We start from the raw sequence: 72089 nt of genomic DNA on the forward strand, positions 1-72089 counted from the left end.
CCATTATGAATCTATTTCTTTCCTGGTGAAGGAGGAGGGTGTGGATTCGGTACTTTTGGGCCTGCCCTGGCTCCGGAGGCATTCCCGCCATCTGGACTAGTCGACTGGTCAGGTTATCCAGTGGAGCCCTTCCTGCCAGGGGAATTGTATTCGCCAGGTGCTTCCGAATTCTTGTTCTGAGTTACCTCTGGAGCTGTCAGCGTTACCCATTCAATACGCGGAGTATGCAGATGTTTTCTTCAAAAAGGCTGCAGAGACTCTACCACCTCACTGGGCGTATGATTGCGCCATAAACTTACTACCAGGTTCTGAACCCCCAAGAGGCAGGGTATATCCTTTGTCAGTCCCTGAGACAAAAGCAATGTCAGAATACATTGCAGATAATCTGGCAAGGGGATTTATCCATAAATCTACATCCCCAGCAGGGGCTGGATTCTTTTTTGTCACTAAAAAGGATGGGTTTTTGCATCCTTGCATTGACTATCGTGGTCTAAATGCAGTGACAGTAAAGAATAAATATCCTTTGCCTCTGATTACCGAGCTGTTTGATCAGTTTCGGGGTGCGACAATTTTCTCTAAATTGGATCTCCGCGGGGCATACAATCTTGTGCGAATCCGTGAAGGTAATGAGTGGAAAATGGCTTTTAATACCAGGGATGGTCATTATGAGTACCTCGTCATGCCTTTCGGATTATGCAATGCTCCCGGAGTTTTTCAGGACTTCATGAATGATGTCTTCAGGGATTTACTTCTTACGGCTGTTGTCGTGTATCTTGATGACATCTTGATTTTTTCTTCGGACCTTGAGCAGCATCGTCGGATGGTGAAAACTGTATTGCTCCGTCTGCGATTGAATCGCTTATAAGCGAGGCTTGAGAAGTGTATTTTCGAGCAAGAGTCCTTACCCTTCCTGGGTTATATTGTTTCTGGGTCGGTCTTACTATGGATCCCGAAAAACTCGAGGCTGTTCTGAAGTGGCCCGAGCCTCGTTCTCTGAAAGCTGTTCAGCGTTTCTTGGGGTTCATAAATTATTACAGGCAGTTTATTCCACACTTTTCCACACTTGCCTCGCCTATCACCGGCCTCACTCGAAAAGGGGCCAATCCTAAGGATTGGAGTCCTGAGGCAGAGGAGTCTTTCACTAAATTGAAACTCGGCTTCACTAAAGCTCCTATCTTGCACCGTCCTGACGATTCCAAACCGTTCTTTTTGGAGATAGATGCGTCTTCTGTTGGCGCAGGAGCCATACTGTACCAGAAGAATGCTCAGGGTAGAAAAAGAGTCTGTTTCTTTTTCTCTAAATCCTTTTCCTCGGCTGAGCGAAATTATTTGATTAGCGATAGGGAACTGCTCGCGATGAAACTGGCCTTTGAAGAATGGAGGCACCTACTTGAGGGTGCGATCCATCCTTTTCATGTGTACACTGACCACAAAAATCTATTGTACCTTCAGACGGCACAGCGCTTAAATCCCAGACAGGCAAGGTGGTCCTTGCTCTTCTCTGAATTTCACTTCTCTCTCCATTTTGTGCCTGGCAAGAGGAATCCACGGGCGGATGAGCTGTCTTGCTCTTTTGACCCCCTGGGTGAAGAGTAGTGTTGAGCCACCCCCGTAGTGTTCGAGTTTGGTTCGGTTCGTCGAACACCCGTGTGTTCGCCGAACTGTTCGTCGAACTGTTCGTCGAACACCTTCGAACACCGTTAAAACCAATGGCAGGCAAACAAAAACACATAGAAACACATAGAAAACACCTTCAAAGGTGTCCAAAAGCTGACAAACTGCTCAGAAGACATAACTAACACATGGAAAAGTGACAAGTACATATAGTCATGCGAAAATAAAAGAGGTGGAGGAGTAAAAGGAGGGGGAGACACAGATATAGGCATGTCATGCCCTTCTAAAATCCAAAAAGTGAGAAGCCGACACGGCCAGTCCGCTCCTGCCCGTGCCACCTCCGTGTCGCCGGGTTTGTGCCAGAGCCGCGGTGAACCCTGACGGCCAGCCCCCCTCTCCCAATACTGGTGCCTGTCCGCTGGTGGGTCGAGCGAGCCCCCCTGCGGTGGAGGCAGTTCTAAGCTTTTTAATTTAAATTGTCTCTCTAATTTGAATGAATACACTTTAAATCCATTTACAAGGATCTATTGGAGGGCAAGTCTCATGCCAGCAGCCGCGGTAATTCCAGCTCCAGTAGCGTCCACTAAAGCTGCTGCAGTTAAAAAGCTTTTATAAGGATCGAGCTCGGCTGTCCACCGCAAGGCATCCTACTGCCAGTCCCAGCCCCTATGCCTTGGGGTGCCTCCTGATGCTCTTCACTAAGTATCCCATGGTCCCGAAGCATTTCCTTTGAAAAAATTAAGTGTCTAAACTACAGGTGGTGTAGCTTGCTTAACAGCTGGGATAATCCGCTGACTAGCAGACACTGCTACTAAGCACAAAGTATTTCCTGGGCTAGATGCAGTTAAAAATTTGTAATTAGATACTCTCGTTGGATGCTGAGAAAGCATTCCATAGAGTCTCCTGGCACGCCATATATGATTCTCTTAAAGAGCTTGGGGTAGGGGTCTAGGGGACCCTTTTATAGCCAAAATCACGGCCCTGTATCGCAATACGTCACCTAGGCTGAAGATAAATGGAACTGTAGCACCCTGAGGGCTCGGTTGCTACAGACGTATTGCACCTCACCCAGAGGTGTGATATCTCACTCTCAGGTAAGGATGGAGTGTGGATCAGGACCCGACACCTGCATGCATTACACCACATTGCCGTGGGGCAGGGCGACCAATATGCCCCTGAGATGGGCACGACAGTCCCTGTCCCTGGCTGGAGTGGGGGGAGGGAACACTGAGGAAGGGGAACCCTGTAGTGCAGGAGCAGGGAGGAAGCAGTTCCTGGGTGCATTGAGAAGGGAGTATAAAAGGTGGGCACCATCTTAGTTCAGTGCAGAGAAGTCTGAGCAGAAGTGGCAGGGAGCAGGGGCTCTGCATGAGCTCTGCTCCGGAGGCGGGCCTAGTAACAGAGGCCCAGGCCTGCAAGAGGGAGAAGGAAGGAAGAGGAGCGGAGAAGGCTCCAGGAACGAGGAATGAAGGGATCCCAGGGGTGCGGACGGGCGAGTCGCCACCGCACGCCCGAATCCACCTGCGTGGAGGGGTCAGGCCAAAGGGGGAGACCGGTCCCCGAACTAGTGGAGGCAGGAAACGACCCTCAGCTAGAAACCGGAGGCTCTGACATTTTATGTGGCGCAGCCCCTTGCTCCACCCGCTAGGAAGGCACCACATAGGGTCAGGGAAACTGGCGCCAAGTTTACCAAGAGGAGGCCCGAGGCAGCCGGACAGAAGTGTTGGTAAGAAAGGCCAGACAAAGGACACACAAAGGGGGTCCTGTGAAGTGCTCCAAAGTTATCTGGGAGTTGTCTGAGCCCCTCACCTGGTGAGCACAGTACGACGTGGGCAGCCGTTACCTGCAGACGTGGTCTGGATAATAAGAACTGTGAGTAAAGGCCCTGAACTGCATCACTGACTCTGTGTCGTTACTGCTGCTGCCCTGCACCATCACCCCCATCCTCCGCATACACTGCCCTGAGGCTATACTCCTCCCGTGGGGAGTTATGCTACGCTCTGCTGCACCCACAACACCAGCCTTAGCGGTCTGCCCTGTAGCGGCGGTTCACTCTGACCGCAATCCACGGGTGGCGTAGTCGGACATTTAAACATCAAAACCACATAAATAGTTCCGCCACTGGTTTGACCGCCCTGAGCCACGGAACCGGATCGCCGCCACGAAGACTACAACCACCAGCATCCACCAAAAAGGGTCCGGCTCCGGGTGTCCCAAGGCCCAGGGGGTGCGTCAGAACATTTTCATCACCTTTCACAATCACCAATGGGACAAGGCAGGGATGTCCTCTGTCCCCTCTCTTATACATCCTAGTGACGGAGCACCTGCTCTCATCAATTCGCCATAACCCCAATATTAGGTGGATTGAGGTGGGAGGCACCGAGTACAAGTGCTCTCTATTTGCTGATAATGTCCTAGTATATATCACTCAATCACATATATCCATCCCTGCTGTTATGGCTGAAATAGATCACTTTGTTACATGGTAAAATTTTAAAATCAATGCAGCGAAGTCTGAGGCCCTCGATGTCTCCCTCCCTAAATCCATATAGGATTCCATCCAGTCCAACTTTCCCTTTGCCTGGCCCTCACAGGGTATCAAATACTTAGGAATTCCTATTGATAGAGACCTCTCCCATCTATGTTATCTTAATTTTGGGCACTTTATTGAACAATTCCATACAGACCACGGTTGGCAAGTTAGAACTGTAAGATTCACTACGTGAACCACTGGTGTTTTGTGGAAAAGCACATGTACACCGCGTTCCAAATTATTATGCAAAAAGTGTTTAGGAGTGATAAGGGAAGAATTTGTTTGTTTGTCAGTTAAACTCATTGATGGTGATGTGTGTCAGGGCTCTTTATATCACTGTAAGCAATTGCAGACACCTGTGCTAATTAGTTTGGCAGGTGTGTCCAATGAAAGGCAAGACTACTTAAGAAGGCTCTCTCACATTATTAAGCAGCCTACATTTTCTGCCAAAATGGGAAAGAAAAAGGATGTGTCGGCTGCTGAGAAGCAACAAATTGTGGAGTGTTTAGGTCAAGGCATGACTACAATCAACATTGTGCGATGATCAGGATGAAGTGTCTTGGCAATCAAGAAGTATGTAGCTGATTCACAGTACACACGTGTGCGTGTTGATAAAGGCAAATTGAGGACTCTTTCCTACAGGCAATTACGTCAGGTTGAAAGAGCAGCGGCAAAAAAGCCTTGTCATAGCAGCAGACAAGTTTTTGAAGCTGCTTGTGCCTCCAACGTCCCCCGAACAACAAGATGCAGGGTCCTTCAGAGGTTTGCAGCTGTGCATACGCCATCCTGTCGACCTCCTCTATCCACTTCACACAAGCAGAAATGGCTCCAGTGGGCCAAACATTACATGAAGACTGATTTCAAAACTGTTTTGTTCATGGATGAGTGCCGTGCAGCGCTCGATGGTCCAGATGAATGGAGTGGAGGATGGCTGGTTGATGGACACCCCACGCAAACACGGCTACAGCGCCAACAAGGAGGAGGTGGAGTAATGTTTTGGGCTGGAATCATGGGGAGAGAGATTGTCGGCCCCTTTAGGATCCCTGAAGGCGCTAAAGATGAACTCCATAATGTATGTGGATTTTCTCAAACAGCACTTCCTGCCATAGTTCAAGAAGAAGAACCGTGTATTTCACAGCAAGATCATTTTTCTGCATGATAATGCACCATCTCATGCTGCGCATAAAACATCTGCATCTCTGGCTGATATGGGCATAAAAGGGGACAAACTTATGGTGTGACCCCCATGCTCCCCTGACCTCTACCCCATTCAGAACCTTTGGAGCATCATTAAAAGGAGTGTCTATGATGGCGGGAGGCAGTTCACATCTAAGCAACAGCTCTGGGAGGGTATTCTGTCCTCATGCAAAACAATTGAAGCAGAAACCATCCAAAACCTGACAAATTCAATGGACGAGAGAGTTCAGAAGCTCCTTTCGAACAAGGGGTCCTATGTGAAAATGTAACATCACCTAGAATAAAGTTTTGAGTTGAAAACTGTTTGATTTCAGTTTCTAACAACCTGCTAATGCTTATAATTTCAAAAATGACCATTTTTTTGGTCTTTATTAAAATGAAAAGGTTGATCGAAAAGTTTGGGGGATCTAAGAGTGTGGCAACCCAGTAGTCATGATTACTTCGAATTCTGACAATATGAGGGTCATGCTGCAGGTAGTGCAGCAAGAAGGCACTTATGTGTCTTGCGCATCTCGGAGCCCCAAAATTATTTTCCGGGCTAGATGCAGCTAAAAATTATTTTTAATTTTAAATCTGGTGAAGCTTATTATAGATGGCCTAATAGGATCAGTGCTGCACACTGCTACAAAGCCCAAATTATTTTCCAGTCAAGATACAGATAAACATGATTAGTAATTTGAAAGCTTAAAACGGTTGGTAGGGTGATTTTAACCAATCATCAAGCTTTTACTCTCCCCAGGATGACACAGGGGTAGAAAAGTCGTTTCGGATCCATGATTTGTTCATCTTTATGAACGTGAGTCTGTCTACATTATCAGTGGAGAGCCGCGTGCGCTTATCTGTCAGCACACCACCAGCAGCGCTGAACACACGTTCAGACAGAACGCTGGCTGCGGGGCATGACAAGATCTCCAAGGCGTAAGTGGCTAGCTCCGGCCATTTATCCAGATTGGAAGCCCAAAAAGAGCAAGGGTCCAGTGACACAGTCGTGGCTTCAATGTTTACTTGGAGATACTCCTGTACCATCGTCTCTAGGCGTTGACTATGTGTCAGACTTCTTGTCTCCTGTGGCCTTGCAAAGGATGGGCTAAAAAAGTGGTGAAATGATTCCTCAAAATTGATGTTACCAGCAGATACTGTGGTTCTGTTACGGTTTGAGTGCTGAACACTTGACGGTCGCACGGTTGGCAAGTTGGAACTGTGAGATTCACTACGTGCACCACTGGTATTTTGTGGAAAAGCACATGTAAGATTCTGCAACAGTCTCTGCTGATACTCCTGCATGCGTGCATCCCTTTCTATGGCAGGAATAATTTCTGCAAATTTACTTTTGTACCGGGGATCTAACAGTGTGGCAACCCAGTAGTCAGGATTATTTCTAATTCTCACAATTCGAGGGTCATGTTGCAGGTAGTGCAGCAAGAAGGCACTCATGTGTGTTGCGCATCCAGGAGCACCAAGTCCCTGTTGTGTTGGTGGCGAGGTAACAATCATGCTTCCTTCCTCTGTCCTCTCCCCCCAACCTCGCACAACAGAAATGTGATCAAGGTCTCCCTCATCTGATGAGTCTTCCATCAGTTCGTCCTCCACTTCTTCCTGGGCTCCTGCACCTTCCTCACTAGTTTGGCTGCTACCATGCGCCCTGGTAAAATCATCTCCCCCACCCTCACATGCCTGCCGCCTTGGTGCTGCCGACCGTCTGGACCTTGCAGATGTTAGCCCTTCCGCATACAACTCCTCCTCCTCTACTTCCTCCACCTCCTCTTGTGCCACCACCTGACTCCGAATTCTGTTTAACATGTGCTCCAGCATGTAAATCACCGGAATAGTCATGCTGATAATGGCATCGTCAGCACTAAACATCTTCGTCGCCATTTCAAAACTGTGCAGAAGGGTGCATAGGTCCCTGATCTGAGACCACTCCTCCAGCGTGATTTGCCCCACCTCTGAATCTCGTTGGCCCAGGCTATACGTCAGAACGTATTGCACCAGGGCTTGTCGGTGCTGCCACAGTCGCTGCAACATGTGCAGAGTTGAATTCCACCGGGTAGGCACATCGCATTTTAGCCGGTGAAGTGGCAGGCCCAACGACTTCTGTAGAGATGTAAGTCGCTGAGCTGCGGGATGCGAACGGCGGAAGTGAGCACACAGCGACCGTGCCCTCTGCAGAAGGCCATCTAGTCTGGGATAGTGGGCTAAAAATTGCTGGACAACCAGGTTCAACACGTGAGCCATACAAGGCACATGTGTGACATTGCCCCGGCGAAGGGCCGCACCCAGGTTTGCAGCATTGTCGCACACGGCCTTCCCTGGTTTCAGGTCCAGTGGAGACAACCATTCATGAAATTGGTTCTCCAGAGCTGACAACAACTCCTCAGCTGTGTGACTCACATTTCCCAGACATTTCAATGTAAAAACCGCCTGATGACGTTGAGCCCTACTGCCAGCATAGTAAGGAGGTGTGCAGGATCCCTTCTGCGCAGTTAGAAAGCTTGTGGCATGACCAGACAGGCTTTGGGTGCAGGTGGAAGACCGAGAGGAGGTTGAGGAGGCAGAAGCAGTGGAGGAACTTTGACATAAAGAGGATTGACGCACAACTCGTGGGGACGGCAAGACTTGGACAGCAGCCCCTTGTCCTGCTGTCACCATAGTTACCCAGTGCCCAGTCAGCGACATGTAACGCCCCTGTCCATGCCTACTCGTCCAAGTGTCTGTGGTGAAATGCACCCTGTCACACACAGAGTTTCTCAAAGAAGCGGTGATGTTGTGTGCGACATGCTGGTGGAGCGCAGGCACACCTTTCTTTGAGAAGTAGTGCCGACTGGGCATCTGGTACTGGGGCACTGCGACGGACATAAGGTCTCGAAAATCCTCTGTGTCCACCAGGCGGAAAGGCAGCATTTCTGTAGCCAAGAGCTTGCAGATGGTGAAATTCAACCTCTTAGCTTTCTCATGGCTAGGAGGAAATGGTCTTTTACTTGTCCACATCTGAGGGACCGAGGGCTGGCTATTGTGCTTAGATGGCGTTGATAAGGGTGTCCCCGGCAAACTGCCGGTCTGTGAGGAAGATGCAGGCGGACATGTTAGGTTGCCTTGATCCAAAGGTGGTGCTATCGATGTCGGACAGCGCTCAAGACCAGCTGGTGTTACCACCTCCAAAGAAAATGATGACCTGCCAATCACGCTGGCTGTTGCGGGTAAAGAGGTGGCAGGTCTGCGCCTCAAAACAGGTGTGACTGCTGTCCCCCCAGTCACAGAGGATGAAGAGGCCGCGGATGCACAAGATATGGCAGACGGTGGTTGGCCCGGCCGGCCAGGCCGCATTGTAGCACACTGAGCTTCCCACTGCAACTTATGCTTCATGTCCATGTGCCGGTTCATGCATGAAGTACTCAAACTATGTATTTTTTGGCCTCTACTTAGCTTTTGCTGACAAATGTTACAGATAACACGAGTTGGGTCATCTTTATCGATCTGAAAAAATGCCCAGGCTATGCAAGGCTTAGCACCCATGCGACCTGAAGAGCCACCACGACTTGTGGTGAGAGGCAGAGTTGTGTTTGAGGATGCAGTTGTTGACGTGCTTCCAGTACTACGTCTCTGTCCAGGAAGGCGCAACCTGACCTCGTCGTCACTAGCATCTTCCTCCACCTCCTCTGCTGACCTCATCTCTTGGCTGACTGTGGGTTGACAGTAAGTGGGATCTCCGACCTCATCATCATCACCCTGTGCGTTATCACACCCGTCGTCCTCAGAGCCAACCTGTTCCTGCCCTGACAAAAAACTAAAGTTGTCGCTCCAATCAGGTATTTGAGTCTTATCATCGTCTTCCTCATTGTCTCCACCAACAGGAGTTACAGTTTGGGAATGAGGGTCTACATTATGGTCAGAACCTTCTGCGTCTGGTCCTGGATCTGACTCATAAAGATTCTGGGCATCAGTGCAGATCATTTCCTCGTCTGGATTCACAGAAGCGCTGGAGTCGACCTCTGATTCCCAGGCTATAGTATGAGTAAACAGCTCTGCAGACTCAACCATCTGTTCTACCTCATACTCAGATGGGCAGCTGGAGATTTGGGAGCTGTGAGGAAGCAAGTGCGATTTGGGTGACACCTTTGAGGACTGGAGTATTTGTGATGTTGAAGTTGATGTGGAGGAGAGCCCACTTAAAGGAGCACTTGATATCCGTTGAAGCACCTGCTGTTTTTGTGCCTCATCTGGAATTTGTAGTGATTGGCGTGGCCGTAAGAAAGGGATCTTATCACATTGTCCGCTAAAAGAAGTAGACATTTTAGTTTGGCTGGAAGATGGTCTTTCTTCTGCACCTACCCCACGGACACAACCTTTTTTCCCCTTCCCAACACGCCTATTCCCCTTTCCACCAGCAGCAGGCCTTTTTCCACTCATTTTGGTGGTTAACTAATTCACAACTCTGGAGTTGTTTGCACAAAAAAACAATGGATGGTAACCGAGCAGAGCTGAGTGGCCAAACTGTGGTATTAGGCCAAAACTATTGGCTGGGTTAGATGCAGAAAAAAATTATTTTTAATTTGCAACCTGATGGAGGTCAGTATAGATGGACTAATAGACCAAGTCCCACACACCGCTAGAAGCCCAAATATTTTTTCAGAGCTAGATGCAGAAAATTTTTTTATTCAATTTGCAACCTGATGGAGGTCAGTATAGATGGACTAATAGACCAAGTCCCACACACTGCTAGAAGCCCAAATATTTTTTCAGAGCTAGATGCAGAAAAAAATTATTTTTAATTTGCAACCTGATGGAGGTCAGTATAGATGGACTAATAGACCAAGTCCCACACACCGCTAGAAGCCCAAATATTTTTTCAGAGCTAGATGCAGAAAATTTTTTTATTCAATTTGCAACCTGATGGAGGTCAGTATAGATGGACTAATAGACCAAGTCCCACACACTGCTAGAAGCCCAAATATTTTTTCAGAGCTAGATGCAGAAAAAAATTATTTTTAATTTGCAACCTGATGGAGGTCAGTATAGATGGACTAATAGACCAAGTCCCACACACTGCTAGAAGCCCAAATATTTTTTCAGAGCTAGATGCAGAAAAAAATTATTTTTAATTTGCAACCTGATGGAGGTCAGTATAGATGGACTAATAGAACAAGTCCCACACGCTGCTAGAAGCCCAAATATTTTTTCAGAGATAAATGAAGAAAAAAATTATTTTTAATTTGCAACCTGATGGAGGTCTGTATAGATGGACTAATAGACCAAGTCCCACACACTGCTAGAAGCCCAAATATTTTTTCAGAGCTAGATGCAGAAAAAAATTATTTTTAATTTGCAACCTGATGGAGGTCAGTATAGATGGACTAATAGACCAAGTCCCACACACCGCTAGAAGCCCAAATATTTTTTCAGAGCTAGATGCAGAAAAAAATTATATTCAATTTGCAACCTGCTGGAGGTCAGTATAGAAGGACTAATAGAACAAGTCCCACACACTGCTAGAAGCCCAAATATTTTTTCAGAGCTAAATGAAGAAAAAAATTATTTTTAATTTGCAACCTGATGGAGGTCAGTATAGATGGACTAATAGACCAAGTCCCACACACTGCTAGAAGCCCAAATATTTTTTCAGAGCTAGATGCAGAAAAAAATTATATTCAGTTTGCAACCTGATGGAGGTCAGTATAGATGGACTAATAGAATGATGCTATGCCCAAAAGATTTTACTTCACTAGGTGCAGTAAAAAAATTGGTATTCTATACACAGGTGGTATATCTTGCAACACAGATAGGCTACTCCACTGACTAACACACTCTGCAATAGGCCAAAAAGGATTAGCTTTGCTAGATTCAGCCAAATGCTGTGAAAAAAACTTGCACAGCACTGGCACAGACCTGCCTGGCAAAAACTGATAGGAACTGATGTAACCTAGTCCTGAAAAGGACTCCAATTACAATTAGTCTTTACTCCCACAATCTATCTATTTAAGAGCACAGACCTGCTTGATAAAAGTCGTAGGAAATGCTGTAACCTAGTCCTTAAAAGGACTGCAATCACAACTATTCCCTACTCCCAAGCTATCTGTATATTTGTGCGAAAATTGGCTTGAAATTAACAAGGTATAGTGCACACAGCAACAGCGGTGCCGTCTAACACGCAGCTGCAGCAGTGAGAAAATGGTGGCGACGGGGAAAATGGCTTGGTCTTATAGGGCAAGGACATGTGACATACACTGCCAATCACACATGCCCTTGCTTGTGTGAAAAAAAGCACTTCGCTCCGTGTGTGCGCTGCTGATAGGCTGACAGATTGCACCTCCCCACTGCAAATGCGGGAAAGAGAAAAAAAAATGGAGATCTTCATTGTTCCTGCAGAGATCCATCCCCTGCCCCTCCCCCCGCCCCGCTGTACACTCAAACTGCGTATTAACATTAATTTTCATCATTACTGAGAAAAAATCCAGTTATGATTTTGGTGCACGAACAGTTATCGAACATAACCTCGAACAGCCGAATTTTTCTCAAATTGTTTGTGTTCGCCGACCGGCTCGAACACCGCCCAAAACAGCTCGAATTTGAGATTGGCGAACAGTTCGAGTAGAACAACGCTCATCTCTAGTGAAGAGTCGGAACCGCGACTTATTGTCCCATCTGAGAGTTTACTCTCTGTGAACCCTGTCACCTTGCAGGGACTTCTGCCTCGGAGGACCTTTGTGCCAGAGTCTCATAGGCAAGAGATTCTCCATTGGGGTCATTCCTCCAAGATTGGAGGGCACTTTGCGGACAAACGGACCAAAGAGTTAATTTCTCGGTCCTATTGGTGGCCCAAGATGGCTACTGATATCTCCCATTTCATCGCCGCCTGCGTTCCTTGCGCGCGAAATAAGCCGTCTAGGGAAGTGCCGGAGGGGCTTCTTATGCCTCTTCCCATGGCTGATAGGCCGTGGGAGATGATTGCGATGGATTTTATTACAGATTTGCTGCTTTCACAGGGTAACAGGCTGATTTGGGTGGTTACGGACTACTTCTACAAGATGTCCCACCTGTTTCCTCTGCCTGGAGTTCCATCTTCCCGAGAGCTTCTCAATTGTTTGTTGCCCATATCTTCCGCTTGCATGGTATGCCTGATCAGATTGTGTCTGACCGGTGTCCTCAGTTCGCCTCTAGATTTTGTCGAGACTTTTGCCGCCTCCTACATATCAAGTTGTGCTTTTCCTCCTCGTATCATCCCCAAACTAACGGTTTAGTTGAGAGGACTAATCAGACATTGGCAACTTATTTGCACCATTTTGTGTCTGCCCACCATGATTCTTGGGCATCGTTGCTACCCTGGGCGGAATTTGCCTTAAACAACTCTATGGCAGATTTTACGGGGCAGACGCCATTCTTGATGAATTTCGGACAACATCTTCGGGTCCCGATGCCCGTACTTGGTACTAATCCTCTTCCTGCTGTGGAGGATTGGGCAACTAATGCCAGGGATATCTGGGATCAGACTCAGGAGTCTTTGCGTGCTTCTAAGGAGCATATGAGGGTCAGGGCCGATAGGCATCGGCATCCTGCTCCAAGTTATGCTCCAGGGGACTTGGTGTGGCTTTCTGCACGCAATATTCGCCTCCGGGTGGTTTCGACTAAATTTGGGGCCGTTTAAAATCTTGGCCAAAGTGAATAATGCAGCCTATCGGCTGAAATTGCCGGCTACTTGGCGAATTTCTAACACCTTCCATGTTTCTTTACTCAAGCCCGTTACTCTCAATGAATTCTCTGGTTCCTTTCTGGCTGAATCGGAATCTGCACAGGATGACTTTGAGGTAAATGAAATCATTGCTTATTAGGTGGTTAAGGGCAAGAAGTTTTATTTGGTGGACTGGCGGGATTATGGTCCGGAGGATAGGACTTGGGAGCCGGTAGACAATATCAACGCTCCGGATCTTATTGCCGCTTTTGAGCGTATCCATAATAATTCAGGGGGGGGGAGCCTTAGAGAGGGGGTAATGTTAAGCCGGTACGCAGGAGAAGGGCTTTCTTGCGGCATCCGGCCAGGCCCTTTCCTGCTGGTCAGTAATTGTCAGCATTTAGGTTCCGTTCTAGGGATTCTAAGTGTGGTTTCTGCGTTTTTTTGCTCATGTGCCGCTAAGTCACGCCCCCTTGCAATCGTGTCTCGCTAAGCCACGCCCCCTTGCAGGCATGTTACGCTAAGCCATGCCCCCTGCTGTCTGGTACAGCGTGGTTGGTTGTCCTGGGGGGCTGGGGCTGTCTCTAGTGTATTTAAGGGCTCCGCCCCGGTGCCTAGTCTATCTCTTTCTAACCTGGGCTGAGGTCTCTGGCAGTAAATGCAGTGTGTGTGAGTCATTGTCAAGGGTTCCTGCTGTGTGCTCCCTAGTCATCCTAGCCATCAATTAGGGCTAGGGGAAGGCTGTAAGCAGCACGCTCTACCATGTCGGTGCACCGGTTGGTGTCCACGCCACGGAGGCATCCTCCCTACCGATCCAGGATTCCAGGTTTCCGCCATTGTATGTGTGGTCACACTGCTGCTTTTACACCCATGTGTTGGGTGCTGCAGAGATCCTCCTCCTGTTTAGGAACTTAGGTTCCAGGCCTTTCCTGGCCTGCAGCTATTTGCAGCTCTATATGCCGTCATCTAGTGCTCAGGCGTTTCTTGCTGCTAAATCCTTCCTGCTCTGCACAGCAGTGTCTTGCAGTGCAGAAGTTTATTAGTTTCGGTGGACCCCGACGTGTCCTTTAGGTTTTATTTTATTTTATAAAAGGACACGCCAGCATAATATCCACATTAAAAATGCAGTCACAGAGTGTCCGGGAACCTTCCCACATACTTTTCTTTGCCAGGGATGCTTCTCGGCAGGGTTGGACGGGCCCACAAGAGAAACGGAGACTCCTCCGGTGGGCCCTGGCTTCTCCTTCAGGAGAGTTCATAGTGTCGAGGTGAGGCCATGATGATGATAGAGGCCACCATTTGCTTAGTTTTCTGCTACTTTAAGTGCAAGTGCAAGTATGCAGCCAGCCACCCACCCACCCACAGGCTGCAATACTATGCTGCCAAATTTTTGACAGCAGCTTGCGCTTGAAATGTGGCCTTTTAGGCTCATGGAGGCGGAATCTGTACACAACCTTATAGTGGCAGGGGCCGGGTGTCCATTCTCGGTCCCCAGTCGCCACTATTTGTACCGGTGTCATCTCCACCTTCCACAAGCACGGTCCTACAACATTACCTGTACCCTCCCCAATGCACTTACTGGGAAGGACCGCCTAACCACAAACACGTGGACAGGTGAATGTGGCCAGGGATGGTACAGAGCAGGTCCACATTAAAAAAAGCAGCCAATTAATGTCCGGGAGCCTTCCCACACACTTTGCTTATCCAGGGCTGCTTCTCGGCAGGGTTGGACGGGCAAACCAGAGAACCGGAGATTCCTTCGGTGGGCCCTGGCTTCTCCTTCGGTAGAGTTCATATGGCCATGATGCTGATAGAGGCCTCAATCTGCTTAGTTTTCTGTTACTTGGAATGCAAGTGCAAGTATACAGCCAAAACTGCCACCCACCCACCCACAGACCGCAGTAGTCTGCCAGATTTCTGGGCAGCTACTTGCACTTGAAATGTGGCCTTTTAGGCTCGTGTTCCCATTATGAACGAGTGGGTCTCCTATGCTGTTATTGCGTATGCAGTGACTGCAAGGGTCGCCAAAAATTTGGACGCAACCCAATACCCCTTTGAAGAGACATAGAGGAGGGTCTTAGTAAAAAAAATTTTCCCATGCAAGGGCTGCCAAAATTTGGGAAAAACCCCACTAACAATTTAAAGACACATAGAGTTGGGGCACAGTAACGAGTACAACAGGTTCCCATTAGAAAGGAGAGGGTCTGCTATTCAGTTATAGGGTATGCAGTGAGTGCAACGGCTGTCAAAATTTAGGAAAAACCCTGCTAACAATTTAAAGACACAGAGAACTGGGGCACAGTAATGACATGTTCCAATTAGAAAGGAAAGGGTCTGCTATTCAGTTACAGGACAGGGCATGTAGTGAGTCCAACGGCTGCCAAAATTAAGGAAAAACCTCACTAATTTAAAGACACATAAAGGTGGGTCTCAATAATGACATATTCCCTTTAGAAAGGAGCCGGTCTTCGATACTGTTTGCCTATCCAGTGAAGCAACGGCTGTCAAAAATTTGTAGGCACTCCAATGCCCCCTGCAAGAGACGTAGAGGTCAGAGGGCGTCTTGAAAACAATGTTTCCATTATTAGGAAGTGTGTCTCTTATACTATTTGCCTATGCAGTGAATCAACGGCTGCCAAAATTTTGCAGGAACTCCAATGCCCTTTGCAAGAGTCGTAGATATGCTAATATAGTACATATGGTGGTGATATGGTGGTGGAGGATGAGGATGCGGAGAAGGAGAAAGACAAGAGCAAATGGACAAAATCAGGAAGCGTATACCCATGTCTGGGTGTGAAGACAGAGGTGCATGGGAATAGAGTTAGCCCTGCCAAAAAAAAGACACTGTATTTGAGTTTGTTACACTGCTATCATTTGGTGGTGTTGAGAAGTCTGGCCTCATCCAGCCCTTGTTCATTTTTCTAAGAGTCAGCCTGTCAGCATTTTCAGTTGACAGGCGGATGCACCTATCGTTTATAATTCCACCGACGGCACTAAAAACCCGCTCTGACAAAAGGCTCACAGCAGGGCAGGCCATGACCTCCAAGGCTTAGAGAGCCAGTTCATCCCACGCTTCCAGCTTGGATACTCAATAATTATAAGGCACAGAGGAATCACGGAGGACATTGGTACAGTCCGTAAGGTATTCCCTCACCATCTTCTTAAACTTTACACTTCTTGTGAGAGTACCCCACGCCTCTGGGCCTGTGCGATGGGAGGGGCTGAGAAAACTGTCCCAGAACTTTGACAGTGTTCCCCTGCCTCTGCTGGATTGCATTTGTGTCTCTCTCCTGTACTCTGTGGTTTTCCAATGAGCTGTGTCCTCTGCTGCCAGCATTTTCAGATGGGCCTTCTCGTACTGCACCATTTTATTAGGCCTGTCCGGCAAGGGAATAAGAGACATAAAGTTCGCCCTGTAGCGTGGGTCTGGAAGTGTCACCAATTAGTAATGACTGTCATCCAAAATTTGGACAACGCGAGGGTCACGGGAAAGACAGCGTAACATAAATTCAGCCATGTCTGCCAGACTGCAAAGAGGCAAGACTTCTGTGTCCTCACCAAGAGGACAACTGACCATGCTCTCCTCCTCATCCTCCTCCTCTTCCTCCTCCTCCCTGCCCTCAGGCCATCCACGCTGAACAGACGGTATGACAGTTGTGCAGGTAGTACCATCTATAGTACACGAAATTAGCTTCTGTTCTTCCTCCTCCTCTTCTTCCCCATTGTCACCCAATCCACGCTGGGATGAGATGAGGCTGGTGTTAGAACCCTCCTGCTTGTTTATTCCATCTTGTGTTTTTCGGTCACGTTACCATCTGCCTATATATTCCAGCTCCGCCCTTTTGGCTGTGCTGGACTTCAGTGTTGTTTGACTGTTTTGCTAGCCAGGTGCTTCTGTGCCTATCTCTGTCAGTTTGCTTGGTCCTTCTGCGACCGCTAGTACCTTTTTGTCAGTTTATCTTTTTGTGTTCTGCAACAACCTTCTCTGTTCAGGAGGTGTCCCATCTTTGTTCCAGTCCTTAGTTCTTTTAGGGACCCCTTCCTTTATGCTAGAGGTCTTTGTTCAAACTAGCCGAGGACTAAGGCGGGTCTGTTCGCAGGGAACAGGCAGCCCATTACATAGTAGGGATTCAGATTAGTCTTACTGTAGGGGTATCTTTCCCCTTTCTTTCCTTAGTACTTGTTGCAGATCATGACAGCTGGGCTCTGTGTAATTACCCGGTATAGTTCCTTGCTCCATCTCATCATGCTCCACCTGCAATGCATCCTCTTTAAATGAGAGCAGAGAGCATTTCAAAAGACAGAGAAGCGGGATGGTGGCGCTAATTATTGCATTATCGCCGCTCACCATCTTGGTGGAGTCCCCAGAGTTTTGGAGGATGGTACATATGTCTGACATCCATGTCCACTCCTGAGGTTTTATGTGTGGAGTCTGACCTGAATACCGACGGCCTTGTTGATGCTGGTAATGAACAACTGCCCTCTTCTGCTCACAAATCCTTCCCAACCGCTGCCATCAGATTGCAGAAAGCTTCCATCTCCACAAGCCTAAAAGGCAACATTTCGAGCGCAAGCATTCACAAAATGTGTGAATTTAGTAGTGTGGCCTGTGGGGCATTAGCTGCATATTTGCGCTTGCGTTCCATGGACTGGGGTAGGGGCAAGTGAATGCTGCGCTGGGACAAGGAGGTGGATGTGCTTGCTGAATGTGCTACTTGAGAGTGTGCACTGACTTGTGCAGCGTGGGAAGCATCTTGGCATGCGCCATGGACAGGACGTGCATGCACAACAGTGGCAGAAGCAGTGGTGTCACCTGCAGACACTGTTGCTGGACCCTGGGGTTCGGCCCACTTAGTCGGGTGCTTTGCTGCCATGTGCCTGATCATGCTGGTGGTGGTCAGGCTGATAGTTTTGCTACCACTGCTGATGCTGGCCTCGAAGGTGGTGCAAATGGCCTTTTGGGGTTATCTGCAGAGTCTTTAAAAAATAATCATACTCGGGAAGACCTAACAGTTGTACAGACAACTTCCGTTGTGTTGGCATTATGGGGAATGCTTTCCCGCCTTGTGTCTGCGGCCACCACAGTGTTTCTTCCTGCCTGTTGTGGTGCTACGCCTCCCTCCCTCTGTGTGCTGCTGTCCTTGCTCTGTGTGTCCCCCTGCCAGGTTGGGTCAGTTACTATATCATTCACTACCTCCTCTTCCACTTCCACACCCTGTTCCTCCTCCTGACTTTCTGGCAATTGTGTCTCATCATCATCATCCACCTCTTGTGACAGTAATTGCATTTTACCACCGTCGCCATTGTGTGACCATGGCTGCTCCTATATTTGGGCATCGCTACATGCATTCTCCTCTTGACTCGCTTGAAGCTGGCTGGGCGAGAGGCCTGAATCTACAAATGGAAAAGTGAACAACTCTTCTGAGTTTCCAAGTGTGGGATCAGTTGTCTCCGGGCATTCGGCATGGTGTGAGGAAGGAGGATCAGGGTGATGAATGTGCGGTCCAGACTCACAGCTACTGAGACTTGACCGTGTGGAAGACAGGGTGAAGGTGGTGGTGGCCAAGTGACTGGAAGCATTATCTGCTATCCAACCAATAACCTTTTCACGCTGCTCTGTGTTCAATAGTGGTGCTCTGCAGTCCCCTAGTAATTGGAACAGGAAGGTTGAGTGACAAGATGTGGGTGTTTGTTGTGGCACAATTTCACCTTGCCTACGGCCACGTCCTCGGCCTCTGCATGCACCATCACCATCACGTCCATTTCCCCGTCCCTTGCCACTCACTTTGCTCATTTTAAATGGAGGACGATATTTTCCACGTTCACGAGAAGTTATATGTGATATCTGACAGAGAACCACTGCTTTAAATTGTAGGCCTCTAATTTACTAATATTATTCTACACGGAGACCTAGTGTGAATAGCTTGAACGACACACTGCAATGAAATGAAAATGGAAGAAATGGCTGATTTTGAAACATTCTTTTAGGTGTAATGTCAGACAGAGAACCACAGTTTTAAATAGCAGGCCTGTAATTTGCTAAAACTATCCTTCACAGACACCTAGTGTGAATAGCTTGACCGACACACTGCAACAGAATGGAAAAGGAGGCCAACATTTTCCACGTTCGGTTTAAATTTCTGGATTTTTATCGCTGAAATATGGAACAGATCTGGCTTTATTCTGCAGCGAGAGCAAGCAAATGGAGCAGAAAAATGGTGTTGCTTTTTTTGGATTGCTTTTTAAACAAATAACCAGAATTAAGATAAAAAAAAAAATTCCCTGGCCCCTGATATCTGGGGCTGGCTAGAAATATCTGTAATTATTACAGCAGCAGCAGACAGGACATTCAATGGACCCTCTTGTGCTGTATTACACACTGCAGTCTGCCACATACACTACCTGCCTGCCTAGCTCTGATTATATGCATCTGGATTAGTCCTCAGAAGGAATGTTGGTTCAGATTGATATATATATGTTACTGTAAAAGTCTGAAGGCCGGTAAAACCTAGGATTTACCGGTCAATCTGGACATTTACCGAGGCCGTCGGTAAAAGCTCAAAATGAAATGTAAAATTGGACTTTTACCTGTGAAGTCTTGGTAAATGTTAACATTTACCGTCGAGGGTGGTAAAAGTCAGAAATATCAGGTGTGAAGATGGAACATCTGACTTTAACCAAGCGCAGTTGGTAAATGTGCACATTTACCACGGCTTCTTGGTAAATGTAGCTGAGACCAACACATGCTGGTAGTTACTTTTACCAACACATGCTGGTAAATGTAAAGATTTACCAATTTGCCCAGGTAAAAGTCCAAAATCGTTTGTTTATATGGAATACATCTGACTTTTACCAACGCTGTTGAGAAATGTTAAGATTTACCAAGACTTCACCCGTAAAAGTCCAATTTTACTTTTCATTTTGAGCTTTTACCGACGGCCTCGGTAAATGTCCAGATTGACCGGTAAATCCTAGGTTTTACCGGCCTTCTGACTTTTACAGTAACATATATATATGTTGTGGAATACCTATACTAACTATGAAGAAGCAAATCTCTCCCTGACACAGCAGCAGCTCTCCCTACTAGTGTTGAGCGAATTTGTTCGGTGAATGTTCAAAAGTTTCAATTTCAGCACGAATATGGCACATTCAGAGCAAATTTTCTTAAAATCGGAAAAGTTCGAAAAATTTGCAAGGGACCCTGAGTACAGAGCAACCATGGCGTTTTGAACTGTTTTGTTAGCATAGTGTAAGTGTATGATGAGCAGTGACATGTGCCAGGTGAGTATGGGGGCTGTAGAGAGCTTAGAACAGGTCAGATCAGCGGCGCACTGTTTTTTTTTTCCCTGTGGGCAGTAACTTTAACTAAGGAAAGCGCAGCCAGACAATTATAGCGCAGGAAGCATCTACACTGTCCAGACATAAGGGCTTCTGCAATTGGCTGCAGAAATCACATGTCCTCTCAATATAAAAAGCAGCCATATTCCCTCAGCGCCTTGATAATGTGATCAAGCAAGCGCAGTGCACCTTTTCATTTAGTGGGGTTGAAATTGTGCTCTGCACAGTCTGCAGAGCTTCTTATTGCAGAGCACAAAATCTGTTTGTTTTTTTTCTATTTTTTGCTATTGTGATATTGAAAGTTGTGTGCACTAAAAAATTTTTTAGAGTCAGATACTATACTAAAAAAATACATTTTTTCTCTTGCTACGCCCAGTCCAAAAAATATTTTTTCTTGAGCCAAAAGTCATACAGTTCTATAAGCTAGCTACTACATCAGTGGCGGTCAAATTCAGGTTGTACATACAGACAAACCTATATATGTTTTTGGTTGGCAGGCAGAGTCCACCAAAGGTTTTTTACTGTGGCAAAGTTGATCCAGTCTGCTAAAAGGCAGATCCTATTTTAGTGGCGTTGAACTTGTCCTGGTTTCACAGTAAAAAAACAACAACTTCTCTTACTAGGCCTAGTCCAAAAAATATTTTTTCCTGTGCCAACTCATACAGTGCTATAAGTCAGCTACTACGTCAGTGACGGTCAAAGTCAGCTGGACACAGAGCGTATGCAGAGTAACCCAAAAAATGTTTTTGCTCTGAGTAAAGTGATACAGCTGGCTAGATCTGAGTTTGAAATATTTTGGACCATACGTCATTCTTGCCTCATCCACATTCAAAAAAAAAATTCTTATGTTTCTAAAGTAATACAGCAGGAGACATCTCAGTTTGAAATTGTTTGGAGAATATCTCGTAGGTTTTCTCGGCTTCATGCACACTAACAAATTTCTTTTGTCTGTTAGTAACATTATACATCAGGCCATATCTTACCTTGTCATTTAGTGTCACTAAAATTCAGGTGTGTGCTGAACTATTGCACAAGAAAAAATGTATTTTTCTTTTGTTAATTGCGTGCTCCTACCTCTGTATCTGACCAACATGAGTGGGAAAAAGAGAGGGCATGGTGGAAGGGAGAATAGGCTTGGTGTTCAACGTGTACGTGGGGTACTTGGTGATGTTAGTGAAAGCGCTAGTGAACCAACACAAACAGGTCCTATCTGAAGACAACTGACAACTTATGTTACTGGACAGCCTACTGTGCTCCCTTCCTTTAGCAGCCGCACAGCGATACGACTTGTTGATAAGGCCCAGAAAAAGCAGGTGCTCCAGTGGATGACAAGCTCTGCTTCCAGTGACCTCTCCTCTTCTTCCTCCACCTCATCATCACACGCAGTACAGTCCACAGAGGTGGCACCCCAATTACCCATGCTTCCCCCGCGTCACAACTGGCCAACTGCCTAACTGACTGTAGCGAACCACAGATGGGTGAGTCTGTAGAACTCTTCACCCATTCTACACCATGGGCATCAGAAGTGTACTCCAAACAGTCATGGAGTCAAGGGGAGGAAAGCATCAGCAACAATGTCCAAAATTTTTTAACTTGGATTCGGGGCAAGACGAAGCAGGGTCCGAGCAGGTTCCTGACCCTCGTCACCAGACGTAAACCACAAGGGAGGGAGGTGATCCCGATGAGACTCCGATACCTGAGGCTCATGAGGACTGTACTGTGGTGTCAGGGCAACAAGAGGAGAGGGGTCACTCTAGGGCGAGGAATCGGAAAACACATTGGATGATGACGCGGTTGAAGATGATACTTGGTGTGAACCCAGAGTCACGCAGCCGAATAGCTCATCTGAGGAGGTGGAGGAGGTTACATTTCACCCTTCGGCGCAGACACGTAGTGACGCAATCATGAAGAGCACTGCATCCTTAGCCACAACCTGTTGCCAGCAGCGGTCTCGGGTCTGCAGCTCGCAGGGGCAGCAAAGGTTGCCTAGCATGTGCCTTTTTTGTCACTGCAAAGGATGAGCCAACTCACATTATCTGCAAACTTTGCGATAAAAACTTAGTAGAGGGAAAAACTGCATTAATTTGACTACTACATGCATGAACGTTCACATGCTCAAGCAACATTCTATACGCTGGGAATCTTACTGTGCTGAAATGCGGACCAGCACCCCTCAACAACCATCAGCTGCCCCATCAACCACATCCGCTGCTTCTTCCTCCTCATCTGTTACTGTGCCAATTATTGTCAAGCAGGTCTCCCAAACTCTGGTTCTTTACCCGCTCCAGTCTGGCTGAATGACAGCCCGTCAGCTGTAACGGAAGCAGAGATGCCTGCTGTGTTTGTTTCACCGAGCACACCGCATGTTTCTCAATCCACCGTAACATCTGCACCTCACTCACACTCCACCAGTTTTCCGGTTCACCATACCTCGCCCTCTCTCAGCACCTTAGCCAGCCCCTCGGTCAAGCAGTTGTGGTCACGTAAAAGATTGTTTCATCCTACGCATGACAAAGCTAAGAAGTTGAACTCCACCATCTTCAATCTGTTGGCCACTGAAATGGTGGTCTTAGGCCCTATTTTTTTAAATGTAAACACTAGTGTTGAGCCATACTCGTAGTGTTCGGGTTCGGTTCGGTCCGTCGAACACCGGGATGTTCGAGGAACTGTTCGTCGAACACCTTAGAACACCGTCGAACACTGTCGAACACCGTTAAAACAAATGGCAGGCAAATAAAAACACATAGAAACACATAGAAAACACCTTCAAAGGTGTCCAAAAGCTGACAAACTGCTCAGAAGACACTCCCTTTAAAAAAGCAGGCCGGCAATTCAGCAGTGGCATACACCGGTACCCGACAATTTAGACAAGAAGGACTAGAGCATCACACATAGATTAGATAGATAGAAACATGTCAGTCACATATATAAGAAGTACAGTGACAGTGTTGGTTACTGTACTTGTCATTTAGTGTTAAAGGATTCATTAAAAAAAATATTAGTGTTTTCATGCACCGTCTCTTTAAAAAAGCCGGCCGGCAATTCAGGAGCGGTACCCGACAATTTATAACAGAAAGAATAGAGCATCACACATAGATTAGATAGATAGAAACATGTCAGTCACATTTATAAGAAGTGCAGTGATAGTGTTGATTACTGTACTTGTCATTTAGTGTTAAAATAAAGGATTTATTTAAAAAAAATTGGCGTGGGGTTCCCCGTAATTTTAGTCTCTAGCGGAGGTTAAGCAGATGGCTGGGGCAGATGTTTGAAGCCTGGGAAGGGGGTAATACCCATGGAGCTTCCCAGGCTACTAATATCAGCCCCCAGCTGAATACCTAGCCTTTACTAGCTATTAAAATGGGGACCCCAAAAAAAATTACGTTGGGTCCCCCCTATTTTAATAGCTAGCAAAGGCTAGGCAGACAGCTGGGGGCTGATATTAATAGCCCAGGAAGGGTGCCATGAATATTGGCCCCCTCCCAGGCTAGAAACACCAGCCGTCAGCCGCCCCAGAAATGGCGCATCCATAGGATGCACCAATTCTGGCACTTAGCCTCGCTCTTCCCACTGCCCTGTAGCGGTGGCAGTGGGGTAATAGGGTTGGGGTTGATGTCAGCTTATAATGCCAGCTGATATCAAGCCCAGGTTAGTAATGGAGAGGCGTCTATAAGACACCCCCATTACTAACCCCATAGTCAAAGTTGCAAAAAAACACAAACACCCAGAATAAAGTCCTTTATTTGAAATAAAGACACAATTCTTTATTGTTCTTATTTAAACCATACTTAGCATCACGCCCATTCCAGCTGAAGCCAACGACTATGGGGTTAGTAATGGGGGTGTCTTATCGACGCCTCTCCATTACTAACCTGGGCTTGATGTCAGCTGGCATTATTAGCTGACATCAACCCCAACCCTATTACCCCACTGCCACCGCTACAGGGCAGTGGGAAGAGCGAGGCTAAGTGCCAGAATTGGCGCATCCTATGGATGCGCCATTTCTGGGGTGGCTGACGGCTGGTGTTTCTAGCCTGGGGGGGCCAATATTCATGGCACCCTTCCTGGGCTATTAATATCAGCCCCCAGCTGTCTGCCTAGCCTTTGCTAGCTATTAAAATAGGGGGGATCCCACGTCATTTTTTTGGGGGTCCTCCATTTTAATAGCTAGTAAAGGCTAGGTATTCAGCTGGGGGCTGATATTAGTAGCCTGGGAAGCTCCATGGGTATTACCCCCTTCCCAGGCTTCAAACATCTGCCCCAGCCGTCTGCTTAACCTCCGCTAGAGACAAAAATTACGGGGAACCCCACGCCAATTTTTTTTTAATAAATCCTTTATTTTAACACTAAATGACAAGTACAGTAATCAACACTATCACTGTACTTCTTATATATGTGACTGACATGTTTCTATCTATCGAATCTATGTGTGATGCTCTATTCTTTCTGTTATAAATTGTCGGGTACCGCTGGTGAATTGCCGGCCGGCTTTTTTAAAGAGACGGTGCATGAAAACACTAATATTTTTTTTAATAAATCCTTTACACTAAATGACAAGTACAGTAACCAACACTGTCACAGTACTTCTTATATATGTGACTGACATGTTTCTCTCTATCTAATCTATGTGTGATACTCTATTCTTTCGGTTCTATACTGTCGGGTACCGGTGTATGCCGCTGCTGAATTGCCGGCATTTCATGTTTCACTGTGAGCACTGTTTCCATCGATTTGGGCAACCACTGTAATGCCACAACCACCATGGCTGTGGCATTGCAGTGACTGGCAGACAATCCCTGCATGATTGGTGCTCAAAATAGCGCCAGACATGCAGGACACGCTTTTGGTGCACGAACAGTTATCGAACATAACCTCGAACAGCCAAATTTTTTGCAAATCAATCGCGTTCGTCGAACGACTCGAACACCACCCAAAACAGCTCGAATTTGGGATTGGCGAACAGTTCTAGTCGAACACCGCTCATCTCTAGTAAACACTATTGTTGAGCGAACATGCTCGACACTGCTCGGTCCTCGCCCGAGCATCATGCTACTCGGGATGTTCGGCGAGCACAGAGCATTTCCGGGTTACTCGGGCGGGAGCTCGGGTCTCCGCCCTGCATGTTTGGCGCTCTTTACAGAGCCAATGAACATGCAGGGATTGCCATCCAGTCACTGTAATGCCGCAGCCATGTTGGTTGTGGGCATTGCAGTGATTGGCTGGCCGCACAGCGTCACCTCGAGTATTTAAAACCGGGCGCCACCATCTTGGACACAGTCGCTCCGGATCAGACAGTGTAGGGACAGAGCTGCTGATTTAGGGAGAGATATAAACTGCAAAATAGTTAGTGTAGGGTCTGTAAAGGCTGCCATATCAAACAAACAGTCCTTCTCAGGACTAATATCCATCCCAGATATCAGGCAGGCAGGCTGTATAGAAGACACAGTGGTTATACCAGCAAATGCTGCATTACAGTCCTGTGTGCTGCTCCTGTTGCTGAAATTGCTGGACTTAGCTCCAGGTCTCAGGGGACAGGAAAAATCCTTTTTTTTTTCATCTAAATCCTCTTTTTTTTTTACTCCTTCACACTGTACAAATACCCGTCTTATTAACCTTTTGGTGTCCCCCCCCCCCCCAAAAAAAAGCGTGTCTCTGATTTTTCAGACACAAATATATCTGTTGAAAATAGTCAGGTGTAGGCTAGAGAAACAGAAGTGTTGTTTTGCACTTCCACAGTTCAAACCTCTGTATTATCCACTTTTGGGCCATTTGTATCTAAAAAAGTGTGTCGCTCACTGTTCAGCCGCGAATATATCTATTTAAAAAAGTCTGGTATACCCCAGTAAACAATAACTGTGGTTTTGCCATCCCACGGTAAAAAATCTCTATTATTCAGGTTTTGGTATATTTTCCGTAAAGAAAAACAGTAGTGACTCCTGACTGTTGTGACACAAAAATATACCTGTTGAAAATAGTCTGGTGTAGGCCAGACAAATCCAAGTGTGGTTTTGCAGTTCCACTGGTCAAATCTCTGTACTATCCAGTTTTGGGCCTTTGGTATCTAAAAAAAACCCAGTTTCAGTGTATCGCTCACTGTTCAGCCGCAAATCTATATATTTAAAAAAGTCTGGTTTACCCCAGTAAACAATAACTGTGGTTTTGCCATCCCACGGTAAAAATTCTCTATTATTCAGGTTTTGGTATATTTTCCGTAAAGAAAAACAGTAGTGTCTCCTGACTGTTGTGACACAAAATTTATCTGTTGAAAATAGTCTGGTGTAGGCTCGATACATCCCAGCGTGGTTTTTCAGTTCCACAGGTCAAATCTCTGTACTATCCAGTTTTGTACCTTTGGTATCTAAAAAAAACAGTTCGAGTGTGTCGCTCACTGTTCAGCCGCAAATTTATATATTTAAAAAAGTTTGGTATACCCCAGTAAACAATAACTGTGGTTTTGCCATCCCACGGTAAAAAATCTCTATTATTCAGGTTTTGGTATTTTTTACGTAAAGAAAAACAGTAGTGTCTCCTGACTGTTGTGACACAAAAATATATCTGTTGAAAATAGTCTGGTGTAGGCCAGACAAATCCTAGTGTGGTTTTGCAGTTCCACTGGTCAAATATCTGTACTATCCAGTTTTGGGCCTTTGGTATCTAAAAAACACAGTTTGAGTGTGTCGCTCACTGTTCAGCCGCAAATCTATATATTTAAAAAAGTCTGGTATACCCCAGTAAACAATAACTGTGGTTTTGCCATCCCACGGTAAAAAATCTCTATTATTCAGGTTTTGGTATATTTTCCGTAAAGAAAAACAGTAGTGTCTCCTGACTGTTGTGACACAAAAATATATCTGTTGAAAATAGTCTGGTGTAGACCCGACATATCCCAGCGTGGTTTTGCAGTTCCACGGGTCAAATCTCTGTACTATCCAGTTTTGGGCCTTTGGTATCTAAAAAAACACAGTTTGAGTGTGTCGCTCACTGTTCAGCCGCAAATCTATATATTTAAAAAAGTCTGGTATACCCCAGTAAACAATAACTGTGGTTTTGCCATCCCACGGTAAAAAATCTCTATTATTCAGGTTTTGGTATTTTTTGCGTAAAGAAAAACAGTAATAGTTTCTCCCTGATTGTTCAGATTGTTTAAAAGAGTCGGATGTAGGCCAGAGAAATAGAACTGTGGTTTTCCTCTTCCAGGGTTCTAATCTACTTTTTATTACCCTTTTTCTATTGATAGTGCAAGTGTAAGCTATTTTACTTCCTTTACAATGGGCAATGCGCGTGGCAAGGGACGTGGAAGTGGACGTTCTGGCGATGGTTCGTGCAGAGGACGGGGCTGTGGCCAAGGTGAAAACGTGCCACAACCAACAGCCACATCTTCTCGCTCCCACTTCTTGACCGAATTACTAGGGAAGCACAGAACAACACCAATATTGAGAACTGATCAGTGTGAACAGGTTATTAATTGGATAGCAGATAATTCTTCAAGTTACCTGGGCACCACCACCTCCAGTCTGTCTTCCACACGGTCAACTCTTAGTAGCCGTGAGTCTCGACCGCATACTCCTCCTCACCCTGATGCTCCTTCCCCCCACCATGCCGAGTGTCGTCAGACAGCAATTGATCCCACACTTGGACACTCTGAAGAGCTGTTCACTGGTCCATTTCCATATTTGTGCCCCTCGCCAGCTCCGCTTGAAGTGGTGGAGGAGGAGATCCCATGTAGCCATGCCCAAATATTTGAACAGCCACGGCCACAGGAAGTCGACGCTCGCAATTTGTCACAAGAGGTGGACGATGACGAGACACAATTGCCAGGAAGTGAGGAGGAGCATCGTAGTGAGCAAGTGGAAGAGGAGGAGGTGGTGGATGATCAAGTAACTGACCCAACGTGGCAGGAGGACATGCAGAGTGAGGCCAGCAGCACACAGGGGGAGGGAGGCAGAGTACCCCAACAAGCAGGAAGAAGCAGTGTGGTGGCCGCAGACAGAAGTCTTTTTTAAAGACTCTGCTGACAACCCCAAAAAGGCCATATGTTCCTCCTGCCATACCAGCATCAGCAGGGTTGACAAAACTACCAGCCTGACCACCACCAGCATGATCAGGCACATGGCAGCAAAGCACCCGACTTTGTGGGGCGAAACCCAGGGTCCACGACCAGTGTCAGCGGGTGTCACCACTGCTTTTTCCACTGTTGTGCATGCAATAGAACCCCCTGTTGTGTGTGCAAGGCAATCCCCTGTCCATACTGCATGTAAAGATGCCCCCTCCTCTCAGTCTTCACTTGTTATGGCAGTTTCTCAAGAAACAGCATCAACGTCCACGTCCCACCGCAGCGTTCAATTGTCCATATCCCAGACCTTTGAACGAAAGCGGAAATTCGCAGCTAACATCCCACAGGCCACAGTCCTAAATTCGCACATTTCACGACTGCTTGCATTGGAAATGCTGCCTTTTAGGCTGGTGGAGACGGAATCCTTCCGCAATCTTATGGCGGTGGCCGTCCCTCAGTACTCGGTCCCCAGCCAACACTATTTTGTCCGGTGTGCCATCCCCGCACTACACAAGCACGTGTCCCAAAGCATCTGCCGTGCCCTCAACAACACAGTTACTGGGAGAGTCCACCTGACAACGGACACGTGGACAAGTGCTTGTGGCCAGGGACGGTACATCTCTCTGATGACACACTGGGTAAACAGTGGAAGCCGGGACCCAGTCGGACCTTGGGACAGAACACGTCCTCCCCACACTGAGGATTGCGGGCCCTATGTCAGTCATAGTTGCCCCCACAGTGTATAGCTCCTGCGCATCATCCTCCTCCTCCTCTTCCTCATGTTCAGCCTCCATCTCAGATATCACCACATCAGTTACAAGCTGGAAGCACTGCAGTACAGCCTCCGCCAAGCCGCAACAGGCTGTCCTGAAACTCATAAGCTTAGGTGATAAACCTCACACTGCTTGTGAGTTGTGGACAGCAGTGAAAGAGCAGGCAGATCTGTGGCTGAGACCGCTGAACCTACATCCCGGCATGGTCGTGTGTGACAATGGCCGTTACCTGGTGGCGGCTCTGAGGCGAGGTGAGATCACACACGTACCATGCCTGGCTCATGTGCTTAACCTCGTGGTTCAGCGGTTTCTTAAATCGTACCCTGAGTTGCCAGATCTGCTCATGAAAGTACTCCGCCTGTCAGCTCATTTTCGCAAGTCGGCTACAGCTTCCGCCGCCCTTGCTGTGTTGCAGCAGCGTTTGCAGCTTCCGGCACACCGACTGGTGTGTGATGTCCCGACACGCTGGAACTCTACTCTCCACATGTTGCAAAGGATTTGTGAGCAGAAGAGAGCAGTTGTGGAGTACCAGATGCAACAAGGCCGTCGATATTCAGGTCAGACTCCACACATAAGACCTCAGGAGTGGAACTGGATGTCTGACATATGTACCATCCTGACAAACTTTGAGGAGGCCACCAAGATGGTGAGTGGCGATGACGTCATCATTAGTGTCAGCATCCCACTTGTCTGTCTTTTACAACGCTCTCTGCAGAGAATTAAAGAGGAGGCATTGCAGCCAGAGTATGATGAGATGGATCAAGAAGCCGTAGCGGGCGATTACACACAGCCCAGCCTCATCTCATCCCAATGTGCAGAGGAGGAGGAAGAACAGGAGCTGCTATCATGCGCTGTAGACGGTAGTACCTGTACAAGTGTCATACCGTCGGTTCAGCGTGGGTGGCCTGAGGACAGGGGGGAGGAGGAGGAGGAGGAGGAGAGCATGGTCAGTCGTCATCTTGGTGAGGGGACGGAAATCTTGCCCGTTACCAGTATGGCACGCATGGCTGACTTTATGTAACGCTGCCTTAACCGTGACCCTCGCGTTGTCAAAATGTTGGGTGACAGTCATTATTGGTTGGTGACTGGTTGGTGACACTTTTAGACCCCCGCTACCTTATTCCTGAGGTGGAGAGGTCTACAAAAATGGAGCAGTACCAGAAGGCCCTTGCTGCAGAACTCTTAAAAAAATTCCCATCTGAACACGCTAGCGGCAGAGGTCACAGTTCGTTGCCGAACCAAGGTGTACAGGCGAGAGAGATGCAACTCCAATCCAGCAGAGGCAGGGGAACACTGTCAACATTCTGCTACAGATTTCTGACACCCGCCCAGCTTACAGGCCCTGAGGCGCGGGGTACTCTCACAAGGAGTGGAAAGTTTCAAAAGATGGTGAGGGAGTACCTTGCCGACCGTACCAGCGTCCTTCTTGATTCCTCTGTGCCTTTTAGTTATTGGGTATCCAAGCTGGACACTTGGAATGAACTCGCTCTGTACGCCTTGGAGGTCCTGGCCTGCCCTGCTGCTAGCGTGTTATCGGAGCGTGTTTTTAGCGCCGCTGGGGGAATTATAACAGATAAGCGCACTCACCTGTCAACTGACAATGCTGACAAGCTGACCCTTATCAAAATGAACAAGGGCTGGATTGGGCCAGACTTCTCATCACCACCAAATGACAGCAGAGTAACATAAAGTTAAATCCACTGTGTTATTTCGGGAGGTGTATTCACATGCACCGCTTCACACCCACACATGGGTATACGCTTCCTCATTTCGGCTGTTTTATGTTCTTCTCCTTATCCTCAGCCTCCACCACCACTATACCACCAGGGTGCCAGCATTGCAAGTTCCTCCATCCTTATTTTTGTCAGCTTTTGCTTGGAAGGCATAAGCAAAGGCTGTGGGAGACCCACTCCCCAATAATAGGACTTATGTTTGTAATATGCTGTACTGCATGGCTCTTGTAAGGGGCATTGCAAGTTGCTCCGTCCTAATTTTTGGAAGCTTTTGCTTGGAAGGCATAAGCAAATCCTATAGGAGACCCACTCCCCAATAAAGGGACTTATGTTTGCAATATGCTGTACTGCAAGGTTCTTGTAAAGGGCATTGCAAGTTGCTCCGTCCTAATTTTTGGAAGCTTTTGCTTGGAAGGCATAAGCAAATACTATGGGTGACCCACTCCCCAATAATGGGACTTATGTTTGTAATATGCTGTACTGCATGGTTCTTGTAAGGGGCATTGCAAGTTGCTCCGTCATAATTTTTGGAAGCTTTTGCTTGGAAGACATAAGCAAATCCTATTGGAGACCCACTCCCCAATAATAGGACTTATGTTTGTAATATGCTGTACTGCATGGTTCTTGTAAGGGGCATTGCAAGTTGCTCCGTCCTAAATTTTGGAAGCTTTTGCTTGGAAGGCATAAGCAAATCCTATGGGAGACCCACTCCCCAATAATGGGACTTATGTTTGTAATATGCTGTACTGCATGGCTCTTGTAAGGGGCATTGCAAGTTGCTCCGTCCTAATTTTTGGAAGCTTTTGCTTGGAAGGCATAAGCAAATCCTATGGGAGACCCACTCCCCAATAATGGGACTTATGATTGTAATATGCTGTACTGCATGGTTCTTGTAAGGGGCATTGCAAGTTGCTCCGTCATCATTTTTGGAAGCTTTTGCTTGGAAGGCATAAGCAAATACTATGGGAGACCCACTCCCCAATAATGGGACTTATGTTTGTAATATGCTGTACTGCATGGCTCTTGTAAGGGGCATTGCAAGTTGCTCCATCCTAATTTTTGGAAGCTTTTGCTTGGAAGGCATAAGCAAATCCTTTGGGAGACCCACTCCCCAATAGTGGGACTTATGTTTGTAATATGCTGTACTGCATGGTTCTTGTAAGGGGCACTGCAAGTTGCTCCGTCCTAAATTTTGGAAGCTTTTGCTTGGAAGGCATAAGCAAATACTATGGGAGACCCACTCCCCAATAATGGGACTTATGTTTGTAATATGCTGTACTGCATGGTTCTTGTAAGGGGCATTGCAAGTTGCTCCATCCTAAATTTTGGAAGCTTTTGCTTGGAAGGCATAAGCAAATACTATGGGAAACCCACTCCCCAATAATGGGACTTATGTTTGTAATATGCTGTACTGCATGGCTCTTGTAAGGGGCATTGCAAGTTGCTCCATCCTAATTTTTGGAAGCTGTTGCTTGGAAGGCATAAGCAAATCCTATGGGAGACCCACTCTCCAATAATGGGACTTATGTTTGTAATATGCTGTATTGCATGGTTCTTGTAAGGGGCATTGCAAGTTGCTCTGTCCTAAATTTTGGAAGCTTTTGCTTGGAAGGCATAAGCAAATACTATGGGAGACCCACTCCCCAATAATGGGACTTATGTTTGTAATATGCTGTACTGCATGGCTCTTGTAAGGGGCATTGCAAGTTGCTCCATCCTAATTTTTGGAAGCTTTTGCTTGGAAGGCATAAGCAAATCCTATGGGAGACCCACTACCCAATAATGGGACTTATGTTTGTAATATGCTGTACTGCATGGTTCTTGTAAGGGGCATTGCAAGTTGCTCCTTCCTAAATTTTGGAAGCTTTTGCTTGGAAGGCATGAGCAAATACTATGGGAGACCCATTCCCCAATAATGGGACTTATGTTTGTAATATGCTGTACTGCATGGCTTTTGTAAGGGACAATGCAAGTTGCTCCATCCTAATTTGTGGAAGCTTTTGCTTGGAAGGCATAAGCAAATACTATGGGAGACCCACTCCCCAATAATGGGACTTATGTTTGTAATATGCTGTACTGCATGGTTCTTGTAAGGGGCATTGCAAGTTGCTCTGTCCTAATTTTTGGAAGCTTTTGCTTGGAAGGCATAAGCAAATCCTATGGGAGACCCACTCCCCAATAATGGGACTTATGTTTGTAATATGCTGTACTGCATGGTTCTTGTAAGGGGCATTGCAAGTTGCTCCGTCATAATTTTTGGAAGCTTTTGCTTGGAAGGCATAAGCAAATCCTATGGGAGACCCACTCCCCAATAATGGGACTTATGTTTGTAATATGCTGTACTGCATGGTTCTTGTAGGGGGCATTGCAAGTTGCTCAGTCCTAAATTTTGGAAGCTTTTGCTTGGAAGGCATAAGCAAATACTATGGGAGACCCACTCCCCAATAATGGGACTTATGTTTGTAATATGCTGTACTGCATGGCTCTTGTAAGGGGCATTGCAAGTTGCTCCGTCCTAATTTTTGGAAGCTTTTTCTTGGAAGGCATAAGCAAATCCTATGGGAGACCCACTCCCCAATAATGGGTCTTATGTTTGTAATATGCTGTACTGCATGGCTCTTGTAAGGGGCATTGCAAGTTGCTCTGTCCTAATTTTTGGAAGCTTTTGCTTGGAAGGCATAAGCAAATCCTATGGGAGACCCACTCCCCAATAATGGGACTTATGTTTGTAATATGCTGTACTGCATGGTTCTTGTAAGGGGCATTGCAAGTTGCTCCGTCATCATTTTTGGAAGCTTTTGCTTGGAAGGCATAAGCAAATCCTATGGGAGACCCACTCCCCAATAATGGGACTTATGTTTGTAATATGCTGTACTGCATGGCTCTTGTAAGGGGCATTGCAGTTCCTCATAATTTTTGGAAAGCCTTCCATTCACTGCTTAGGCCAACAGTGCACAGGAGACCCAGTTGCTACAAATGGAAAAAAAGGTTTAGTTAAGGCCCTCTGACCCCCATGTCATTTCCAAGGGGCATTGGAATGCCTCGAAATTTTTGGTAGGCATTGCACTTACTGTATGCCCTATAACTGTGTTGCCGAACCGCTCCTTTTGTTACAGAAACATATCCTATAAGACATATCTGGTTGACTGGCCTGATATTGATGTGAATGGTCCCTGGTCCTCCTGCTCTTTCTCCTTTGCCACTACCTCATCCATCATTTATCACCTGAAGCTTTGTTTTAACGGGAGTCATAGAACTTGGATAGTAGCAGGAAAGCATCCAGCAATTCTCGGAGGAGGTAGGATATGCGCCCAAACACTAACCACCTCAGGCCTAGCCGCTGCAACATACATGCGCTTGCATTCCAACAAAATAAAGCAGATGCTAACTTCTATCATCCTTATCATGCTCCTCACCTTGGCATTCTCAACTCCCCTGATGGAGAAGCCAGGGCCCACCGGAGGAGTCTGGTTGTCTGGTGGGCTCGGCCAATGCTAAGAAAAGTGTGGGAAAGGTTACCGGGACAAATAGGGGTGGCTGGGGACCGAGTATGGATACCAGGCCGCCGACGCAGCCATGGCGTGGTGGCCAGATTCCGCCTCCACATGCCTAAAAGGCCCATTTTAAAGTGCAAGCAAGCAAGCAGTATGGTATTGCAGCCTGGGGGTGGATGGGTGGCAGGCTGCATACTTGCACTTGCATTGCAAGGAATGGGAGAGGTACAATTGAACACTACCCAGGGACAAGGACTTGAACAGGGATAGTTGCAAGTCTGCAACGACAGAACAGGGGTTTTACATGCACACACTACAGCGGCATAGGCTCTCCTTCCCACTAAATGCACTGGGTAGGGCACAGGTAATGTTTTGGTATACATGCTTAATCTTATGTATAAAGCACACCAGGACAAATAAGGGCAGCTGGGGACTGAGTATGGATACTTCGCTGCCGAAGCAGCCATGAGATAGTGGCCAGCTTCGGCCTCCTCCAAACTAAAAGGCCCCATTTCAAGTGCAAGCTAGCAGTATGGCATTGCAGTCTGGGGGTGGGTGGGTGGTGTTAGAACTCTCCTGTTAGGTTTTTTCTATTTTGCTGGTCACATGACCTTTTTGCCTATTTAATCCTGCTCCGCCCTTCTGGCCATGCTGGACTTCATTGTAATTTCTACTCTTAAGCTAGCCTGGTGCTTTGTAACCTTTCTCAGTCAGTTTAGCTAGGTCTTTTGACCTTTTGTTCTATGTTTTGTGTTTGTCTTTTTACTGCTACAATTTCTGCTAGGAGGTGTCCATCTTTCTCCCAGTCCCTAGTTCTTGTAGGGATCCCTCCCTCACATCTATAGGTCTTCGTTCAGACTAGCTGAGGACTTTAACGGGTCTGATCGCAGGATCAGGTTCCCCGTTACATCGTAGGGATCTATCTTATATCTATTGTAGGGACAGATCTCCTGTCTTTCCTTAGTGTTTGTAGCCTATCATAACAGTAAGTCCAGCCCAAAAAATATCTCTAAGGAAAGACCTCCAGTTTCCATCATGGTGTCGGTTCAGGATTTGGCTCAACGCCTGCAGGGACTCTCTCTGGAGGTGGCCGAGCTCCAACAACACGTGAGTAGCTGTTCTGGAGCGCATTTTGTGGTGCCAAAGGTACGATTGCCTGATTTATTTTTTGGTGAACAACAAGATTTTTTTTCCTTTAAAAATGCTTGTTTATTGTATTTTCGTTTGCGACCCAGATCCTGTGGTGATGAATCACAGCGCATAGGGTTCATAATGTCACTTTTGCGCAAAGAACCTCAGGGATGGGCCTTTTCTCTCCAACCTAGTGATCCGTGCTTTAGATCAGTGGATAGTTTTTTTTCTGCTTTCGGGTTGTTGTATGATGATCCTGATCGTGTCTCATCTGAGACGGAATTGAGACTTTTGAGACAGGGATCGGGTAATGTGGAAAATTATTGTACTCACTTCCGTCGGTGGTCTGCTCAGGTGGGGTGGAACGATTCAGCTCTGAAAAGTTTGTTTATTGCTGGGCTAGGTGAAAGGGTTAAGGATCTGCTTATTGCTTATCCTACACCTGGAAACTTGCAGGAGGCAATGCAGTTAGCTATACGGGTGGACAAGAGACTGCGTGCAAGGGTTAATGAGAGTAAATCCTTTGCCATGTCAGCTCCTAGTCTTGAGAGGATCTGTACTGACATTGGAGAGCCGATGGAGATTGGGGTGATGTCACCCCGCTCTCAGGAAAAAGACCGCAGGTTTTCTGAAGGTTTGTGCTTTTATTGCGGAAAATCTGACCATTTCATTAAGAACTGTGTGTTTCGTATGAACAAAGAAAAAAAAAAAAGGTCAGTTACGCCCGTATAGCCTGTTTAAACACTAAGGGGGTATTTCTTTCTGCTACTACTGCAGCTCAGGAAGAATTAATTGAATTTCGGGTATTTGTGGATTGTGGTTCTACTCTGAATGTGATAGATGGGGGATTCTTGGAAAAACTTAAATTAAAACCCAAACCTTTGTCATCCCCTATTGCCGTGGTTTCTGTCGATGGCTCTCCCTTGAAATGTGTTACTCACAAGGTTTATGAATTTCCCCTAACTATTAATGGTTTTCACCAAGAAAATTTGGATTTGGTAGTATTAAATAATTTGCCTTCTCCAGTAATTTTGGGGTTACCCTGGTTAAAATTGCACAATCCTGTACTGGATTGGTCTACTAATAAAATTAAGTCCTGGAGCCCGAAGTGTTATGGCAAGTGTAACGGGCGCATTGCTGCTGTGGATAAAGGGGAATTACCTGTACCTATTCAGGATTTTTGGAAAGTTTTTTCAGAGGAGGAGTCGCAAATTTTGCCTCCCCATTGAGACTATGATTGTACCATTGAATTTGTCCCTGGAGCGACTCTTCCTAAAAGTCGTTTATTTAATCTTACTATTCCTGAGAGAAAGGCTTTGGAGGAATACATACAGACGAGCTTGACCGCCGGTCATAACAGACCCTCTAAGTCACCTGTGGCTGTTGGATTTTTTTTTGTTAAAAAAAAGGACGGCGGTTTACGTCCTTGTCTGGACTTTCGCGAGATTAATAAAATTACTGTACGTAATCCCTACCCACTGCCATTGATTCCTGAATTGTTTAACCAGTTAGTGGGGGCCAAGTGGTTCTCTAAAATTGATCTCCGGGGGGCATACAATTTGTTGCGCATGAAGGAGGGTGATGAATGGAAGACTGCTTTTAACACTCCTGTGGGTCATTTTGAGAATCTGGCTATGCCTTTTGGTCTTACCAATGCACCAGAATTTTTTCAGAATCTTATTAATGACATCCTTAGACCTTTGATCGGCAAAAATGTGGTTGTGTATTTGGATGATATTTTGATTTATTCGCCTGATCTGGAGCCTCATTGGCGGAGCGTACGTGAGGTATTACAGTTATTAATTGACAATTCGCTTTTTGCTAAGCTAGAGAAATGTGAGTTCGCTGTACAGAGAATTAGTTTTTTGGGCTACATTATCTCCAGCGAGGGCTTTGAGATGGACCCGGTGAAAGGTCAAGCTGTGCAGGAATGGCCTAGGCCTATTGGTTTGAAATCGATACAGAGGTTTTTGAGTTTCGCCAATTATTACAGAAAATTCATTAAAAATGTTTCTATTATTGTTAAACCACTGACCGATCTCACCAGGAAAGGTGCAAATATGGTTCAGTGGACTACTGAGGCCATTGAAGCGTTTGTGTTTCTAAAGGAGAGGTTCAGCTCTGCCCCCATCCTTATGCAGCCTGATGTGACTAAGCCGTTTTTGGTTGAGGTTGATGCTTCTTCTGTGGGGGTCGGGGCGGTGTTGTCTCAGGAAAACAAGGATGGAGTACATCCCTGAGCCTTTTTTTCAAAAAAAATTTCTGAGACTGAACTTAATTACGATATTGGTAATCGGGAATTACTGGCTATTAAACTCGCATTTGAACACTGGCGTCATCTCTTGGAAGATGCTGAATTTCCCATTCAGGTTGTCACTGATAATAAAAATCTGATCTATCTTGATGCTGCCAAGCGCTTGAATGCCCGTCAGGCTAGGTGGGCACTTTTTTTTTCGCGGTTTAATTTTTCCGTTACTTACTACCCGGGTACCAAGAATGTTAAAGCTGATGCGTTGTCTCGCAGCTTTTCTCCCACGGTCGGTGCTGAAGAGGAGGAGAGCATTTTACAAGAAGGTGTTGTGATTGCTGCATAGGACTCCATTTTGGAAGATGAGATTCTTAAAGCACAGGAGAATGCCCCATCTAACACTCCCCATGGGAGGTTGTTTGTGCCTAGGACCTTTAGGAGAGATTTGTTTGTTGAGTGTCATGAGTCTCGGTTGGCAGGTCATCCAGGAATTTCTGAGACCAAGAGACTTGTGGGTCGCAGTTTTTGGTGGCCTGGATGGCAGAAGGAAGTCTTTAAGTGGGTGCGTCAATGTACTGTGTGTGCTAGATCTAAGTCTTCTCATACTCCTGCTGTGGGGTTGCTTTACCCTCTGGAGGTTCCTAGTGCACCTTGGACACATCTGGCTATGGACTTTATTACTGACCTTCCCTCCTCTGAGGGTTTCACGGTCACCTGGGTGGTCGTGGACCGTTAAGCAAAATGTGTCACTTGGTTCCCTTCATCAAACTGCCCTGCACTAAGACACTCGCTAAGGCCTTTGTCAAGGAAATTGTCAGACTCCATGGTGTTCCTACTGACATTGTTTCTGATAGGGGACCTCAGTTCGTGGCTCGTTTTTGGTGTGTCTTTTGTGACAGGTTGGGAGTTCATTTGTCGTTTTCATCTGGATATCATCCTGAGTCTAATAGCCAGACAGAAAGGAACAATCAGGATGTTGAGCAGTTCTTGCGTTGTTTTGTGGCAGACAATCAAAGAGGGGTGGTCTGAGTTTCTGCCGCTTGCTGAATTTGCTCTTAACAACCATACATCCTCTTCTGCTGGGTGTACGCCTTTCTTTTGTTGTTCTGGGAGACATCCGTCTTTTGGGTCATTCTACAAATTGGTATCGGCTGTGCCTGAGGAGGAGAGTTTTTCCGGTGATTTGGAGAGAGTTTGGACGGATGTGCGTGGTAATCTTCAGGAGGCTAACAAAAAATCTAAGAGGTACTTTGACAGGAAACGTCAAGAGGTTTTGTTTACGGTTGGTGACATGGTTTGGTTGTCCTCTAAGAATCTGCGGTTGAGGATTCCTTCTAAAAATTGGGTCCAAAGTTTGCAGGGCCCTTTAAGGTGCTTCAGGTAGTTAACCAATCTGCTGTTAGGTTGGAGGTTCTTACCTCCTGGAATATTAATCCGGTGTTTCATGTTTCTCTATTGAAAAAAGCTGATGTATCAGATAGAGACGCCACTGCCACTGTTCCTCCGGTGGTGGAGGACGGGGAATATGAAATTTCCCGCATTCTTAATTCTAGACGGTATAGGGGGAGTTTGCAGTATCTCGTCGCTTGGAAGGGTTTCAGTCCTGAGGATAACTCATGGGTGAGGGCGGATATGTTTCTGCTTCCAGACTTGTCAGAGCGTTTCACAAGAGGTTTCCGGATAAGCCTGGGCCTAGGGGATCCGGAGGATCCTCTTAGAAGAGAGGGTACTGTTGGAACTCTCCTGTTAGGTTTTTTCTATTTTGCTGGTCACATGACCTTTTTGCCTATTTAATCCTGCTCCGCCCTTCTGGCCATGCTGGACTTCATTGTAATTTCTACTCTTAAGCTAGCCAGGTGCTTTGTAACCTTTCTCAGTCAGTTTAGCTAGGTCTTTTGCCCTTTTGTTCTATGTTGTGTGTTTGTCTTTTTACTGCTACAATTTCTGCTAGGAGGTGTCCATCTTTCTCCCAGTCCCTAGTTCTTATAGGCATCCCTCCCTCACATCTATAGGTCTTCGTTCAGACTAGCTGAGGACTTTAGCGGGTCTGATCGCAGGATCAGGTTCCCCGTTACATCGTAGGGATCTAGCTTAGTTCTATTGTAGGGACAGATCTCCTGTCTTTCCTTAGTGCTTGTAGCCTATCATAACAGGTGGCAGGCTGCACACTTACACTTGCATTAAAAGAAAACAGAGCAGATGCTAACTTCTGTCATCATCATCATGCTCCTCACCTTGGCACTCTCAACTCCCCTGATGGAGAAGCCAGGGCCCACCGGAGGGGTTTGGTTCTCTGGTGGGCTCGTCCAATGCTGACCTAAAGCATGCCGGGCTAAGAAAAGTGTTTGGGGGGATGTTCCAAGGAGAAATAGGGGCGGCTGGGGACCGTTTATGGACACCCGGCTGCCCCCAGGCGGCTGGGAACCGTGTGTGGACACCCGGCCGTGGGGCGGCTGGGGACCGAGCATGGACACCCGGCCGCCGTGCGGCTGGGGACAGAGTATGGATTCCAGGCCGCCAACGCAGCCATGATGTGGTGGTCAGATTCCGCCTTCACATGCCTAAAAGGCCCAATTTCAAGTGCAAGCAAGCAAGCAGTATAGTATTGCAGCCTGGGGGTGGGTGGGTGGCAGGCTGCATACTTGTGCTTGTATTGCAAGGAATGGGGGAGGTACAATTGAACACTGCCCTGGGACTAGAACTTGCACCGGGATAGTTGCAAGTCTGCATCTTTTGATGCGGCAAGGATCACTTATGATGGGCACACTTTTAGACAGTTACCTGGGTGTCAGAGATGCTTCCAGGGGTCTTCCCCATGCTGTTCCCATGTCTTTTCAGCACTTTATGCATGTGTCACACAGCACATGGCCAGATAAGGTTGTAAAATGTTAAAATGACATTTCCCGGTGAATGCATTTGTCACAGTTGAAAGCAATACAAAAGTGCAAAAACGCATAAAAAATGCTACTTGTGAACATAGCCCAAGGTGTGGAGGAGTATTTTTATTTTTGGTTATTTATTTTACCTTATACACAAGTCTTTACCTTGGAAAAGAAATTCCTTAACATATTTCACAGGAAAAAAGTTTCAGTTTAGTTTTTGAACGTTTTATTGTGAGCCCGTAAAAGTGGCTTAATACCTCTGACCACGTTGTTGACAGCAGTGACCTCGGGGTCCGAAATGCTTCCTGGGGCAATCCCCATGCTGTCCTCATGTCATTTGAGCACTGTCACTATCGTTTTGGGCACTTGTTAGGCTTTTAAAAGACTGCCGGGGGTGCCACCGCAAAAATGCTCGGGTCTCCCATAGACTAACATTGGGCTCGCTGCTCGTGTCGAGCACCCGAGTATCACGGCGAGCTCGGCCCGAGCTTCGAGCACCCGAGCATTTTAGTGCTCGATCAACACTAGTAAACACTTTCGATTGAGTCAGCATCTCCTGGGTTGGCTGTAGTGGAACAGGTATGGGTCTGCGTTAAATTACTTGCAGTCTGATGACATTGATGCCACTTTGGTGGTGTTAGGCCCTCATTTAGGGCAATGTGAACACTCCTGGTTAGGTTCTCCATCTCCTGGGTTGGCTGTTCTGGAAGAGGTGTGGTTCTTATTTACACTATTTCTACTGTAGTGAAATTGATTAGACATTGCTAGTGTCTGCCACTAATTTTTTGAAATGTGGGGAATCCTGATTGGGTCTCCATCTATTGGGTTGGCTATAGTGGAACCTTCCTGTTCAGCAGGCTAAGTTGTGTTAGGTTGTGTACCAGTCATTGCTGCACTCCTGATACAGACTCAGCCTGCTGCACTCCTGATACAGACTCTGCCTGCTGCACTCCTGATACAGGCTCTGCCTGCTGCACTCCTGATACAGACTCAGCCTGCTGCACTTTGATACTGAATAGCCCAGGGGGATGGGGACGACTCGGTACCCAGACCTTTGCCTGGCCTTGGGGATGTTGCGGTGGTCGGCATCGGGGCCCGTACCCTGGGGTCAGCTTTTAAAAGGGGATTGTTTGTTGAGTTTATGAAAGTTTGTGACGCCACCTGTGGTTTCTGGTGAGAATCATCAGCGCTGCGGCAGTCCACTGAGGGCGGTGATAAGGCAGCTCGATGGTATAGCTCCCCACAGGTGGAGCTAGGTCTCAGGGCAGCGTACGGAGAGGGGGATGCAGGACAGGCGAGACCCAGCCGGGTCAGAGCAAGAACAGGGACAGACACGATAGTCACTTCAGTACCTTTTACTGATGGAAATTCAGGCACGTACCGAAGCACTATAGGGTGAAGGGTGCATATCAGGATCCTCCCCAATGAGCGGCTGTAGGGCCCCCTGTTACTTGCTTCTGCATAGTAAGTTTCTGACCTGCTTGAAGTTAGGCCTAACTTTATCTCTGTCCTGCACCGGCTAACGTTGTGGTAGGGCCTTCTCTTGGAGTGCACGCTCCCAGCTTATGGGGCCTATGTGTCTCCTGGCTCTGTTACGTATCAGCTCTCTGGTGAACCTGGGTCCTGTAGTTCTCCAGGGATTCCGGTTATGCCTTACTGGGTCGTAGAGATCCCGGTAAGCTCGGACCCGGTGTCCGGTATATGTTTCAGGGTGAGCTGGGAAAGCTCCTCTGCCCCCACTGCTACTCACTTTCCACTCGCCTTCGGCCACGCTCGGGTCCTCACTAGGCTACTCACACTAATGGCAGCTTGCCGCGCTTCACCGATCTTATGCCGCCGGCACACCTTAAGCTCTAGCTGAGCTCCCTGATTCTAGCTAGCAGGAGCCTCGTACTCCACTGCTGAACTATTAGCTGAGTTCTCTAAACTAGACAGACTGAGCTCCACTGCAGAATGACCTGTTTCTGTGTCTCACTCTGCAGGAACTCTACACAGGAACTGAACTGCCTAGCTCCACCTTCCCTATTTATATCACTAACGGGCTCCCTCTGCAGGTCTGAGGTGGAAGGTGAAGATGTGTGAATGTTTATGGGGGCCTCTTGTGGAGGATTCCATCAATACACCCTTCAAGGATCTGTGGTACCAAGCGCAGCTGGGAGCCATAATACAGACTCTGCCTGCTGCACTCCTGATACAGACTCTGCCTGCTGCACTCCTGATACAGACACTGCTTGCTGCACTCTGATACAGACTCGGCCTGCTGTACTCTGATACAGGCTCTGCCTGTTGCACTCCTGATACAGACTCTGCCTGTTGCACTCTGATACAGATTCAGCCTGCTGCACTCTGATACAGACTCTGCCTGCTGCACTCTGATACAAACTCTGGCTGCTGCACTCCTGATACAGACTCTGCCTGCTGCCCTCCTGATGCAGACTCTGCCTGCTGCCCTCCTGATATAGACTCTACCGGCTGCACTCTGATACAGACTCTGCCTGCTGCACTATCTAGTCTATCATACTAGGTCCAGCTGCTGCACGTCCGTTGGCCTGTCCTGGAGAGGCACCTGGCATTCATTGGGAGCCAATTCTAACCTCACCATCGGAGGCTCTAGTGAACAGTCCGGTGCTCGCTTAGTCACGCTTAGTCACGCCCCTCCAGGCTCTCCGGGGTCAGTGGCACAGTGGTTCCACAAACCACGTCCGTGACAGTGCGCCCTCGCAGACATGGTCCTCTCTCCTGTTGTACCAGTCGGTGACCCTGAACTGAATAAATGTCACTGTCACAGTAATAATAATTATAGTACTTGTACTCTGGGTCAATTGATGACACTTTCCTGGTGTCTACATCTAATTAGATGTGTTTTGGCAGCTTATGGTCCCATTTGCAGGTGTTGTATATACATTATTTTTGGTCCCCCAATTAACTCCTATGTTATTCGGAAATGTTCGACGAACATTCGGCCAATAAATTTAGTGAATACCAATTTGTTCTGAGATATTTTCCAAACCGAACATTGAAATGTTCGCTCAGGCCTACTCCCTACTCTGCCTGATTCCGGGGTAGACTGTGATGTGCATGGCTGCGCCCGGTCTTATATACACCTGATGACGCTGTGCTGCCAGCCAATCACTGTAATGCCCACAACCAACATAGATACGGCATTACAGTGCGTGGCAGGCAATCCCTACATGTTCATTTGCTCTCTAAAGAGCACCAAACATGCAGGGAGGGGACCCGAGTTCTCGCTCGAGCAACCCGAAAATACTCGTCGAGCGCCGAGCTCGTCGAGCACAGTGATGCTCGAGCGAGTACCGAGCAGTGGCGAGCATGTTCGCTCATCACTAATATCACTTATATTCCAGTTCATCTCCTTAGGTTTTTTTTCACATTCAATATATAAAATGTAGACCACATAAAACATCAAAAACAAGCTAAAATAAGCAGCCTGAGGACCAGGTGATAAATCCATATCCACACATGCCTCGTCTAACTCTGATAAGGTGGTGCACCTAAATACAATGACTAGAAAAAACCTCTTCCAAATGTAACAGTCCATTATTGGTATTGAACATGAGGAAAAAAAAGGCTGATCACCTTGGGATAGTGAAGTGTTGGTGACGCGCCCCCTGGGGCCGTGGTGTACTCGGTAGCCGGGCCGGTCGTTTCTATTGGAGTGGTCACGGTGGCAGTTACACGTTCCGGGGCCCAAGGCGGTCAAAAAAAGGGAAAGTCAATTGGGGGAATAAAGTGTTTAGAGATAAAGCTCGTGACGCCACCTGTGGTATGCGGCTATATGGGGCTGCAGCTGCGGTGCAGATACACTGGGGCTGATGGTGACGCAGCAAAGAGAGTGCAGCTCTTCAGCAGGGTGCAGTCTTCAAGTATTTACTCACCGTTATCAAAATGCTCCAGGTTACAATGGCAGGATTACAACCGCCCACGTCGTCCTGTGTCCTCTGGGGAAGTGATCCAGCCAACTCTCAGATTACTTAGAAGCACTTGCATGGGACCCCTTTCTTGTGTACCTCTCCAGGTCGTCTCTCTGTGCTGGCTCTCTCCCTCCTGCCCTGCGCCTCACACACAGTGTCCCGAGCCACTTTCTGCAGGCCTTGTCGGACGACGTCCGGTCTGTCTACTTGGTCCTATATGGCCACCTTTTCAGCGATTATGTGTGGATTTTGGCTACGGCACATGAAGATACCGCAACCTCCACTTAGCTAGCTGAGCCTTAAAATACTCCACTAGTCTGGGGCCGGTCCCCTCCTGCAGGCTTGATCCCTCCACGGTCAGCGTGAACTCGGGGGCATGGGTGGCATCCCGCACTCGCCATGCCCCTCGGATCCCTTCTCTCTCCGGAGCCCCTCTCACTGCTCCAGTGTTTTCTCCTCACTCTCCTCCTGGGCCTCTTTAACTGGACCCCTTCGCCGTCAGGACCTTACTCCTCACAGTCCTCCCTTGCTCCCCTGAGCAGAACTGACAGAACTCCTGCTCCAAGGACTGGAAGCAGGAATCAACCCTTTTAGATGTTTCTACACTTCCTTTTATACTGTTCTTTCAGTGCGCCCCTAAACTACTTCCTCCACCCACCTCTTCTACTTAGTTCTACCTTCCTGACAGGGACCAGGCCTGTGCTCTCCCTTAGGAGCTAACTGGACCTTCCCTAATGGAGTGGTGTGGTGTTGGATGTGGGTGTGTGGGACCCAGGAAGTTCTCCCCCCTTACCTGAGAGTGGGGTACCACACCTCTGGCTAAGATGCAGTACCTCTGTGGCAATTGGACCCGCAGTGGTGCCACATTCCCCCCCCCCCCCGTTAAACACAGCAAGTCCGCGGGCTGGAACAAAGTAAAACAAGAATTTAAGACATGCGAATTTTAAAATGCTTTTCACAGGTTAAAACAGTAATTAAATAACTTTTCTTCCCTTTATGGGAGGCACTTTTTCTTAAACGTTACATATAACTACCGGTTTATAAAACAATATAAGACCACTTTAAATAACATTCTTTCAGATATAAAACATTTTATCACTTTTTCAAGTAAGTTCAGTAAGCTGTAGTTAGATCCTTATCAGGGTGTCCATCCTCTCACTGGTATAAGTGCAGAGTGGGGGGACTCGTCCACAACAAACCCCCAATGTAGGCCCTGGGCATGGCTGCAGGGCATAGCTGATCCAGTCATTTGACCAGGTCTTCGGCCACACCAAACGGGTTTTTGTTCAATGGTCTATAAAACCAACAAGAAGCACCTTAAGAAGTGCTAACTTTTTACAGTAAAAGTTTTAGGGTTAATCACTGTCCTTAACCACAGTGTCTTTTTCCTTAACCGGGTACACACAAAATGAACAAAAGCTTTTCTTTAATCTCTCATACCCTTCCAAGTAACTCTTTACAGTTTTCTGATTTGGGTCAGTTCAGTTGAGTAGTGGTGCTCTCTCCGGGGAAGCATTTGTCCACCACTAGATGGCCCTGCCGGGTCATCAGCCTCCGATTGCAGGGGTGCGTTCTTCTCCTCCTCCACTTTCCTGACATGTAGGGCTTACCACCCCCATTCTCCATGGTGGTGGGTGTAGGTGACCCTGTCTCCAGGGTACAGATCCTGTCTCAGGTGTCTCTGCTGTAGGTGGGACTCAACATCGCGCCTGTTCACAAATAGGTCCACGGCCACTTGAGGCTCCTGAATGAAGCCCCAACCCCCTTCAAGATCAAACTTGACCACGGTTCCCTCAGCGCGAGAGCTGGGTTTGTGGGATTGGCTTTGCGGGCCCGGGCCTTAGCCTGCATGTTACTGGCCTCCATAGCCTCCCACCGGACTCGACATTCCCACCGCTCCGCTTCCAGTTTTAGGAGTTTCCACCGACAGTACTTCTCTCTCCATAGGGCCTCTGTTTGGGTCTGCTGCGGGAATTCCATAAGATTGCCCTCCGGGTTGTCCCACCTAAACTCCTCTCCCTCCTCGCAGGCAATTTGGGGCACGGGCGTGGGCATTAGAGGGGCTTTCTGCTGGTCCTCAACCCCTGCGGACCAGTCCCACGTTGCATGCTTGTACACGTAGGGGCTGACGGTTTCTTCAAAGGACCTAGGAGGGTGTTGGTGTCGTCGGTGCCCAGGGCAGGGGCGCTGTTATTACCTTTGCTCACTGTCACTCCAGTATTAGGCTTCCCCTCTGGGCTCAGGACAGGCCCCGTCGGGGCTGGGGTGCTGGTGGTAGGACTAGGCGTTAACCGCTGCCGGGTCAGCATTTCCAGCTGCTCGTCCTTGCACTGCGCGACGGCGGTCTTCTGGGCTTCCTCCATTCGCCGGCCCGGCTCCTGTACATCGGCACACAGGAACCCCATATCCTCCAGGGGTAGTTTACCTAGGACCCTTTCCAGGTTAAGGGGGGAATGCTCTGGCTGCAGGCCACGGGCAGGAGTCTGGTTATTGCCTCTGTCCATGGCACCTGCTGGGTGTATTCTGCCTCCACTGCCTGTGGCCCTGCCCTGTCGGCAAGGTTTTCCTTCTCCTCTCCCCTTTTGCGGGTGGTCCCACTACAGCTTGCTGTCGGCCACACCAGAGGGTGGCGCCCCCAGACTGATGGACAAGTCTAGGTATATGGCCGCAGGTATATGGGGCAGGCTCAGTTTTTGGCACCATTCCGGAACCCGGCCCACGATGGGAGGTTTCTCTTCGTCCTTTAGCACACACATAATGGCGCCCGTTCTTCTGGGGTGGGCGTCGCTGCTTAGTAACAAGCATAGTTCATCCTGTTCATGATGCCAAAGTTGACGCGCCCCCTGGGGCCGTGGGGTACTCCGTAGCTGGGCCGGTCGGTTCTATTGGGGTGGTCACGGTGGCAGTTACCCGGTCCGTGGCCCAGGGAGGTCAAATAAAGGGAAAGTCAATTGGGGGAATAAAGTGTTTAGAGATTAAGTTTGTGATGCCACCTGTGGTATGCAGATATATGGAGCAGCCGCTGTGGTGCAGATCTACTGGGGCTGATGGTGACGCAGCAGAGATAATGCAGCTCTCCACGGGCAGAGCTAAGCTCCAGGGCAGCGGGGTGTAGTCTTCAAGAATTTACTCACCGTTATCAAGATGCTCCAGGTTACAATGGCCAGATTACAAACGCCCACGTCATCCTGTGTCCTCTGGGGCAGTGATCCAGCCAACGCTGAGATAACTTAGAAGCACTTGCATGGGACCCCTTTCTTGTGTACCTCTCCAGGTCATCTCTCTGCGCTGGCTCTCTACTTCCTGCCCTGCACCTCACGCACAGTGTCCAGAGCCAGTGCCCGCGAGCCTTGATCGGGCGACGTCTTGTCTGTCCCCTTGGTCCTATATGGGCACCTTTTCAATGATTATGTGTGGACTTTGGCTATGGCACATGAAGATACCGCAACCTCCAGTTTGCTAGCTGAGTCTTAAAGTACTCCATTAATCTGGGGCCGGTACCCTCCTGCGGCCTTGATCCCTCCACGGTCAGTGTGAACTTGGGCGCACGGGTGGCATCCTGCACTCGCCGTGCCTCCAGGATCCCTTCTCTCTCTGGAGCCCCTCTCACTGCTCAGGTGTTTTCTCCTCACTCTCCTCCTGGGCTCCTTTTACTGGCCCCCTTCACCGTCAGGACCTTACTACTCACGGTCCTCCCTTGCTCCCCTGAGCAGAACCGACAGAACTCCTGCTCCAAGGACTGGAAGCAGGAATCAACCCTTCTAGATGTTTGTACACTTCCTTTTATACTGTTCTTTCAGTGCGCCCCTAAACTACTTCCTCCACCCACCTCCTCTACTTAGTTCCACTTTCCTGACAGGGACCAGGCCTGTGCTCTCCCTTAGGAGCTATCTGGAACTTCCCTAATGGAGTGGTGTAGTGTTGGATGTGGGTGTGTGGGTCCCGAGTAGTGCTCCCTCCTTACCTGAGAGTGGGCTACCACACCTCTGGCAGAGAGAGTGCAGTACCTCTGTGGCAACAGGACCCACAGGGGCACCACATTGGGATACTCTAAGAGGTTTTCCCACCTTTATACATATTTTGCTATAAATCTAAATATGTATACATATTGTCTTATGTGTTTTTTTCCCTAAGCATAGGCAATGGCAGTTATATAACTGCTTTTTTATTGAAAAGCAAAACATATTTGGAGGTGGCACTAATTATTCTTTTCAGGAAATTGTGATCACAAGTAATGTACCCTTGAAAAGGCCAAGTGGCGAAACTACTCAGGCATCATTGGTGACCTCTGTGTATGTACATGCTTGTAAGTGCAATAATGAGTGGGGGTAAGGTTCCTTTTTACTTGGAATCTATAGCTATTTGTACAAGTTTTGTTTGCTCTTCTAGGAGTTAAACATCATTTACTGGGTAGCCACAATCTGTAGAACTATTTTTTAGTACTACACAGAAAATTGTAAAATATACAATGCAGAGAAACATATACTATAGACCCAGTGTATAAAATCACACGACACCTATTATCTTCTGAGGTTTCCTTAAAGTCATCCATTCTTTTGCTATTGCTGTTTTACATTCCGCAATGACAATAGATCAATTGCCTGGATAGAAGCAAAAAACAGACTTAAAAGTAAATATACCACGTAGCGCCTCTGAAGGATTTGGTCTTGCATACAATTAACATTTTGTTGAAATAAATCTGCGGTTATATTTTATGAGGCAGACATCATGACAAATGTGTTGATCTGTGCAGTAAGATCCTCAGCAAGAGGTGCGACAAGTATTAATTGAAAAATGTGCTGTTCTGATTTGCTGCTCCATGGCTTTTCAGCTAGACATGCTGTTCTTGTAAAGCATTTTTCTGTCCCTGGATGTGGTGAGTCACACAAATCTGAATAAAGGCAATGAAAGCAGGCAAGTAAACGCTTTCCTCTCAGTGCCTTAATCAGAAGTTAGCGGGATTTGAAGTGCAAGGCATTTTATTTTAACCACATTTTTATATGCCACAGACTATAGTGGGGCAGCATATCCGTGCTGTGTGTGCTGCAATATTGTAAAATGCACTCTGGGAAGTTGTTTTAAATTATTACAGGGAAAAATTCCTTTAGAGATTTGAGTGTTCAAATCACTGAGAGGGGAGGAAGATATTGTGAGTCTAGAAGGATGGATTTATGAGACCACAAAAAAGGAAAAAAATGTGCCAAATTTATCCAAATTTTGCATATGGCATCATTTATTTGGCATAACTGCCAAGTTAAGTTTATAGCTTTTTTTTGTTATGACATCACGTACCTACAGTGGCATGTAAAAGTTTGGGTACTCCTGGTCAAAATTACTGTTATTGTGAACAGTTAAGCAAGATAAAATGATCTGTAAAAGGCTTAAAGTTAAAGATGACACATTTCTTTTGTATTTTCTTTTTTTATATTCAATTTTTTTTTTTTAAATTGCAAAAAGGGAAAAGGGCAGATGCAAAAGGTCGTGCACATTTGGAGATTTGTGTGCTCAGATATCTTTGACCAAGATTTCAGACCTTAATTAGCCTTTTAAGGTTATTGCTTGTTCACTATCATCATTAGGATAGGCCAGTTGATGCAAATTTCCCAGCTTTATAAAAACCCAGCCTCCTTTTACCTTGTACCAAAACACAGCAGCCATGAGTTCTTCTAAGCAGCTGCCTAGCACTCTGAAAATGAAAATGGAGGAGGCCCACAAAGCAAGAGAAGGCTAAAGGAAGATAGTAAAGCATTTTGAAGTTGCCCTTTCCTCAGTTTGAAATGTAATTAAGAAATGTCAGTTAACAGGAACAGTGAAAGTCAAGATAAGATCTGGAAGACCAAGCACAATTTCAGTGAGAGCTGCTCATAGGATTGCTAGAGAGGCATATTAGAATCCGTGCTTAAATGCAAGTGACCTTCAGAAAGATTTAACAGACTTGTGATACATTGTTGTACTGTTCAGATACACCTGCACAAATATGGCCCTCATGGAAGAGTAATCAGAAGAAAATTTCTCCTACATCCTAACCATGAAATTCTGAAGTATGCAAAAGAGCATCTCAACAAGCCTTATGCAATTTGGAAACGAGTCCTGTGGACCGATGAGGTTAAAATAGAACTCTTTGACCACAATGATCAAAGGTATGTGTGGAGAAAAAAGGGCACAGAATTTCAGGAAAAGAACATCACGCCAACCATTAAGTATGGGGGTGGATCAATCTTGCTTTGGGGGTGTGTTGAAGCCAATGGTACGGGGAATATTTCACGGGTAGAGGGAAGAATGGATTCAATGAAATTTCAACAAATTATTGATGCAAACATAACACCATCTGTAAAAAAGCTGAAGTTGAAAAGAGGATGACTTCTGCAAATGGCTAATGATCCTAAACACGCGTCAAAATCCACAATAGACTATCTCAAAAGGAACAAGGTGAAGGTTTTACAATGGCCCTCACAGTCCCCATATCATCATTGAAAATCGGTGGCTAAACCCCAAAACAACAGTGCATGCAAGATGACCCAGGAATCTCCCAGAAATGGAAAAATTTGCGAAGGAAGAATGAATGAAAATCCCTCAAACAAGAATTGAAAAACTCTTGTCTGGCTACAAAAAGCATTTACAAGCTATGATACTTTCAAAAGGTAGGTAGTAATCATGCATGGTGCTCAAACTTTTGCATCAGCCCATTTTCCTTTTTGTAATTTCTAAAATGTAAAAAATTAAAATGTATATATTTTTTTGCCTAAAATACAAAGAAAATGTGTCATCTTTAACTTTAGGCCTGTTAGAGATCTTTTCATCTTCAACTTGCTTAACCGATCACAATAACAGTAATTTTGACCAGTGGTGCCCAAACCTTTACATGCCGCTGTATACATAAATATCCTGTGTTAATACTTCATGCGTCTTTTATTAGACACTTTTAAAAGTTAAAAAAAATATAATAAAGTTTCTAAAAAGTTCTCAGTATTTTCGCACATTTTGCTTAGTAAACGTTCTCAATGGATGTGGCTGAATCAATAACGTGTATTTTACCTAAAAGCGTGCTTAATTTGCAGCAATTTTGAATATTTATGCATTTTAACGGTGAAATGCTTTATCTTCAAATGAAAATGTTATCTTTTGTGTTCTGAGCAGAGTCTGCAGAAAAACTATTTGCAGCACTTGGTTCATTACACTGTATAGTATTCAGTCCACCTTACAGTTAAATTCTGTATAAAGATCAAAAACTTCTTATGTGAACAATGACATACCTAAGGATATGCTCCCTGACAGCAGAAATGCAGATTTGTTGCCTGATTTAAAGCAAACCCATCAGTAAGATTGTGCTAAGTAAACTACATACACTGTCAGGTGGGCGACATTACACTGAGTAAAATGATACCTATGTTGATGAAATCCGTGGTTCTTGTGTAATTTTTATTTTCAGTTTTGAGATAATGAGATTCTGTTGCTTGCGGCTGGGCTGTGGCCGGGGCTTTATGTCGTTCTCTGCTCTCATATTCAACTGCATGTGCTTCTGACAGATCACTGATCTTTCAGTGACTTGCCTCCTTTATTACATAATCCATATGTAATTGTGGGGTTAGGAAAAAACAAAATGACATGCAGCAAAATGGCGTGGGCGATCGCGCATGCGCAGTAACATCTATCGCTTGCCGGTGACATCATTTTGCTGCAGCCAAAAATTTTTTTCCTTCATCCAAATGGCGCCACCGGTGGCACTTGCACAGTAGCATTTATCCGCAAGCAATAGATGCTACTGTGCATGCATGATCGCAGGCGCTATTGTGCTGGATGTAAAAATTTTTTCCTAACTTAACAATTACATATGCATTATGGAAAATAGGTGGCAGGTCACTGAAGGATCAGTGACCTGTCAGAAGCGCATACAGTTGAATATGAGAGCAGAGCACCTCATAAATCCCCGCTCACAGACCTGCCCTGAATCACGAGAATCTAATTATCTCAAAATTTAAAATAAAGATTACACAAGAACCACAGGACAGATTTCATCAACACATGTATTATTTTACTCAGTGTAACGGCACCCACCTGACAGTGTATGTAGTTTACTGAGCACAATGCTGCTGACAGATGCGCTTTAAAAACCTGTGACAGTTACAAAAGTTTCAGTAAAAAAGCTACCTCTTGTGAATATAACCTTAGCTTAGGCAGAGTGCTTAGCTCTTTCAGCAACTCCCTATAGACAGTAATAAGTATGAAGAATGAAGGCACTTTTCTCTGTTAGAAGCCACTTAGCCCCATTCTTACAATTAGTGTGATTCACATTTGTGGGACCACCACCCATTAGGCTTTAGACTGTTAGGAAGTGTGCGTGGTGAGGCCACGCTCACATGTTCAGTATTTGGTCAGTATTTTACATCAGTATTTGTAAGCCAAAATTAGGAGTGGACTACTTTTCTTATCTCATTTCACATAACATATTAAAATGATAAAAATGTAAATTTAAAGTATTGCCGTCAACACTGTACATGACCCTCAGTGACATGCTGAATGCCAACCATTTATATAGCTCAGCTGACTCCTGACAGGTGGAATGCAACACATATTCTAGACAAGGTTAGTTCATGAACAAAGAGCACAGAAACTACAAAGGACATCTTCTTTACTCTCTCTAATGATGTGTCTCTTTTATTGGCATTATCAAAAACCACCTTATATCAAAGATACTCAACTCTTGTCCAATGTCCCCTGCCAAAATAACAAAGACCATGTCCAGTTTGATCACTGATGGCTTTGAAAGCAAATTTATGTTTGACTCAAAGCCTCTTTGGGATATAAGGGGAAAAATCACATTGAACTGAGTGTTAATGACGCACGTAGCAAAGATAGGAGTATGTTTAGACAATACAGTTTGCAATGCATTGTCTTTAACAGACCATTTTCCCTCTCTCCTGACCAGAAACATTTTCGGGTTATATGATATCATATAAGTGCTGTCACTAAATTAGAATATCGTCAAAGAGTTAATTTATTTCAGTTCTTCAATACAAAAAGTGAAACTCATATATTACATAGTCATTACAAACAGAGTGATCTATCTCAAGTGTTTATTTCTGTTAATGTTGATGATTATGGCTTACAGCCAATGAAAACACAAAAGTCATTATCTCAGTAAAGTAGAATAATTAATAAAAAACACCTGCAAAGGCTTCCAATGCATTTAAAAGCTCCCTTAGTCTGTTTCAGTAGGCTCCACAATCATGGGGAGGACTGCTAACTTGACAGATGTCCAGAAGGCAGTCACTGACACACTCCACAAGGAGGGTAAGTCACAGACGGTCATTGCTGAAGAAGCTGGCTGTTCATAGAGTGCTGTATCCAAGCATAATAATGGAAAATTGAGTGGAAGGAAAAAGTGTGGTAGAAAAAGCTGCACAAGCAACCGGGATAACCGCAGTCTTAAAAGGATTGTTAGGAAAAGGCCATTCAAAATTTGGGGGAGATTCACAAGGAGTGGACTGCTGCTGGAGTCATTGCTTCAAGAGCCACCACACACAGATGTATCCAGGACATGGGCTACAAGTTTCGCATTCCTTGTGTCAAGCCACTCATGACCACTAGACAACGCCAGAAGAATCTTACCTGGGCCAAGGAGAAAAAGACCTGGACTGTTGCTCAGTGGTCCAAGGTGTTGTTTTCAGATGAAAGTAAAATTTGCATTTCATTTGGAAATCAAGGTCCCAGAGTCTGGAGTAAGAGTGGAGAGGCACACAATCCAAGCTGCTTGAGGTCTAGTGTGAAGTTTCCACAAATAGTGATGGTTTGGGGAGCCATGTCATCTGCTGGTGTAGGTTCTCTGTGTTTTATTAAGACCAAAGTCAGCGTAGCCATCTACCAGGAAATTTTAGAGCACTTCATGCTTCCCTCTGCCGACAAGCTTTATGGAGATGGAAATGTCATTCTTCAGCAGGACTTGGCACCTGTCCACACTACCAAAATTACCAATAACTGGTTTAAAAACAACAGTATCACTGTGCTTGATTGGCCAGCAAACTCGCCTGATCTTAACCCCGTAGAGAATCTATGGGGTATTGTCAAGAGGAAGACGAGAGACACCAGAGCCAACAATGCAACCGAGCTGAAGGCTGCTATCAAAGCAACCTGGGCTTTCCTCAGCAGTGTCACAGGCTGATCATCTACATGCCATGCCGCATTGATGCAGTAATTGATGCAAAAGGAGCCCCGACCAAGTATTGAGTGCATTTACTGAACATACACTTCAGTAGGCCAATATTTTGGATTTTAAAAACATTTTTAAAGCTGTTGTTATAAAGTATTCTAGTTTACTGAGATAATGACTTTTGTGTTTTCATTGGCTGTAAGCTATAATCATCAACATTAACTGAAATAAACACTTGAAATAGATCACTCTGTTTGTAATGAGTCTATATAATATATGTTTCACTTTTTGTATTGACGAACTGAAATAAATTAACTTTTTGATGATATTCTAATTTTGTGAGAAGCACTTGTACATGTACTTTTAACTATAGATGAGCGAAAATTTTAATGTTCGGTTCGGAAATGTTCGCTGAATATTTAGATATTCACCGATTTTATTCGTCGAACGTTCGACGATCATTTCCGAACACCAAATGATTCAATGGGGGGGCAAAAAGCAGATACGACACCTTCAAACGGGCCCAAAAGCTGCCAAAACACATCAAATTAGAGGTAGACACCAGGAAAGTGCCATCATTTGACCCAGAGTTCAAGTACTCTAATTATTATTACTGTAATAGAGACATTTATTCCGTGGCGCGTTACATGTGAAAAGGGGTCACCGGCTGGTACAAGAGGAGAGAGGACCCTGGCTATGAGGAAGCACAAACAATCTCTAAGGGATGGGTGAGGATACTGTAAGTTAGGGTATAGCTAGTCGTGCAGCGGTATGCTGGAGCGAGGATTACCGCAGATTGTAAGCTTGTCACAAGAAGTGGATCTTCATCTTCCTTTTCAAGGTTTCCACAGTAGGCAACAGTCTGATGTGTTGGGGTAAAGCATTACACAGTAGGGGAGATGCACAGGACAAATCTTGTATGCGATTGTGATAATAAGAGATAAGAGAGAAGTAGAGAAGGAGATATTGAAAGGATGGGAGGTTGCATACAGGTAACTAGTACAGGAAAAGTAGGTCACACATGTATGGAGGAGACAGGTTTTCGATGGCTTGGTATGCCAAAGGTAGGCTTTTCAACTGGAGTCTCTGGGCAACAGGGAGCAAGCGCAGGGATTGACAGAGGGGAGAAGCCTGGGAATAGTGGGGTGACAGGCGGATTAATCAGCCAGCACAGTTTAGAATGGATTGGAGGGAAGCGAGAGTGGTAGAAGGGAGGCCACAGTGCAGGAGCTCGTAGTATTCAAGACCAGATATGATGAGGGCGCGCACTGGTGATTTTCTAGATTCATGGTTGAAAAAACTGCAGATCCCCGAGATACTTTGGAGTCAGAGTCAGCAGCAAGTGGAAAGGGCTTGGATCTGATGTTTGAAGGACAGATCAGAGTCAAGCTTGCGGGACTGGGGAGAGTGGACCGCCATTCACTTTGATGGATAGGTCAGTTGGGGGGGATGAATGAGATGGTGGAAAGATGATGCATTCCATTTTATTCATGTTAAATTTTACAAATCTAGCAGAGAAAGAAGAAGAAACACAGGACACACATTATGGGATTCTGGTTAGTAAGGAGGTGATATCAGGTCCAGAGAAGTAGATCTGAGTGTCATCAGCATAGAGGTGATACTGAAAGGACGTGAGACTATGAGCTTTCCCAGGCCGAAGGTGTAGATGGAGAAGAGCTTGGGTCCTAGAACTGAACCTTAGGGGAGATCGACACATAGGGGGTGAGATGAGGAGGTGGTGTGTGAGTGGGAGACATTGAATGTCCAGTCGGTTAGGTATGAAAAGATCCAAGACAGGGCCAAGTCTGTGATGCCGAGAGATGAGAGTAAAACGATATGGTCTACTGTGTCAAAGCCAGATGACAGGTCTAGGAGGAGGAGGACAGAGTAGTGCTGTTGGGACTTTAAGCAAAAGCTTTGCCCTATGTTGTCTGCTTGAAGAATGAGGCTAAGTCTTCAGCTGAGATGATAGGAGAGGAGAGGGAGGGGGAACTGGTGGATTGAGGAGGGACTTACAAGTACTGAATAGCTGATTAGGGTTGTGAGACACGTATTATATGAGAGATGAGAAGTAGGTTTGTTTTGCTGCAGTGATCAATTGTGCAGCATTTTGAAGACTTCTGATACTGGACTTCACTCCCTTTCTTTAGCAATAGTACAGCAGTATGCCTTGTATATGAGGGTCAGGAAGAACAAGTGCTCCAGTAGATGACAAACTCTGCATCAAGTGGCCTCTGCTCCTCTTCCTCCACATTAACATCACACACAGTACAGTCCTCATAGGTACCACCCCAATTACCCTTGTTTTCACCCACGTCACAACTCTTCAACTGGTCAAATGACTGTGGGGAAGCACAGATGGGTGAGTCTGCAGAGCTGTTAATACATTCTATTCCGAGGCATCAGAGGTCTGATCCAAAGCTTCACAGATTCAAGAGGGGGAAAACATGTGTGGCGATGCCCAAAATTTTTTTCAGTTGATCTGGGCCCAGATGAAGTAGGGTCCGAGAAGAACCCAAACCCTCGTTACCTGACGCTAACCCCTGGGGGTGGGCATGGATGGGTTGGAGAAAGAAATGAATACACACCAGAACATGGAGAACTAAACTAATAGAAAACAGGGGTTGGAGAACTAAACTAATAAACCAACAGGGTTGGGAAACTAACTTACTAAACAGCTAGGGTTGGAGAACTAAACCACTACACACTAGGGGATGGAGAACTAAATCACTAGACACCAAGGAGTCACTAGACTGCAAGTGTTGGAATCCCCAACGATTGTGGGACAAACCTCTGTATCTAACACTTCCTATCAGGCTCTTTAGTGGGGATGAAAAGTAGTCCCTTAAAATCAAATCCTCTTGTGGGCCCAATGTTCTTCAGTCTCACACTGCTTCTTGGTGACTGTTGTATTTCACCACAGCCATATTCTTTAGCTCGGTGAAAGGACTGGCATCGAGGGAAACCGTATCTACTCCGGCAGTCATTTCTCCCTGGAAGTCCTCTCATGCAGCTTGTTGCATAGGCAATGGTAGCCCGTCCAACATCAGCACACACTTCTCTGTGGTGCTTAGTCACAGACAAAGATCTTTCCTTACGCCTTGAATTTAATCACTACAGAGTTGGGCAATGGCCTGATCTGCAATGCGTTTTGAGAAATAACAAGCATAAGCAAAGCCACAGTTTAGGCCACTGAAGGTCATTAAGCGAAACTCATACAGCTTTCCCACAGACTGAAAGAGGGGTATCAAGACTTCCAATACAGCCAAGAGTTCCCTGTCCTCCCCAAGAGGATGACTGTCCATGTTCTACTCCTCATCCTCCTACTCATTATCACCCAATCCGCATTGAGATGAGGCTGGGCTGCATAGTTCCTTGCTCCGCCTGCAGTGCCTCCTCTTTAACTGTGAGCACCGAGTGTTTCAGAGAAGCTGGATAGTAAAGCAAATTATGGCGTCATTGCCGCTCACCATCTTGGTGGAGTCCTCAAAGTTTTGGAGGATGGCACAGATGTCAGATATCCATGCCCACTCATCAGCACTTATGTACGGAGGCTGACCTAACTGCTGATGGGCGTGTTGAAGCTGGTACTCAACAACTGCCCTCTGCTGCTCACAAATCCTTTCCAACATTTGCAACGTTGATTTCCAATACTTGGTGACATCGCACAACAGTCGGTGAGCTGGAAGCTGCAAACGCTGCTGAAGCACTGCCAGGGTGGCGGAAGCTATAGCTGACTTTCTGAAATGGGCACACATGCATTGTATTTTCACAAGCAGCTCTGTCAGATCTGGGTAGGTTTTGAGAAATCGCTGAACCACGAGGTATACTAATGTATAACCCTGTATGGAGAACAATATCAGCACTGAAAAATTAAAAGATGAAATATAGCCTGATTTATATACCACGGTACAATGAAAACCAATTTTGATTATATCATGCATACCCTTGTGACAAAAATATTTGCACCAAAGAATTAATTTCACAAGGATAGAACTCGTATAATAGTGACTGACAACTCTTCCACTACAGCCAAACCCAATAGATGGAGACCTAATCAGGATTCTCCACATTTTCAAAAATTAGTGGCAGACACCATCTAAGTGGCATCAATTTCACCAGAGTAGAAGTAGTATAATGGAGACAGAAACCTCTTACACTATAGCCAAACCCAATAGATAGAGACCCAATCAGGATTCCCCACATTTCCAAAAATTAGTGGCAGACACCAGCAAAGTGGCATCAATTTCATTACAGTAGAAATTGTAGAATTAGGAACGACACCTCTTCCCCTATCGCCAACCCAGTAGAAGGAGCGCCAATCAGGAGTGTTCATATTTTAATAAATTAGAGCCTAAAACAATCTAAGTGACATCAACTTCAGTAGAGTTTAAGTAGTATAATGGAGACCAACACCGCTACCACTACAGCCAACCCAGCAGATGGAGACACAATCAGAACTGTTCACATTAAAAAAAATTAAGGCCTAAGACAACCATTTCCGTGGCCTACAGATTGGAGATGGTGGAGTTCAACCTTTTAGCTTTGTCATATGCAGGAGTAAACAATCTTTTACGTGACCACAACTGCGGACTGACGGCTGGCTGCAGTGCTGAGAGAGGGTGGAGTACGGTGAAACGGACAAACTGCTAGACCGTGAGTGAGGTGCAGCCGGAGATGTTATGGTGAATTGAGAAACATGTGGTGTGCTCAGTGAAACAAACACAGCAGGCATATACGCTTCTGTTACATCTGACGGGCTCTCACTCAGCCTGACTGGAGCGAGTATGCAACTTTAGGTTCTACGGTCAGAGACCTTCGTGGCAATACTTGGCACGGTAATAAAGGAGAAAAAAGAAGCAGCAGATGAGTTTGATGGGGCGGCTGATGGTTGTTTATTGAAAACCAGTCTTCACATTTCCAAAAATTAGTCGCAAATAGTGTTGAGCCACCCCCGTAGTGTTCGAGTTCGGTTCGGTTCGTCGAATACCCGTGTGTTCGCCGAACTGTTCGTCGAACTGTTCGTCGAACACCTTCGAACACCGTTAAAACCAATGGCAGGCAAACAAAAACACATAGAAACACATAGAAAACACCTTCAAAGGTGTCCAAAAGCTGACAAACTGCTCAGAAGACACAACTAACACATGGAAAAGTGACAAGTACATATAGTCATGCGAAAAGAAAAGAGGTGGAGGAGTAAAAGGAGGGGGAGACACAGATATAGGCATGTCATGCCCTTCTAAAATCCAAAAAGTGAGAAGCCGACACGTTCAGTCCGCTCCTGCCCGTGCCACCTCCGCGTCGCCGGGTTTGTACCAGAGCCGTGGTGAACCCTGACGGCCAGCCCCCCTCTCCCAATACTGGTGCCTGTCCGCTGGTGGGTCGAGCAAGCCCCCCTGTGGTGGAGGCAGCTCTAAGCTTTTTAATTTAAATTGTCTCTCTAATTTGAATGAATACACTTTAAATCCATTTACAAGGATCTATTGGAGGGCAAGTCTCATGCCAGCAGCCGCGTAATTCCAGCTCCAGTAGCGTCCACTAAAGCTGCTGCAGTTAAAAAGCTTTTATAAGGATCGAGCTCGGCTGTCCACCGCAAGGCATCCTACTGCCAGTCCCAGCCCCTATGCCTTGGGGTGCCTCCTGATGCTCTTCACTGAGTATCCCGTGGTCCCGAAGCATTTCCTTTGAAAAAATTAAGTGTCCAAACTACAGGTGGTGTAGCTTGCTTAACAGCCGGGATAATCCGCTGACTAGCAGACACTGCTACTAGGCACAAAGTATTTCCTCGGCTAGATGCAGTTAAAAATTTGTAATTAGATACTCTCGTTGGATGCTGAGAAAGCATTCCATAGAGTCTCCTGGCACGCCATATATGATTCTCTTAAAAAGCTTGGGGTAGGGGTCTAGGGGACCCTTTTATAGCCAAAATCACGGCCCTGTATCGCAATACGTCACCTAGGCTGAAGATAAATGGAACTGTAGCACCCTGAGGGCTCGGTTGCTACAGAGGTATTGCACCTCACCCAGAGGTGTGATATCTCACTCTCAGGTAAGGATGTAGTGTGGATCAGGACCCAACACCTGCATGTATTACACCACATTGCCGTGGGGCAGGGCGACCAATATGCCCCTGAGATGGGCACGACAGTCCCTGTCCCTGGCTGGAGTGGGGGGAGGGAACACTGAGGAAGGGGAACCCTGTAGTGCAGGAGCAGGGAGGAAGCAGTTCCTGGGTGCATTGAGAAGGGAGTATAGAAGGTGGGCACCATCTTAGTTCAGTGCAGAGAAGTCTGAGCAGAAGTGGCAGGGAGCAGGGGCTCTGCATGAGCTCTGCTCCGGAGGCGGGCCTAGTAACAGAGGCCCAGGCCTGGAAGAGGGAGAAGGAAGGAAGAGGAGCGGAGAAGGCTCCAGGAACGAGGAACGAAGGGATCCCAGGGGTGCGGACGGGCGAGTCACCACCGCACGCCCGAATCCACCTGCGTGGAGGGGTCAGGCCAAAGGGGGAGACCGGTCCCCGAAACTAGTGGAGGCAGGAAACGACCCTCAGCTAGAAACAGGAGGCTGTGACATTTTATGTGGCGCAGCCACTCGCTACACCCGCTAGGAAGGCACCACATAGGGTCAGGGAAACTGGCGCCAAGTTTACCAAGAGGAGGCCCGAGGCAGCCGGACAGAAGGGTTGGTAAGAAAGGCCAGACAAAGGACACACAAAGGGGGTCCTGTGAAGCGCTCCAAAGTTATCTGGGAGTTGTCTGAGCCCCTCACCTGGTGAGCACAGTACGACGTGGGCAGCCGTTTCCTGCAGACGTGGTCTGGATAATAAGAACTGTGAGTAAAGGCCCTGGACTGCATCACTGACTCCGTGTCGTTACTGCTGCTGCCCTGCACCATCACCCCCATCCTCCGCATACACTGCCCTGAGGCTATACTCCTCCCGTGGGGAGTTATGCTACGCTCTGCTGCACCCACAACACCAGCCTCAGCGGTCTGCCCTGGAGCGGCGGTTCACTCTGACCGCAATCCACGGGTGGCGTAGTCGGACATTTAAACATCAAAACCACATAAATAGTTCCGCCACTGGTTTGACCACCCTGAGCCACGGAACCGGGTCGCCGCCACGGAGACTACAACCACCAGCATCCACCAAAAAGGGTCCGGCTCCCGGTGTCCCAAGGCCCAGGGGGCGCGTCAGAACATTTTCATCACCTTTCACAATCACCAATGGGACAAGGCAGGGATGTTCTCTGTCCCCTCTCTTATACATCCTAGTGACGGAACACTTGCTCTCATCAATTCGCCATAACCCCAATATTAGGTGGATTGAGGTGGGAGGCACCAAGTACAAGTGCTCTCTATTTGCTGATGATGTCCTAGTATATATCACTCAATCACATATATCCATCCATGCTGTTATGGCTGAAATAGATCACTTTGTTACATGGTCAAATTTTAAAATCAATGCAGCGAAGTCTGAGGCCCTCGATGTCTCCCTCCCCAAATCCATATAGGGTTCCATCCAGTCCAACTTTCCCTTTGCCTGGCCCTCACAGGGTATCAAATACTTAGGAATTCCTATTCATAGAGACATCTCCCATCTATGTTATCTTAATTTTGGGCCCTTTATTGAACAACTCCATACAGACCATGGTTGGCAAGTTAGAACTGTAAGATTCACTACGTGAACCACTGGTGTTTTGTGGAAAAGCACATGTACACTGTGTTCCAAATTATTATGCAAAAAGTGTTTAGGAGTGATAAGGGAAGAATTTGTTTGTTTGTCAGTTAAACTCATTGATGGTGATGTGTGTCAGGGCTCTTTATATCACTGTAAGCAATTGCAGACACCTGTGCTAATTAGTTTGGCAGGTGTGTCCAATGAAAGGCAAGACTACTTAAGAAAGCTATCTCACATTATTAAGCAGCCTACATTTTCTGCCAAAATGGGAAAGAAAAAGGATGTGTCGGCTGCTGAGAAGCAACAAATTGTGGAGTGTTTAGGTCAAGGCATGACTACAATCAACATTGTGCGATGATCAGGATGAAGTGTCTTGTCAATCAAGAAGTATGTAGCTGATTCACAGTACACACGTGTGCGTGCTGATAAGGGCAAATTGAGGACTCTTTCCTACAGGCAATTACGTCAGGTTGAAAGAGCAGTGGCAAAAAAGCCTTGTCATAGCAGCAGACAAGTTTTTGAAGCTGCTGGTGCCTCCAACGTCCCCCGAACAACAAGATGCAGGGTCCTTCAGAGGTTTGCAGCTGTGCATACGCCATCCTGTCGACCTCCTCTATCCACTTCACACAAGCAGAAACGGCTCCAGTGGGCCAAACATTACATGAAGACTGATTTCAAAACTGTTTTGTTCACGGATGAGTGCCGTGCAGCGCTCGACGGTCCAGATGGATGGAGTGGAGGATGGCTGGTTGATGGACACCCCACGCAAACACGGCTACAGCGCCAACAAGGAGGAGGTGGAGTAATGTTTTGGGCTGGAATCATGGGGAGAGAGATTGTCGGCCCCTTTAGGATCCCTGAAGGCGCTAAAGATGAACTCCATAATATATGTGGATTTTCTCAAACAGCACTTCCTGCCATGGTTCAAGAAGAAGAACCGTGTATTTCACAGCAAGATCATTTTTTTGCATGATAATGCACCATCTCATGCTGCACATAAAACATCTGCATCTCTGGCTGATATGGGCATAAAAGGTGACAAACTTATGGTGTGACCCCCATGCTCCCCTGACCTCTACCCCATTCAGAACCTTTGGAGCATCATTAAAAGGAGTGTCTATGATGGCGGGAGGCAGTTCACATCTAAGTAACAGCTCTGGGAGGGTATTCTGTCCTCATGCAAAACAATTGAAGCAGAAACCATCCAAAACCTGACAAATTCAATGGACGAGAGAGTTCAGAAGCTCCTTTCGAACAAGGGGTCCTATGTGAAAATGTAACATCACCTAGAATAAAGTTTTGAGTTGAAAACTGTTTGATTTCAGTTTCTAACAACCTGCTAATGCTTATAATTTCAAAAATGACCATTTTTTTGGTCTTTATTAAAATGAAAAGGTTGATCGAAAAGTTTGGGGGATCTAAGAGTGTGGCAACCCAGTAGTCATGATTACTTCGAATTCTGACAATATGAGGGTCATGCTGCAGGTAGTGCAGCAAGAAGGCACTCATGTGTCTTGCGCATCTCGGAGCCCCAAAATTATTTTCCTGGCTAGATGCAGCTAAAAATTATTATTAATTTTAAATCTGGTGAAGCTTTAGTATAGATGGCCTAATAGGATCAGTGCTGCACACTGCTACAAAGCCCAAATTATTTTCCAGTCAAGATACAGATAAACATGATTAGTAATTTGAAAGCTTAAAACGGTTGGTAGGGTGATTTTAACCAATCATCAAGCTTTTACTCTCCCCAGGATGACACAGGGGTAGAAAAGTCGTTTCGGATCCATGATTTGTTCATCTTTATGAACGTGAGCCTGTCTACATTATCAGTGGAGAGCCGCGTGCGCTTATCTGTCAGCACACCACCAGCAGCGCTCAACACACGTTCAGACAGAACGCTGGCTGCGGGGCATGACAAGATCTCCAAGGCGTAAGTGGCTAGCTCCGGCCATTTATCCAGATTGGAAGCCCAAAAAGAGCAAGGGTCCAGTGACACAGTCATGGCTTCAATGTTTACTTGGAGATACTCCTGTACCATCGTCTCTAGGCGTTGACTATGTGTCAGACTTCTTGTCTCCTGTGGCCTTGCAAAGGATGGGCTAAAAAAGTGGTGAAATGATTCCGCAAAATTGATGTTACCAGCAGATACTGTGGTTCTGTTACGGTTTGAGTGCTGAACACTTGACGGTCCCACGGTTGGCAAGTTGGAACTGTGAGATTCACTACGTGCACCACTGGTATTTTGTGGAAAAGCACATGTAAGATTCTGCAACAGTCTCTGCTGATACTCCTGCATGCGTGCATACCTTTCTATGGCAGGAATAATTTCTGCAAATTTACTTTTGTACCGGGGATCTAACAGTGTGGCAACCCAGTAGTCAGGATTATTTCTAATTCTCACAATTCGAGGGTCATGTTGCAGGTAGTGCAGCAAGAAGGCACTCATGTGTGTTGCGCATCCAGGAGCACCAAGTCCCTGTTGTGTTGGTGGCGAGGTAACAATCATGCTTCCTTCCTCTGTCCTCTCCCCCCAACCTCGCACAACAGAAATGTGATCAAGGTCTCCCTCATCTGATGAGTCTTCCATCAGTTCGTCCTCCACTCCTTCCTGGGCTCCTGCACCTTCCTCACTAGTTTGGCTGCTACCATGCGCCCTGGTAAAACCATCTCCCCCACCCTCACATGCCTGCCGCCTTGGTGCTGCCGACCGTCTGGACCTTGCAGATGTTAGCCCTTCCGCATACAACTCCTCCTCCTCTACTTCCTCCACCTCCTCTTGTGCCACCACCTGACTCCGAATTCTGTTTGACATGTGCTCCAGCATGTAAATCACCGGAATAGTCATGCTGATAATGGCATCGTCAGCACTAAACATCTTCGTCGCCATTTCAAAACTGTGCAGAAGGGTGCATAGGTCCAAGATCTGAGACCACTCCTCCAGCGTGATTTGCCCCACCTCTGGATCTCGTTGGCCCAGGCTATACGTCAGAACGTATTGCACCAGGGCTTGTCGGTGCTACCACAGTCGCTGCAACATGTGCAGAGTTGAATTCCACCGGGTGGGCACATCGCATTTTAGCCGGTGAAGTGGCAGGCCCAACGACTTCTGTAGAGATGTAAGTCGCTGAGCTGCGGGATGCGAACGGCGGAAGTGAGCACACAGCGACCGTGCCCTCTGCAGAAGGCCATCTAGTCTGGGATAGTGGGCTAAAAATTGCTGGACAACCAGGTTCAACACGTGAGCCATACAAGGCACGTGTGTGACATTGCCCCGGCGAAGGGCCGCACCCAGGTTTGCAGCATTGTCGCACACGGCCTTCCCTGGTTTCAGGTCCAGTGGAGACAACCATTCATGAAATTGGTTCTCCAGAGCTGACCACAACTCCTCAGCTGTGTGACTCACATTTCCCAGACATTTCAATGTAAAAACCACCTGATGACGTTGAGCCCTACTGCCAGCATAGTAAGGAGGTGTGCAGGATCCCTTCTGCGCAGTTAGATAGCTTGTGGCATGACCAGACAGGCTTTGGGTGCAGGTGGAAAACCGAGAGGAGGTTGAGGAGGCAGAAGCAGTGGAGGAACTTTGACATAAAGAGGATTGACGCACAACTCGTGGGGACGGCAAGACTTGGACAGCAGCCCCTTTTCCTGCTGTCACCATAGTTACCCAGTGCCCAGTCAGCGACATGTAACGCCCCTGTCCATGCCTACTCGTCCAAGTGTCTGTGGTGAAATGCACCCTGTCACACACAGAGTTTCTCAAAGAAGCGGTGATGTTGTGTGCGACATGCTGGTGGAGCGCAGGCACACCTTTCTTTGAGAAGTAGTGCCGACTGGGCATCTGGTACTGGGGCACTGCGACGGACATAAGGTCTCGAAAATTCTCTGTGTCCACCAGCCGGAAAGGCAGCCAAGAGCTTGCAGAGGGTGAAATTCAACCTCTTAGCTTTCTCATGGCTAGGAGGAAATGGTCTTTTACTTGTCCACATCTGAGGGACCGAGGGCTGGCTATTGTGCTTAGACGGGGTTGATAAGGGTGTTCCCGGCAAACTGCCGGTCTGTGAGGAAGATGCAGGCGGACATGTTAGGTTGCCTTGATCCAAAGGTGGTGCTATCGATGTCGGACAGCGCTCAACACCAGCTGGTGTTACCACCTCCAAAGAAAATGATGACCTGCCAATCACGCTGGCTGTTGCGGGTAAAGAGGTGGGAGGTCTGCGCCCCAAAACAGGTGTGACTGCTGTCCCCCCAGTCACAGAGGATGAAGAGGCCACGGATGCACAAGACATGGCAGACGGTGGTTGGCCCGGCCGGCTAGGCCGCATTGTAGCACACTGAGCTTCCCACTGCAACTTATGCTTCATGTCCATGTGCCGGTTCATGCATGAAGTACTCAAACTATGTATTTTTTGGCCTCTACTTAGCTTTTGCTGACAAATGTTACAGATAACACGAGTTGGGTCATCTTTATCGATCTGAAAAAATGCCCAGGCTATGCAAGGCTTAGCACCCATGTGACCTGAAGAGCCACCACGACTTGTGGTGAGAGGCAGAGTTGTGTTTGAGGATGCAGTTGTTGACGTGCTTCCAGTACTACGTCTCTGTCCAGGAAGGCGCAACCTGACCTCGTCGTCACTAGCATCTTCCTCCACCTCCTCTGCTGACCTCATCTCTTGGCTGACTGTGGGTTGACAGTAAGTGGGATCTCCAACCTCATCATCATCACCCTGTGCGTTATCACACCCATCGTCCTCAGAGCCAACCTGTTCCTGCCCTGACAAAAAACTAAAGTTGTCGCTCCAATCAGGTATTTGAGTCTTATCATCGTCTTCCTCGTTGTCTCCACCAACAGGAGTTACAGTTTGGGAATGAGGGTCTACATTATGGTCAGAACCTTCTGCGTCTGGTCCTGGATCCGACTCATAAAGATTCTGGGCATCAGTGCAGATCATTTCCTCGTCTGGATTCACAGAAGCACGGGAGTCGACCTCTGATTCCCAGGCTATAGTATGAGTAAACAGCTCTGCAGACTCAACCATCTGTTCTACCTCATACTCAGACGGGCAGCTGGAGATTTGGGAGCTGTGAGGAAGCAAGTGCGATTGGGGTGACACCTTTGTGGACTGGAGTATTTGTGATGTTGAAGTTGATGTGGAGGAGAGCCCACTTAAAGGAGCACTTGATATCCGTTGAAGCACCTGCTGTTTTTGTGCCTCATCTGGAATTTGTAGCGATTGGCGTGGCCGTAAGAAAGGGATCTTATCACATTGTCCGCTAAAAGAAGTAGACATTTTAGTTTGGCTGGAAGATGGTCTTTCTTCTGCAGATGTTACTGTTGCTTTAACACCTACCCCACGGACACAACCTTTTATCCCCTTCCCAACACGCCTATTCCCCTTTCCACCAGCAGCAGGCCTTTTTCCACTCATTTTGGTGGTTAACTAATTCACAACTCTGGAGTTGTTTGCACAAAAAAACAATGGATGGGAACCGAGCAGAGCTGAGTGGCCAAACTGTGGTATTAGGCCAAAACTATTGGCTGGGTTAGATGCAGAAAAAAATTATATTCAATTTGCAACCTGATGGAGGTCAGTATAGATGGACTAATACAACAAGTCCCACACACAGCTAGAAGCCCAATATTTTTTCAGAGGTAGATGCAGAAAAAAATATATTCAGTTTGCAACCTGATGGAGGTCTGTATAGATGGATTAATAGAACAAGTCCCACACACAGCTAGAAGCCCAATATTTTTTCAGAGGTAGATGCAGAAAAAAATATATTCAGTTTGCAACCTGATGGAGGTCAGTATAGATGGAATAATACAACAAGTCCCACACACAGCTAGAAGCCCAATATTTTTTCAGAGGTAGATGCAGAAAAAAATATATTCAGTTTGCAACCTGATGGAGGTCTGTATAGATGGATTAATAGAACAAGTCCCACACACAGCTAGAAGCCCAATATTTTTTCAGAGGTAGATGCAGAAAAAAATATATTCAGTTTGCAACCTGATGGAGGTCAGTATAGATGGACTAATACAACAAGTCCCACACACAGCTAGAAGCCCAATATTTTTTCAGAGGTAGATGCAGAAAAAAATATATTCAGTTTGCAACCTGATGGAGGTCTGTATAGATGGATTAATAGAACAAGTCCCACACACAGCTAGAAGCCCAATATTTTTTCAGAGGTAGATGCAGAAAAAAATATATTCAGTTTGCAACCTGATGAACGTCAGTATAGATGGACTAATACAACAAGTCCCACACACAGCTAGAAGCCCAATATTTTTTCAGAGGTAGATGCAGAAAAAAATTATATTCAATTTGCAACCTGATGGAGGTCAGTATAGATGGACTAATAGAATGATGCTATGCCCAAAAGATTTTACTTCACTAGGTGCAGTAAAAAAATTGGTATTCTATACACAGGTGGTATATCTTGCAACACAGATAGGCTACTCCACTGACTAACACACTCTGCCATAGGCCAAAAAGGATTAGCTTTGCTAGATTCAGCCAAATGCTGTGAAAAAAACTTGCACAGCACTGGCACAGACCTGCCTGGCAAAAACTGATAGGAACTGATGTAACCTAGTCCTGAAAAGGACTCCAATTACATTTAGTCTTTACTCCCACAATCTATTTAAGAGCACAGACCTGCCTGATAAAAGTCGTAGGAAATGCTGTAACCTAGTCCTTAAAAGGACTGCAATCACAACTATTCCCTACTCCCAAGCTATCTGTAGATTTGTGCGAAAATTGGCTTGAAATTAACCAGGTATAGCGCACACAGCAACAGCGGTGCCGTCTAACACGCAGCTGCAGCAGTGAGAAAATGGTGGCGACGGGGAAAATGGCTGGGTCTTATAGGGCAAGGACATGTGACACATGCCCTTGCTTGTGTGAAAAAAAGCACTTCGCTCCGTGTGTGCGCTGCTGATAGGCTGACAGATTTGCACCTCCCCACTGTAAATGCGGGAAAGAGAAAAAAGAAATGGAGATCTTCATTGTTCCTGCAGAGATCCATCCCCTGCCCCTCCCCCCACCCCGCTGTACACTCAAACTGCGTATTAACATTAATTTTCATCATTACTGAGAAAAAATCCAGTTATGATTTTGGTGCACGAACAGTTATCAAACATAACCTCGAACAGCCGAATTTTTCTCAAATTGTTCGTGTTCGCCGAACGGCTCGAACACCGCCCAAAACAGCTCGAATTTGAGATTGGCGAACAGTTCGAGTAGAACAACGCTCATCTCTAGTGGCAAACACCAGCAAAGTGGCATCAATTTCATTACAGTAGAAATAGTGTAATTAGGACTGAAACCTCTTCCAGTACCGCCAACCCAGGAGATGTAGACTTAAATAGAAGTTTTCACATTTCCCAAAATTAGGGCCCAACACCAGCAAAGTGGCATAAATTTCACCAGAGTAGAAGTAGTATAATGGAGAACAAAACCTCTTCCACTACAGCCAACCCAATAGATGGAGACCCAATCAGGATTACAGACATGTCCAAAAATTAATGGCAGACACCAGCAAAGTGGCATCAATTTCACTACAGTAGAAATTGTAGAATTAGGAACGACACCTCTTCCCTTACAGCCAACACAGTAGATGGAGCCCCAATCAGGAGTGTTCACATTTTAATAAATTAGGGCCTAAAACCACCAAAGTGGCATTAATTTCACTAGAGTTTAAGTAGTATAATGGGGACCGACACCTCTTCCACTACAGCCAACCCAGCAGTTGGAGATACAATCAGAACTGTTCACATTTAAAAAAATTAGGGCCTAAGGCAACCATTTCCATGGCCTGCAAATTAGAGATGGTGGAGTATAACATTTTAGCTTTGTCATGTGTAGGAGTAAGCAATCTTTTACGTGACCAAAACTACGGGACTGAGGGCTGGCTGCAGTGCTGAGAGAGGGCGGAGTATGGTGAAACGGACAAACTGCTAGACCGTGAGTGAGGTGCAGGTGGAGATGTTACGGTGGATTGAGAAACATGTGATGTGCTCAGTGAAACAAACACAGCAGACATGTGTGCTTCTGTTACAGCTGACGGGCTATCACTCAGCTTGACTGGAGTGAGTATACAACCGTAGGTTCTGCCGTAGGAGACCTGTGTGACAATACTCTGAGTAACAGAGGAGGAGGAAGAAGCAGCAAATGCATTTGATGGGGTGACTGATGGTTGTTTATTGAAAACCACTTTTGCATTCATCATGTGTGCGTACCCCTTGGTGGAACAATGCCAGCACCAAATAATTAATTTCACTACAGGATAACTTTACTAATGGATGGAGACCAAAACCTCTTCCACTACAGCCAACCCAGAAGATGGAGACCTAAACAGGAGTGTTCACATTTCCCTAAATTAGGGCCTAACACCAACAAAGTGGCATAAATTTCACTAGAGTAGAAGTAGTATAATGGAGAACAAAACATCTTCCACTACAGCCAAACCAATAGATGGAGACCCAATCAGGATTCCCCACATTCCAAAAATTAGTGGCACACACCAGCAAAGTGGCATCAATTTCAGTACAGTAGAAACTGTAGGATTAGGAACGACACCTCTTCCCCTACAGTCAACACAGTAGATGGAGACTTAATCAGAAGTGTTTACATTTCCCTACATTAGGGCCTAACACCACCTAAGTGGCATCTATTTCACCAGAGTAAAAGTAGTTAAATGGAGACAGAAACCTCTTCCAATACAGTCAAACCCAATAGATGGAGACCTAATCAGGATTCCCCACTTTTCCAAAAATTAGTAGCACACACCAGCAAAGTGACATCAATTTCACTACAGTAGAAATTATAGAATTAAAATGACACCTCTTCCCCTACAGCAAACCCGGTAGATGGAGACTCAATCAGAAGTGTTTAACTTTCTGTAAATTAGGGCCTAACACCACCAAAGTGGCATCAATTTCCACCAGAGTAGAAGTAGTTAAATGGAGACATAAACCTCTTCCACTACAGCCAAACCCAATAGATGGAGATCCAATCAGGATACCCAACATTTCTAAAAATTAGTGGCAGACACCAGCAAAGTGGCATCAATTTCACTACAGTAGAAAACTGTAGAATTAGAATGACACCTCTTCCCCTACAGCCAACCCAGGAGATGGAGACTCAATCAGAAGTGTTTACATTAGTGATGAGCGAATGTGCTTGCCACTGCTCGGTACTCGCCTGAGCATCACGGTGCTCCATAAGCTAGGTGCTCGGTGAGTATTTCCAGGTTGCTCGGGCGGGAACTCACGTCCTCTCCCTGCATGTTTGGCGCTCTTTAGAGAGCCAGTGAACATGCAGGAATTGCCTGCCATACACTGTAATGCCGTAGCCATGTTGGTTATGGCATTACATTGATTGGCTGGGCGCATAGCGTTATAAGGTCTATATAAGACCTGGCACTGATATGCTCGTCACAGACTACACCGGAACGAGGCAGAGTAGGGAGAGATTATGCAAATTCAGGGAGAGATTTGCTTTTTTATACAGTACATTGGGAAAGTATTTGGCCCACTTGAACTTTTCTACCTTTTGCCACATTTCTGGTTTCAAACATAAAGATATAAAATTCTAATTTTTTTGGGAAGAATCAACAACAAGTGGGACACAATCGTGAAGTGGAATGAAATTTATTGGATCTTTTA

Source organism: Phyllobates terribilis, unplaced genomic scaffold, assembly GCF_046119375.1.
Source record: "Phyllobates terribilis strain yellow unplaced genomic scaffold, ASM4611937v1 Scaffold_2__4_contigs__length_985480577, whole genome shotgun sequence".
In the NCBI taxonomy this organism is placed as follows: Eukaryota; Metazoa; Chordata; class Amphibia; order Anura; family Dendrobatidae; genus Phyllobates; species Phyllobates terribilis.